General features: G+C 35.2%; 6 protein-coding genes, 1 long non-coding RNA gene and 1 other non-coding gene across 11 annotated transcripts; 5 read left to right on the top strand and 3 right to left on the bottom strand.

Annotated features, from left to right (window-relative positions):
- Positions 1-12176: 12176 nt before the first annotated feature.
- LOC110718858 (benzyl alcohol O-benzoyltransferase-like) lies at positions 12177-16601 on the top strand. Its single transcript, XM_021897780.1, has 3 exons — positions 12177-12781; positions 14597-14870; positions 15783-16601. The coding sequence occupies exons 1-3, from the start codon at positions 12323-12325 to the stop codon at positions 16445-16447; spliced, it is 1398 nt and encodes a 465-aa protein (XP_021753472.1). The 5' UTR covers positions 12177-12322; the 3' UTR covers positions 16448-16601.
- A 12951-nt stretch (positions 16602-29552) lies between these two features.
- LOC110718856 lies at positions 29553-33025 on the top strand. 3 transcript variants are annotated; one of them, XM_021897779.1, is made up of 5 exons: positions 29553-30032; positions 30313-31572; positions 31669-31801; positions 31884-31968; positions 32367-33025. In XM_021897779.1, exons 2-5 carry the CDS (start codon positions 30329-30331, stop codon positions 32609-32611), a joined length of 1707 nt encoding a protein of 568 aa, XP_021753471.1. In that variant the 5' UTR covers positions 29553-30032; positions 30313-30328; the 3' UTR covers positions 32612-33025. The 3 variants fall into 3 exon arrangements, with proteins under 3 accessions (XP_021753471.1, XP_021753470.1, XP_021753469.1); XM_021897778.1 differs by having other exon boundaries at positions 30207-31572; XM_021897777.1 differs by having other exon boundaries at positions 29553-31572.
- A 2423-nt stretch (positions 33026-35448) lies between these two features.
- Positions 35449-45627, top strand: LOC110718854 (tRNA-dihydrouridine(47) synthase [NAD(P)(+)]-like). The gene is made up of 10 exons (XM_021897774.1): positions 35449-36264; positions 36939-37055; positions 37179-37412; positions 38056-38305; positions 38396-38652; positions 43343-43615; positions 43931-44212; positions 44318-44438; positions 44931-45100; positions 45182-45627. The coding sequence occupies exons 1-10, from the start codon at positions 35884-35886 to the stop codon at positions 45278-45280; spliced, it is 2184 nt and encodes a 727-aa protein (XP_021753466.1). The 5' UTR covers positions 35449-35883; the 3' UTR covers positions 45281-45627.
- On the bottom strand, positions 35612-35695 carry TRNAL-CAA. The gene has a single exon. It is a non-coding gene; the product is annotated as a tRNA-Leu (tRNA).
- LOC110718855 lies at positions 38662-41751 on the top strand. 2 transcript variants are annotated; one of them, XM_021897776.1, is made up of 3 exons: positions 38662-40215; positions 40314-40930; positions 41037-41751. In XM_021897776.1, the coding sequence occupies exons 2-3, from the start codon at positions 40537-40539 to the stop codon at positions 41336-41338; spliced, it is 696 nt and encodes a 231-aa protein (XP_021753468.1). In that variant the 5' UTR covers positions 38662-40215; positions 40314-40536; the 3' UTR covers positions 41339-41751. The 2 variants fall into 2 exon arrangements, with proteins under 2 accessions (XP_021753468.1, XP_021753467.1); XM_021897775.1 differs by having other exon boundaries at positions 38662-40930.
- Positions 45628-52587: 6960 nt separating the features above from the next.
- On the top strand, positions 52588-54647 carry LOC110718853. The gene is made up of 3 exons (XM_021897773.1): positions 52588-52764; positions 52874-52939; positions 54312-54647. Exons 1-3 carry the CDS (start codon positions 52714-52716, stop codon positions 54375-54377), a joined length of 183 nt encoding a protein of 60 aa, XP_021753465.1. The 5' UTR covers positions 52588-52713; the 3' UTR covers positions 54378-54647.
- A 517-nt stretch (positions 54648-55164) lies between these two features.
- LOC110718852 (probable ribosome-binding factor A, chloroplastic) lies at positions 55165-59506 on the bottom strand. The gene is made up of 4 exons (XM_021897772.1): positions 58960-59506; positions 57459-57632; positions 56743-56932; positions 55165-55483 (listed from the first exon to the last, which is right to left on the bottom strand). Exons 1-3 carry the CDS (start codon positions 59290-59292, stop codon positions 56792-56794), a joined length of 648 nt encoding a protein of 215 aa, XP_021753464.1. The 5' UTR covers positions 59293-59506; the 3' UTR covers positions 55165-55483; positions 56743-56791.
- A 2845-nt stretch (positions 59507-62351) lies between these two features.
- Positions 62352-64860, bottom strand: LOC110718454. The gene is made up of 3 exons (XR_002510914.1): positions 64765-64860; positions 63608-63669; positions 62352-62517 (listed from the first exon to the last, which is right to left on the bottom strand). It is a non-coding gene; the product is annotated as an uncharacterized LOC110718454 (long non-coding RNA).
- Positions 64861-71614: the final 6754 nt, after the last annotated feature.

The raw sequence follows: 71614 nt of genomic DNA, 5'->3' as shown, positions 1-71614 counted from the left end.
ACAAACAAGCCTGACCAGCATACTGGTCTTCCATAACATAACATAACAATAAATTGAAATTGTTTATAAATAATGTGGAATCCATAAACTTTACCCTGGTATCATTCCAAAACGTGTCAATCAAGCCTATAGGCACGTCGCTCATACGAAGCGTAATGGGGATTTTGCGCGCACATATCCCAACTTGACCAGCATACTGACGCCGCCATTTACCTGAGGGTTGCCCTACCCTGTCATACTCCAAGACCATAGGACCGACAGGTTTCTTGAAAGCTGTCGTCGGACCCCTCTGCTTTTTCTTCGCTGGTGCCTGCACCCCCCCTCCACTTTGATCCTCACGAAACGGCTCCATAATGGCATTATCGATTGGAGGCGCATTCTCAGCTGCAATTTCAAAGTCATCTATCATTCTCTCCAATACATCTTGCGCCTGATCTTCTGGCTCACCCAAATCAGTTTCCTTGTTCACATCATACGGCTGGTCCCTATCTTTAGATGAATCATCTGAGTTAGATTCAACATCCTCAACTCGAACACGGAATCGATCGTCCGCCATTAGATGTTAAAACCTGTCATTACAAACATAACACGTTATTAGCTGCTGAATTGTAAGGTAAACTTATAATCATATATAAATTGCTGAATTATAATACAAATAAACATAGAAAATGGTGATGCAAGTTAATTTATTCATTTAAAAGAATATAAGAAAAATGGGCAAGTAATTCAACAATTTCATTCATTTTCACCAAAAATGTGATTTTTAAATTCTTTCTACGCCTGCAATTCAAACTAACAGAAATATACAGTACCTCAATCTAATATTCCTTCATCGTGGTCTGATCTCGTGTTATTGGCTTGGTCGTCTTTATCATTTGGCACAGCAGGTCTAGGAACAGTGAAAGGTGCCGAGTCATCAAAGGCATCATATTCTTCCTCATCCTTGACATCTCCAACGCCAAGGATTCTTCTTTTGTCGGCTAGCACAATAGACCATTTTGAGTCGGCAGGGTCAGATACGTAAAACACCTGCTTAGCTTGAGATGCAAGGATGAATGGTTCCGCACTATCATTCAGGTTGCCAAGATCTACAAGAGTAAAGTCATCAAATTTGATGTTACGCCTGATATTATCAACCCACTTACACCGGAAAAGAGCAATCGTGAAGTCACAATAATCAAGCTCCCATATTTCTTGAATTCGACCGTAGTATGACAACTCTGCATCAACGGGTGATTTATCCTTAGCACTTGCAAACTCCCTTGACGATGCCACAACCATTACACCACTGTTTTGGGTCGAGGATGATTTCAAATCTTGACGCTCAGTCCAAAATGTGTACCCATTTATGTCATATCCCTCAAATGAGCGAACATCATCCCTAGGACCATAAGCAAGCCACCTTACTGTAGCTGTGACACTCTCATCCATTCCACCCATCACTCGATCACGAAACCAACTCACAAACTTCTTGTTGTACAACTGCATCAGTGCCCTTTCACCTTTCGACGGAAACTCATCACGCAAACTAGCCATGTGCTCGTCTAAATATGGGTGAACATCTGCAACATGGTGCAATACATAAAGGTGTGCTTGTAAGAACTGCTCTCGATCAGGTGACATTCGTTTCGACCCGATTGTGCCATGACCATCAAGTCTACCTTCATGTTGAGAAGTAGGAATACCAATAGGTTCAGCAACGGCTATATAGTCGGCCACAAAATTACCAATCTCCTCGGCCACGGTCCCTTGAATCATACTTCCTTCCGGGTGAGCCCGATTCCTAACTTTATCTTGCAATGTACCCATGTGTCTTTCAAAAGGATAGCACCACCTCGTGAACACTGGACCGCACAACTTAATCTCACGCACCAAATGAAGAATCAAATGCACCATTATGTCGAAAAACGAGGGCGGGAAGTACATCTCAAATTTGCACAAAGTCACAACCACATCCGCCTGTAAAGCATCAAGGGTAAAAGGATCAAGCACTTTGCTACATATTGTATTGAAAAACGAACAGAGGCTTGTAATAGCTTCCCTCACGTGCTTTGGCAAAATACCACGTATTGCAATTGGTAGAAAAACTTGCATCAGAACATGACAATCATGGGATTTCATACTTGTCAGCTTCAATTCTCCATTTAAGGATACAAATCTTTTCATGTTAGATGCCCTGATGGAACCTTAATGCCATACAGACATTCACAAAATATCCGTTTTTCTACCCTTGACAATGTGTAGCAAGCCAGAGGTAAATAGGCCTTCCCCTCTTTGGCTTTTCCCTCATTTTTCTTCTTCGACGCATCCGCGGCCTTTCCCTTTCCCTTGCTCTTCCCCTTTCCCTTTTTCGAACCCATTTCTTTTTCCTTTTCCTGTTCCTTTCCCTTACTAACCCTTTGCTGAACCCACAATTCTTGACGCACCCCCATCTTTTCCAAATCTAAACGTGCACCCTTTCCGTCCTTTGTCTTGTTTTGAATATTCATCAGCGTTCCCACAAGAGCGTCACACACATTCTTCTCTATATGAATTACATCAAGACAATGCCTAACGTCATGTTCTTTCCAGTACGGGAGCAACCAAAAGATTGATTCTTTTTTAAAGAGAGCAAATGATTCCGCCGCTTTTTCAGATTTCCCAAATACTGTTCGTACACCCTTGACCCGAGCGTAAACCTCCTCACCAGTCAGTGGCCTAGGAGCAGTCCCCTCCTCCACCGTCCCATCGAAAGCCTTTTTCTGCCGACGGTACGGGTGATCGCGCCTGAGCAACCTTCTTGTCCTCAAATACACCTGTTTGAAAGAATGATCAAGGCGTCTGCTTGGCGTATCATCAATACAAATAGGACATGCCTTTTTCCCTTTATTCTTATACCCAGACAAGTTGCCATATGCAGGAAAATCATTAACGGTCCACATAAGAGCTGCACCCAATGTGAACATCTCATTCTTATGAGCATCAAACACGGAAACCCCTTCGTCCCACATCTTTCTCAAATCATCAACCAATGGCGCAAGATACACATCAATGTCGTTTCCAAGTTGCCTTGGCCCCGATATCAAGAGTGAAAGCATTACATATTTTCGTTTCATGCACAACCAAGGAGGCAAATTGTAGATCACTAAAAGTACCGGCCATGTGCTGTGCTGGTTACTAAGAGTGCCAAATGGATTCATCCCGTCCGTGCACAAACCAAGCCTTAAATTTCTGACTTCATCACCAAATTCCCCAAACTTCATATCAAGGTTCTTCCATTGCGGGGAGTCGGCTGGGTGCTTCAGCATTCTGTTTTTCTTTCTTCCCTCTGCATGCCACCTCAAGTTCTTAGCGTCTTTTGGTAAAGAGAACAGACGCTTAAACCTAGGAATTATGGGAAGATACCACAACACCTTAGCAGGAGGTCCCTTCGTACCAGCATTGCAACTCTTGCGCTTGTAGCGCGACTTCTTGCATCTTGGACACTCCTCCAATTTTTCATATTCATTTCGGTAAAGAATACAATCATTAAGACATGCATGTATCTTCTTATACTCCAAACCAAATGGACACATGAGCTTCTTAGCGTAATAGTAAGACTTAGGAATTTCATTCCCATCTGGCAACATCTCACTTAACACGCTCAACAAGGAAGTAAAACTACTGTCCGTCCACCCATGCTTCGACTTAATGTTAAAAAGAGTTAGCACGGCTGATAGTTTGGAGTATTTTTTGCACCCAGGATACAAAGGCTTTTTAGAAGCCTCCGATAATGACTCAAACACGTCACCTTCAAAACCACGCATCATCTCATCCACACCTTCATCCTCAACCTCATCCACATGATCATCCTCAAATCCCTCCTCAGCACCATCATCATCAATATGTTCATCATTCTTGTATTCCTCGTCCACACGGATATCATTGCTTCTATCATCATGCACATCATACCCAATAACATCCCCACTGTACTCTCCTTCTTCACCATGCCAAATCCACACATGATATTTAACCCTAAACCCACGACAAACTACATGATCTCTAATGATATCAACACTATTTACCACCTTCACATTATTACAATCAACACAAGGACAATAGAGGCACTCGAAACCCATTCTGCGCTGATAAGATGAAGCCGTCTCGCAGAACTCTTGAACCCCATTAAAGAATTCTAATTTATCACGTCTACCATACATCCATCCACGATCCCTCTCCATTAAGTAAATTGTCTCTAAACATGGCAACATATTACGAATAATGTATAATTGCTACATCTATTATATATACAAATCAAATTCAAACACACAACATGCATATAACATTCATATAGATACAAAAATGCATATATGCTTCCAAAGAGTCCTTATCACTCCAACCTAACCCATCCTTGAACGTTTACTCTCACTAGTGAATGTATATCAGATTTCCAATTTTAAGGAAAATCCGGCAGCATTTCCCCCCAGTTCTCCAAGTACACGACGTAGGTAATTACTTACCCACATATGTACCCAGAGAACATGGTGATCCAGGAAATTCTAAGCTAAGATGTTCCTTAAAATCGAAAAAACTGACATACATTCACCACCTAAGTGAGAGTAAACGTTCAAGAACAGTCCCAACCGGGGACTATTCAAGACTTTCTCCTAATGAGAAAGCCTTGAACGGGTATCTAGGCATATGATGATACATGCAATCAATTAAAAACCAATGGATTAATCACACATCATGATAGAAGATGCACTAAAGTTATATCACACACCATCTCCACAAAATTGTGCAACCAAGAACTTATTTAAAGCATATAAAGTTTTATATATATATATATATATATATATATATATATATATATATATATATATATATATATATATATATATATATATATATATATATATATATATATATATACACCTGAGTACCTATAAAGGCTCAACACTCTCAAATAGAAGGTCAATGCCAAGGTCTATGCTTTGCCCAAAAATTCCTGATAATCTTTTTCAGTGTAACCTATATAGAACACAAATAGAAAACCAGATTAAGGGAAAAGATAAGAATGATATTAGTGAGCAATGCAAGAACAAGGACACTCAGAGTAAGATACCATACCAGGATGTTTTCCGCCCACTCTCCAAACTGATGATCTTACCCTAGAAGCCCTTGACACCCATTTCTTAGCCTGAAACACGCATATATATAGTGAGAAGCAACTCATAAAGAAAAGTATATTCAAACCCTAAACCCTAAACCCTAAACCCTAAACTCTCAACTTTGTTCTCTTAAATAAAAAGGACTAAATTATCCTATAAACAAAATAAAATTCTCAACTTTATTAGTGATGATAAATAAAGTTCTCATAACAATTTAGAAATATAGGAAATGTAGCTTGTACTAAATACAATAACAACTTAAAAAGGCCTTACATTTGTGGAGGGGGAGCCTTATGCGTTCAATGGAGGGGGAGCTGAGCCTTGCGCGTATAAATGAACAAATATGGTTCATAAAAATGCAAGTTAGAAAGGTATATATAGAAACTATTTTCTATCCATGTCTTTGGCTGAAATTCAGCAATGAAAGCAGCAACAAGGTTGAGGACAGTTGGTGCATTGCTAAAATTAGAATCAGAGGAAGCTTGTATACATGTATATTCAGCAGTTTGGCTGAATTTTTTTAAAATTTCATTCAATTCATTCGAAGCCAGTTTGACAGACACGGTATCATCACAAACATCTGTCAAATTATAGTAATAAGATACAAGGGTATATCATCTTTTCAATACCAAGGAACGTCTAACTATAAATAACTCTATTCAAGTTCCAGCATCACAGACCCAATTCATGCTAACACAAAAGACCAATTCTTGACAAACCCTAGCAATTACAAGAAACTTGTCAATATTAACTAATTTAAAGACCAATTCTTCAAAAACCATAACAATGGAGGAGCGCTATTACGACTTACCTAGCAATGAGGAGCGCTATAACAATGGAGGAGCTGCTACATACTTCAATAATGCAAGCATATATGGAGGGAGGCAGAAGAGAAGAGTTGAGTGCGTGTGTAGGGAGGCAAAAGCAAAAACGTGAGTGCGTGCGTTTTTGGAGGTGAGAGCAAAAACAGAGGAGTGCGTGCTTGAGGGGGGCAGAAGAACAAACCCCTTCAATGGAAGCTTCAATTCAATGGAGGAATAGTTTGGGGAGAGGGAAGGCGCGCGTTTTTGGAGGTGAAAGAAGAACGTTTGCACAGTCTTGCTGTTTGTATTCAAAAACCCGAAATTTTTTTTTAAAATTGGCAATCTACCCCTTTTAATTTTTTTTTTTTTTTTTAAATTTTATCAATTGGAAACGGTTAACCGTTGCCAAATGTAACCAATTTTTTTTTTTTTTAAAATGGCGCTCACAGCAAGTTGGCAACGGTTTTCATGAACCGTTGCCATAGGGGGGTTGCCTAATTCTTTTTTTCTACTAGTGATTCAATATATAAAAGATGTTACATTATCCGTCTCAGAGTAATTAAGATACTTTACCCCTTTTTTTTTTTAAATCAAATCTGACCATCTTTTTTTTGCTATTATATGCTCCGTAAAATAAAATTTTGAAAAATAAGTTGTTGTTGGATTTATCTTGATGTATATTATTGGAATATCAAGTTTTTAATTAAAATTTTATTTTATATAATAGTAATAAAAAAAGATGGTCAAAGTTGATTAAAAAAAAAAACCAAATGGCCCAATTTTTCTGAGAAGGATGGAATTTTTTTAATTACACCGTGAAGGAATATAATCACCAAAACCCCAATCTCCTCATAAAAAACCTTGTAAAAAAGCAGTCACAAAGAACAATCACTTAGCAATAGAAACCATGACATACATCTTTTTTCAAATCTTTTTCAAGAAAAAAAGACATGTATTAACTATTAAGTTATTAACTAATACTCGTTTTTCTTTTAATTTTTAGGCAAAAAAATTTGGAGAAAGAGACACTTCTAGCTAGTGGCTTGTGGGGAAGTAACGAATTGAAGGAAATTCTACTCGTTTTCCCTTCTTCATTCTTTTTTGATTAGATACTCTTTTTTCCTATTAAAAATGTTTTGGGTAAAAATACCCAGGGTCATGTGGACCAATCAGATGGTGACACGTGTCACTTTACGAGAGGTTCAAAAGAACCAATCCTCTCTTGACACGTGGCACACCAGTCATTGGGAAAAAGGTGGTCTTCCTGGTCCAATTCCTGAGAAAGCCCACCATTCCTAGGTTTCCGTAACCTAAGATGGCATCACGAGACCCTATAAATAAGGAGATGTTCCCCATGGGAAAACATTCAGAAATATTCACAAAAATAGAGCAATCATTAATTGCAGATTTTTACTCATGATCTCGGAATCCGAGAAGATACTTTACTTTCTGCACTTTTTACATCATCCGAACACGTTCTAACTTGATTATTGGAGGCAGAATTCTACCAAACCGGAGTCTTCGCTGTTTTGCAGGTACAGACGCTTGGAATCCAGTCTTGGTGATGTAACTCTCTCGAGGGACAAGGAAAACCCATAAACATTTGGCGCCGTCAGTGGGGAGAGTACTTCTAAGATGGCTTCACATGAGTCTGTACCAATGAGAAACGGCCTACGGCCGACTTTGAGGTCTATACAGACCAAGACAATGGTGAAGACATCGATGTCGAAACCTATGTGGCCCCAAACGGGTCATTCAGAACCAGGCGCACCCGTCCCATGGAAACAAGGGGACGGGGCGCAGATCAAGCTGGTCCAGGCGAGCCAATCGGACAGTCGTCTGGACAACACCAGGCGGCAGAAGGCGCAACCCCAGTTACTAGAGATGAACTCATCAAATTCATGACAAGTTCAAAGAGGAAATCAAGGACCTAATCAACAAGAAGACGGCTGGCTCCAGCAGGAGTGAGTCGGCCAAGAAGAAAAAGCCAGTCAAGGACCGAGTGCCTACTCCGCTTCCCAAACCAAAGGATGAGAACCGACCCTTGATTGATCTGTCTAAGATCCGATTCCCTGAAACAGGGAAGAAGAAGGCCATCTGGCATGTTTAGCCAGATGGATCAAAGAAGACTTATTCTGACGCTCGGATGTTAATCCAGTAGAAGAAAAGTCAACAACTGTTTGAGTCGGCCTCAACCTCGACTTACCCAGACAGCTTTCAGGATACCTCAATGAGGTATTCGCAATCAAACCGAGAGGGCCAGTCAGGCGGTCTGTTTGTCCACTCAAGCCCTCAGATAATCCATTCGGCTCCGTATGTGCCTCAGCAGCCATACATGCCGTATGGACAACCATACATGCAGCCAGCCCTCTTTAGGGGTCAGGTGGCCCAGAATGCCTAACCTTTAGACTAGCAGCTTCGTCTGCTCAAACTTGGGGAACAAACTTCTGCGTTCTCCAAGGAGATAACCAAGGCGGCACAACCGGCCAAGGTTAAGAATGTGTTAGTAGATACTTATGATGGTACCACCAACCCAGAAGACCACCTAATGGCTTACATTAACCTCATGTACTTACAGGGGTTGGATGATGCCACCTGGTGCCGATGCTTCCCGACAACATTGAAGGGCATAGCCCAACGATGGTTTGGCAACCTGCCAACCGGATGCATTAATAGCTTCAAGAAGCTTGCGTACTTGTTTGCTTCCAACTTCTCTATGAACATTCCTGCTAAGAAAATAAGTCTGGACTTGGGTGCCATACAACAGGGAGATAGAGAAGGTCTAGGTCCTACGTCAGGCGGTTCAATCTTATGAGAATTCAGATTCAGGGCCTGTCTGACAAAGTGGCTTACACAGACTTCTTTAAAGGTCTGAAAGACATATCGACCTTTAAGTTCGATTTCGTCAGGAAGAGGGTTGTTATCCTCCTAGAAGCCCTGATGGAGGCGGAAGCCTATATACAGGCGACTGAGCTTTGTGCCATCAGTAAGCAGTCAGACCCTAAAAAGTCTGACAAAAAAGAGAGTCGATCTGCTTAGCCGACCAAAAAAGAAGAAAGCAAGAAGAGAAAAGAAGTCTGGTGGCAGATGACTCTAAGCAGCCATCCCAGAAAAAGAAGAAGGAAAAAGTGTTTAAATCGTATGTTCCCAAGTACGAGTTTAACAAGGACTGCTACTCCATCCTCATGGAGATCAAAGGCTGGGTACTATTGACAAACCGGCTGCAAAGAAGGGTTCCGTCAAAAATCGAAACAACAACAAATACTGTCATTTCCACGAGGACATAGGCCATGACACCAACGACTGTTATAGCCTCATACTGTTGTTGAACCGTCTGGCTGATAAAGTGGTGTTGAAGTCCTACATCTTGAAGTCTAAGGTGACCCTAAAAACAAACAATGGACAGCCGTCTAAAAAGGCATCCCAACTTGCTATTAGCTCAGACACTGATGAAGAGCCGATCTATACAATAGCAGGAGGCTTTTCTGGAGGGGGTCCAACCATCCGGGACACCAAGGACTACATCAGGCGGTTGGATATCAACTCAGTTGATGACGGCCAGACGTCAAAAGACACCTTTTCTGAGGTCATTATCACTGGAAAAGACAAGGGCAAGGTCAGGCGGTCTCATGATGACCCCATAGTCCTTGAATGTAAGGTGGCCAACCAAAGAGTAGGTCGGATCCTTATCGACACCGAGAGCTCGTCGGACCTTATCAGCTGCAAGTGCTTGGCAAAACTCAAGTACAAGCCTAGCAGTATGCATAAAGTTTATCTCCCCTTAGTTGGTTTTGGGGGTGGAGTAGTGCATCCGGTGGGGAGGATTGACCTACCCATCCGGATAGGGGAGAAGGGGGAAGGACGCCACATGATCGTCAAGTTCTTGGTTGTTGAAGAGTTGACTGCCTATAATTTGATATTGGGCCATCCAACCCTCAACGAATCCAAGGCTATTATACTCCCATCCCTCATGCCCCTAAAATTTGAGAAGGATGACGGGTCTATAGGCTCGCTGAATGGAGATCAGAAGACGGCGCGGGAGTGTTATCTCTCAGACGTCAAGCCTACTGTGGCCGCATCTGGCCAAGGCGAAGAGCCCATAGACCTTGATGAACTCAAGGAAACCGCGCCTACTCCAACAGCAGCCAGCAAAAAGAGGAAGGCGGACCAGTTGATGGCCGTAAAAAAAGATAATCAATAGCAATCACTGACCGGGAAATGGTCAGATGATCTCCGTCCCCAGCCGGCAGGTGAACATATTGACATCGTTTTAGACGATACACGTCCGGAGCGAACTGTTAAGGTTGGGACGGTTGCATTTGCAAAATTAGGTGCAGACTTGCACCATCTACTGAAAGAATTCAAGGACATTTTTGCCTTTGAAGTGGAAGTGATGCTAGGCATCAGCCCGGATCTCGTTGTCCACAAGCTCGCCATAGATCCAAAAAAGAAGCATGTTAGGCAAAAGAAAAGAAATCATGGCGAGGAGAGATCTCAAGCGGAAGCCACCGAGGTAAAGAAGTTGTTGGATGCCGGGTTCATCCGGCAATGTTACATCCCGGATTGGGTTGCAAATGTTGTTCTTGTAAGAAAGCCAAATGGTACCTGGCGCATGTGTGTTGACTACACAGACCTAAATAAGGCATGCCCGAAGGACAATTATCCCCTTCCTAAGATCGACAGTCTAGTCGACTTTACATCCAGTCATGCCTTAATGAGCTTTATGGACGCCTACTCAAGCTTTCATCAGATACCCTTGTGGAAAAAAGATCAAGAGAAGGCGGCATTCGTCACTGATCAAGGGTTATTCTGTTACACTGTGATGCCGTTTGGGCTGAAAAATGCGCCTACTACTTTCCAACAAATAATTAATACAGTCTTCATTAATCAGATTGGGAGGAATGTAGAGGCGTACATTGATGACATTTTTACTCCTGATCTCGAAAACCGAAAAGATACTTTACTTTCCGCACTTTTTACATTATCTGAACACGTTCTAACTTGATCATCGGAGGCGGAACTCTACCAAACCGGAGTCTCCGTTGTTTTGCAGGTATAGGCGCTCGAAATCCAGTTTTAGTATTGTAACTCTCCCGAGGGACACGGAAAACCCCGAAACAAAAGGAAAAATTTATTTGAAAAGTCTTTGCCTCTTAAATACTTTGTATTACACTATTACATATTGTACTTAAATCACAAGTCGGTCCTTCATACCGATGCTCCCGACAAAATATATTTACTCCATTTTTTTTTAGTTGACACATTTCTTTATCACATTTTCTAATACACAAATTTAACACGATGGAATAATATCTCTAAGCATAATCAAATAAAGGACGGAAAAACCTATAAACTACAGAGTAGTACTTGTTTTTCCAACTTATGGAAAACCTTTAAATATATGGTAGTGATGTTTCAAAAAAATATCTTCACGGTAATTTCTTCCTCTTTATTGCCTTTGACCTTATCACATAGCTTTCTTTTGCATCATTATTATTTGTCAGTGGTTCCTATTTGGCTATTTGCAACATAAGGATTAAGGATAGCATATATCGACAATATAAAAACTACATTGAAAGAAAGTATATATATGTGTGTCATGTGGCACTTTTCTTTCATGCAAGTATTTCAGTTTTAAATCTAACTTAACTATTATTAATACAACATCATTGTATAATGATTCAAAACAAAAGATAATACAAGTTGTAGAACATATTTTACAAAATATTTAGACAAATATGTAGTGACTAAGTGAGGTTTCCAACGATTTTATATTCCATAGTAATTACAAATAAGTATTATAGACATGTTTTCTTATTGTACCTCAATTCATCAATAATTTAGAATGAGTAATTTTTTTTCTCATTTTCAAACCTTAAAGAAATTTTTGTTTCATATATCAAACAATTACTTATCATGTAGATCATGACAAAAATATTTCCTGACTTGACAAAAAATAAAGAAAAATAATATTGTCTCAAACATTCATTCACTAGCTACATATTAAGATTATTTATTACTTATTAGGACTAATTAAGTAGACTACGTCCTTTTCAAACTATAGTACGTACTACTTTAGTTACAAGTCTTCGATCAAATTATTAATTAAAGTAAAAAACAAAAGTGGGGTTGGTATGTATGTAAGTATGTTACGTTAGTTGCATCATAAGAGTGTTGGTACCATTTCCTTGCAAATGCATGGACAATTTCGTTTGTATTATCACTCCTTCCAATTAAAATCCCAACATTTCACCTTTTTCCATCCACATTTTCTATAAATATCCTCATATTATTTCACACACCCAACTCAAACTACATTATTATCCATCTCTTTTCCACTCTCTTACTTGTACTAGTCCTTAGTAATACTCCACACTACATTATTACAATATGGCACATTCCATAGGTGGAACAAAAACATCCTTGATGTTTAACGTTACAAGGCGAGCCCCGGAGCTAATCGCTCCGGCTAGGCCCACCCCATATGAGTTCAAGGAACTCTCGGATATTGATGACCAAGACGGCCTCCGGTTCCAAATTCCGGTAATTCTATTTTACCGGAATGAGGAAAAACACTCTGGTCGGGACCCGGCCAGAGTGATCAAGGAGGCCGTCGCAAAGGCCTTAGTGTTGTATTACCCGTTTGCGGGGCGGCTTAGGGAGAAAGCCGGGAGGAAATTGGTAGTAGAGTGTAATGGAGAAGGGATCATGTTTATTGAGGCTGATGCTGATGTTAGTCTTGAGGATTTTGGTGATGCACTTCAACCGCCTTTTCCTCGTTTGGAAGAGTTGGTTTTTGATGTTCCTGGTTCTACTGATGTCTTAGGTACTCCTTTGATTCTCATCCAGGTAATTCAACATTTCGTTTTTAGTATGATATATTTTTCAAAGTATATTAATTTTTTGGTTTATTAAGATTATGAGCTTGATTTCTTACCGTTTTTTTTAGTTGACTCACTTTTCTTTCACGTATTCAATGCAAATTTTGAATAGTTAAAGTTACAAAAAAATTGTGTTATAAAAGTAAAATACTGAGATTATATTCTAATAAGTTTCAATTAACTTAGAAGTATAAAGTAGTTCGTGTATATATATATAATTATACTGAAATTGTTAAAATATGTTAATTAAATGCGGAATTGTTTAATATATGTAACGTTGTACCATTTGATTTTTTCATAATTCAAGGTTTCTCAATTCTCAAATATGTTTTGAAATGTTAATATTTTCAATTCCGTGTAAAATTATAAAAAGTTGGTATTTATAGACATTGAAAAGATATTAACATAATTTCACATGTATGTTATATTATTTCTAATGTGTTAACGGGAATTTGTGATCTAAGTTTTTAAGCCCTTAGAATGTTAAAAATGGGCAATATTTAAGAAATAGAGATTTGTAAAATAAACCTTTATAATGGTCAATTCACTCTTACATCCTCATCTGTATCACAGTCATATCAATTTTATCTCTTTTCAACTTTACTCGACAAGAAATAAAACATACAGATTAACATCTTTCGTTACTGCTTTACAGGGTTCTGGCTATTTTCAGTTTAGCTAATTAATGCAAATATTTACTTTATTGTAAGATGATCAGATTTAACCAGAGCAAATTAGATCTTTAAAATTGATGAATATTTTTAATCTAGATGATTAGTAGTCACTAGTCAGTTTTAAAACTATACCAAATCAAATAAGATTGGTTATAAGTGAATTGCACTTAGTCTTACTGCAACATTAATCAATATGTGTGCAGTGGTCCTCAGAGGTAAAATATTGACCATGCATAGATTGACTGCAACATTAATAAATTTTCTGCATTCCTCTAAGACAATAATATACTTTAATAAATACGGAGTAATTACCAATAAGAGTTGGCTCAAATGATAAACAACTTGATGTCTCTTAAGAAAGATCTTGAGTTCGAGTCTCACTGAATGTAAAAAACTCTTATTGAGAGACTCACCCACCATATCCCGGTGTATAACCTGAGTTGGATCTAGAAGTAGTCAGAGCTTACCGGGGCAAATTCAAAAAAAAAAGAGTAATTGCTTATCTACTTGTCTGATTTGTACGGAGCAATGGAGCAGTAGTATTGAATTTATGACTCCCTGCGGCTATAAACCTACGAGTAACTTTTATAGGAATTAACGTTATTTACCAATACTTCCAATGTGGCCAACTACAAATTCAATGAGACCCAAAAAAAAAGTGTTATATACATACGTCCGTATTAGACATGATCGTATATTTCTTAGACTATTAACAAGAATTAGGTATTAAGTATGTGAATTAGGCGTCAATAATCAACATCATCTGAAGTCCTAACCCGATTTCTCTTCTTATCATTATCACAATATTAATGCACCTTACTTCCCCTCATTCACTAAAATCGCAACAAGTAATTAAGTACTCTGTAATTGCATGTTACATTATTTTTTGTACAAGAATAATGACAAAGTATCCCATGTGATTTACTGATTTATACAAATGAGAAAAGTGATGACCAATAATGGGCCAAATGTGGGTAAATCAACACAAGTTATAAAGATTACTTTGTACCAAAAAAGGAAGCCTTAGTAATTTTTTTGAATCATTCAAAATAGTTGTATAATTATCATTAATCAACATTTATGTGAGACATCACTTTCTTTTTGAATAGGTGACAAGACTCAAATGTGGTGGGTTCATATTAGCACTAAGACTGAACCACACAATGGCTGATGCTCCGGGCCTAGTTCAATTCATGAATGCAGTGGCTGAGCTCGCCCGTGGGGCCCAATCCCCGTCAATTAAGCCCGCATGGGAGCGCCACCATCTCTGCGCTCGTGATCCACCACGAGCAACCTGTGAGCACCGCGAGTATGAAGAGGTAGCCGACACTAAGGGTACCATTATTCCACTGGATGATATGGTTCACAAGTCCTTTTTCTTTGGTATGTTTCATACTTACCTCCTTTTATTAGTCCAATAGTAGACTAGTAATTAGAACATAAGATTCTCCTATCAAAATAAGTCTATCTCCATTGGTGAGACTCAACTTTGAGTATTAAAATACAAAATGAGTTGTTATTTACCTTCAATGGTGATACCTAACTCACTTCTCATTTTAGCAACCCGTGTAAAATCTAATTTCCCAATGGTGAGACTCTCTAAAGTATATTAACTGTAAGTTTTTTTTTTAAAAAAAAAAAACATCAAAACTTAAATAAATTACAAAATATATTATAATATTGATAAGGGCCCACACTTTTTGTCAAATGAGACTCAAAGTTGGGTATCTAAACTTAGTGACTTTCTTTTGGAGTTGCTAAGTTTAGATACCAATTTATTGGTATACTTTGTAAAAAATACTCTCTCTCTTCTAAAAAAAACTCTCTCAAGTCTCGTCATTGGAGATGGTCTAATAATTACAATTAATGTCAATTTGTTCAATTGAAAATTCAACAAGTATAGTTGTCATTCATAGTATCCCTAATTACTACTCCGTAACATGTTTTACCAATTACTCAATTAGTATCTTATCACCTAATTACAATGGGGTAAAAATTTAGGAACAGAGGAAGTAGTATACTTGGTATCAATTATTCCGTACATTTGTATAGGCCTAAGTACTAAACTAGCTTTACACGTAAAGGTATGTGAATGGAAAGAAATGTCTATAATACTAGATTATTATTGTGATAAACAATTGTACATTTGTACAAGCAATACCAACTATCATATCTAACTCGTACATCGACCTAGATTAGATTAGACCTTTTAAATTTTAACCATAATTCGCCTTATTTAATATACGATATTATTTTTCGTTAATAACTTTCTAAATTATTTCATTAACTAATCAGGGCCCACGGAGATAGCTGCTCTGAAGCGTTTCGTTCCACCACATGTAAAATCATCAACATTCGAAATTCTCACTGCATGTTTATGGAGATGCCGTACCATCGCCCTACAACCCGACCCGGAAGAAATCGTCCGAATAATGTGCATATTCAATGCCCGACCCTTACTCAACCCACCTCTCCCCTCGGGTTACTACGGCAACGCGTTCGCGTTCCCGGTAGCCATCTCCTCCGCAAGCAAACTGTCCAACAACCCAATAGGGTACGCCTTAGAGCTTGTTAAAAAGACCAAGGCTGCAGTGTCACATGAGTACATGCAATCACTTGCTGACCTTATGGTCCTCAAGGGTAGGCCCCACTTCACCGTGGTCCGAACTTTTGTGGTTTCGGACGTTACAAGGGCTGGGTTTGCGGATCTTGACTACGGGTGGGGCCTGCCCGCTTATGGTGGACCCGCTAAAGGTGGGGTCGGGGCGATACCCGGAGTTGCTAGTTTTTATATCCCATTTAAAAATGGGAAAGGAGAAAAGGGAATTGTGATACCACTTTGTTTGCCAAGTAATGCTATGGAGATTTTTGTTAAGGAGTTAAACGGGTTGTTGAGTGGTAATCCAGAGCATCCGATTGGTCGTTCCGGATCAACCACTTTTATTTCTTCTTCTTTGTGAGTGGTGGGTTCAAATGTAGTGGTATAACGATTATAAATTATGTACAATACGTATTCATGTAGTTTGATTTCTGCTAGTGTTCACTTTTTGTAATAAAATGTGTGGAATTGTGGAAAGAAATTTTGACTCATAAATAAAAATAAAATTGTGTGAATTGCTATTTTATTTTCTAGAAAAAATAAGTTTATCGATAATAAGTAGTAAAAATAAAGTTTACAAACATTGGTTGGTCTTATTGTGTTGGTGTGGTCTTTAACATTTATGCATTGTACTAGCTAAGGGTATGAATCTCATCAATAATCTAAATCGACGCGTAGTGATTGTACAGTCAAAATCAGGTACACGCTAACAATTTAAATGGTGTTCTTGTTAAGTCAAAATCAAGTACACGCCTACAATTTTAATTAAATGCTTGTTTATTCAACATCATCAATTACACGAGAGAGTTACATCAACAATGTCATAATGAAATTTTTCTTTGTTGGAAATGAAATTACTCTATACATGGATTAACATCTTAAGAGAGACGTCGTTTTTATAAGACGTGGAAAAATTATGTAGTATAACAAATACATCAATAGAGATGCATGTTACTTTGATTGAATTCACAAAGTTAAAAGCGCATTTATATAAATCTATCTAAACCACTATTTCCTTTTAAGACAATTTAATATTTCTACCAAATAACTCGCGTAATCATCTACCTTATTAGTTTTTCTTTAAAAAAAAAAAAAATTAATAAAAATCTACATACCTAGCTTATTAGTTTGACTCCGTATGTATATATATAGCACCTTATACGTTGATCTACAATTTCCTTACGGAGTATTTTAATTGTATGTAGCTCATTACTTTAGCTTAATTTCAATTCTATACGATCCTAAAAATAGCTTGTTCAGTCTTATGTTCTACAAAATGACAGAAAATAATTCAAAAGAAAAATATAATATTGACTTGAGAAGACTAATCCAAATGGAGTCTAAGCCACACTAGTAGTATTTTGAAAAATCAAAGCATTTTCAACAGCATATATAGTTTATATACCCAACACAAGAATTTCCATATACTAAATCCACATTTTCTTAGCACTTTCAATTCCATGTTTAATGTTGAGTGTACAGTAGTATGCATGTTTTATTTTTGTAGGTCAACAATCACAAGTAAACTATGGTTAATATGATTGGAGAGTCAACTTAAGACTGCTATATTATGCATCTCGATTGTGATTAAACTCCCTCTACTAGTTCTCATATACTTCCTTTGTTTTTTTTTTATAGTTGCAACAGTTTGATTTTTACACTATTCATATATTTCATTTTAACTAGCTTTGATAATTCGTTTTAATTTATACTATTTTTAATATCAAATATTTATAATTTTTGCGTATTAATGATTAAAGATATTAACAATTAAAATCATACATCGGCAAGCATAAAAAGAAAAGTGTTGCAACTAAAGAAAAGAGTAAGTATGTATGGTTCATCTCTGTTTCATCACTGCCGTTGATTTCACTCCTGATGATGTGATTTCACTCCTGCTGATCATAATCGTGTTGAATATGGGCCCACCTCAAAATTGGACGGTGAAGGGGAGATCCTGAAAATGGGCCCACCTCAAAATCGGACGGTGAAGGGGAGAGCCTGAAAAGGATGAATCGCATGAGATTCATCAACAAGTCAGATAATCATTTGACTTCTCCCAAGGTATTTCATAAAATTTCCTTGAGCCATTCATCATTTTGTTCCATTACTTAGCTGTGATATGAATGTATTTGTTTTAAGGACTTGTTTAATTGACATGGAAATTAAATTTTTATAGGAAATTATATTTTATGGGAAGTTATTTTTCTAATGAAATTCCTAGAAATTTCTTAAATTTGTTTGGTTGGCAATGTGAGAATTTAGAAATCCCATGAATTTTGATTGACCTAGGAGGGGCTAGGTAATTTACTTCCATTGTTTTGTGAGAAGTTGAAATTTACATGAATTTCCACTTTCCTCACTTTTGCTTTTTTGTGTCAACCAAACAACTCATCAATTTATTAAATCCCATGAATTTCCACTTCCCCCATTTTATGTTGTCAACCAAGCAAGGTCTTAAGTGACACGCTTCGGTTTGGCAATATGAAAGCTCATGCACAAATGAATTAGGATGTTCATTGAATGGTAAGATACTTAAATTAGGGATGTTATTAACTTAATACACTTGTAAATTAATTCAGATGACTTTTGATCAAAGGTCAACAAACAAGTCCAAATTAAAATTTAAGCTTATTTAATAAACATGCATGCTTGTGTAAACAACTTAATATTCAACATGTTTAAGCTCACAATATAACTTATTATTCATCATCTCGTCTAAGCTCACATACAACTTGCATTGCTTGTGATTGTTCATTGTTGATAATTTCGTTCATGATCTTTATTACTCATTCAATTAGCTTGAGTTGTAGAATATATATTAAAGAGATTTTTTATGACTTATATAGATTGTAGACTATGACATACGTCTAAATTCAATATATCTCACTTATCTATAAGCTCATTGAAATATATGATTGAGGTTGAATTTAAACGAATAACTCACAAGACAAGTTGGAACAACAAAAATACAAATGGGTCTAGCTCGAACAATTCAATTGAGCTTAGTTTAAATTTGAGTATTTCTTATCAAGGTTAGCGTGAACAAGTTAATACTCGGTTCAACTTGTTTACTTCTCATTTCTTAATGATACGTTTATATATTATACTTATACTTCCTAGATGGAATATGTTTATACCCAAAAACTAACTATATACACATATTTACTGTATATATGTAGCCAGTGTATGTAATGTATCCTTATTTCCGAAAAATTCATGCACAATATGCATATTATACAACAATTCTCAAGCATGTTGAATACTACTCCGTACGTAGTAATTTAGTTAAAAAGAATCAAACAAAAATAAGTCTACAAAATAGTCTTTTCCTAGTGTTTTGGCTAATTGTCATTATTGAGGTCCAAAAAATAGACTTTTCATGTTCAAATCTAATAATTAAGTGTTTTACTAGTCACGATTTTTTCATGTATTTGTGGTAGAACCTTCAAAGCACAATATTCTAAGAAGAAAGTTGTTACCACATGAGTGTGGCCTTTATGAAATGCATATAATCTTGAGCAAAAGTGAACTTGCACGTTATATGGACCATATGACTCCATGTCTCCAAATAAAATGGTGAAAAAATACATGCTGTGATGCTGACGAATATTATAAATAGAAAAAAAAAAAAAAAAGAATTTTTAAAAATGCCAAATATCCAATTCTTGCTCAACATAAAAAGAATAGTTGAACTGGATTAAGGGCCTTGGCCATGCAGTGTCGAATCCATGTGCTAGGGTTGATTAGGCTCTTGGCTAACTAGCTACATGTAGTCATGCAATATCTGGCCACAATTTTCAAATGGATGTTTCACGAATGAACCAAGCTAACATCTCAATCATGTCCTGTCATGCTTACGTGTTTAGATAAAATTCTCACTATATGTTATACTGTTCATATCATTGTCGTGTTTTTTCTACAAAAATGTGGATTGCACAAGGCCCTAAATTTGACCAGCTCAATTACGTGTCGTGAATGTTGTGCCTCAAGCTAGAGCAGCCCAATTCTGGCCATCATTACATGTATTTTGTACCCCCTTTATTTCCACCTTCAAACTAGAAGTACAAAATTGAGAAAACCTGAAGTGACTTATCAATTTTTAACAAAAGATAGCAATTGCTCTGTACTTTTTTTTCTTTCTATAATGGAAGTATTTACTAGAGTTTGTGCATATTTTAAGAGAAATGTGTGTAGTACTTGTCTACGAATTAACTAATGTGTGTTGATATTAGTGCAAAAGAGGTTAAAGGGAGGGATAAACGATAAATAAAGAAACTAATCAAGTGTTTAGAAATTCATACTCAAGAGTAGTTGATTTGCTCACCAAACTAGTAGTGAGTGTCACTACTCGTGATCTTAAAAGGTACGTATAAAATTCCAACTGAACAATTCTCATTTACTTGGGCTGAAATTTCCAACCCAACCCGTTTCAAGCTTGGGTTGGGTGACTTTCTCTCAACCCATATAGCAAATTTCAGACCATATTAAGTATCAAACCTTGTGACCTAATCCAACATTGTTTACCTGTTATTAGGCCATTATTTTGGTTTTAAATGGCAAAATCAACTCTAGATTTTTATTATTTTTTTATTTATTTTTTTTGGATTTATACTACGAATAATAAATTATTTTCCCATAAAATAAATTAAAAAGTCAAATATTCACTGATTGACCTGGGTTTTATGTGATTAAAGAAGACACATGGGCTGAGAGTGAGGAATAGCTCAAGTGGTTAGAGCTCCCCTCCCGCTTCTAGGTGATCTTGAGATCGATTCTCATCACCCGTCCTTGTGGATCTCTAAAAAAAAAAAAAAAAAAAAAAACTTGGGCTAACTTATTGGGCTAAAATTTGAACTGGCCTCCTGGGTAGTTGAATGGACTGCTTCGCATTATGATGCACGTGGGTATAAATTGTTGGGTTTTGATGTATTCTCTTGTTCCAAACCTTTAGAAAGAAAACTATAAACCAATCCAGACTATTTGAAATCAACGAGTTTTTATAAATGACTTTTGGTCCAAGATCATAGAATTGTGAACACCTATGTAAAATCGCGAAATACAGGGTACAATAGTTGTTCCGCTTTGACTAAACATGTTTGTCATTTGGCACGATCCTTTAAAGAATTAAAGTTAATACGAGTATTCTACTCAGAATAGTCCAATACTTTCTCGATTTTATTTTTTCTTTTGCTAGTCCATTTGACTTTTTACTCATGATCTAAGCAAAAAAAGTAGTCATGTTAAATTTTATCACTATCATTGCAATGAGTATAATTTAAGCCCAACTTCTTATAATTTTAACTTATGTTGATTAAATTTGACTGTTAATATAATGCATTGCCAATGATGTGTAAAATTGTTAATTAAACTAGTCGTCTATAATAAAATGAAGAATGTAACATATGACATCATTTTATTTGTTTTAAGCTAGATATGTTTAAAAACATAGTCTAAATAATCCATGCAATATACGGAGTAGTGTACAAATTAAAAGTGAGACAACTATATTTTGTTCTCGTGTTGGAGTGTATCCCTATTGTGTTATGTGGTCATGTAGTGTAAATTAAATATTTCTAACCTTGAGTTTAAACCCAAAAATTAAAACATTTTAGCCTAACATTTCCTTCACGATGTATGTCAAAGAACTTCTCAACCTCTAATATTGTGAGTCATTTTTAAAACGTAACTAGTGCAAAATTATTCTTAAAAGCCTAATGAAGCTAATCAAAACCTAAATTTTTCTAAGTTGGTAATCATTTTATATCAACTAGATTCTAATCACATTCCTAGAGTCCAAGAAGTTCTACCAAATCCATACCTCAACAAACAATGTGGGTCCCAAATGAAGTTAATCAGACCACACATTGACAACACCAATAATATGGTAATCACACATGTATTTGTTCTCTATTTTTTTTCCCTTAAACTTTTTTTTTTTTTTGGGGCCGGAGAAATTTCAGTTACAATGTTGCAAAGGTTTCCTAATTGAGACAAACGCACGATTGTGTTGGCCGAATTCAGTCAAAAACGACATCGCACGTTCTGCATGTAGTTGTGTTAGGTTTAGATAATTCTCTTTTTGGAGTTGCGGGTCCCACCTTTCTTTGTCTTTAAATTAACAAATTAATCATGATTATGCAGTGGACTAAGACTACTTGGCAAGACGTAAAGACTGTAATGTGACTATTGTAGGCCCGTGGGGAAAATTAGAGAGAGTATATTACTCCGTAATATGCATAAACAGCATAATAATAATAATAATAATAATAATAATAATAATTAGTACAACGTTGTTTGTGATACCCTTATTGATATTTGTTTTCGCTCTGAAATCTCTGCAAGAAAGGAGTTTAACGTTGGGTTGATTGGAGGAAACGACGAAGCTCTTCGACCAGCAGGTGTGTTGCTTTATTCTTGGGATAGAGGTATTGATGTCTATGTTGACTTGATGGGGTCTTCTCCTTTGACACAATCTGGGTTGTCTGCCTTCGTTTCTGGTCGTGTTGTGTCGGCTGCGGCTCAGCGGAAGCGAGACAAGTACGGGGCGCATTGCAGGGCTATTGGCTATGGTTTTCTTCCTTTCTCATTTTCTTCATTGGGGGAATTAGAGAAGGATGTTGTTGCGTTGCTAAAGCGGGTTCAGTCGTTCGCTAGAACTCGGGATATTGGTGCTCGTGCATTGGCTCACATCTTCAACAGGATCGGATCCGCTATAGCTAGAAGGGTGGGGGTCCAGATTGTATCTCGGCTCTCCACTAACTTCTTGTAAATCGTTTGACTTTGTAGGTTTTTGTTACTATAACAATAATAATAATAATAATAATAATAATAATAATAATAATAATAATAATAATAATAATAATAATAATAATAATAATAATAATAATAATAATAATAATAATAATAATAGATAAATCTTTGAAGTATTATCATGCTACCTAATCTAGCTATTCAATTCCAATACTTTGGGTAGGCGAAAGACATATACAATGCTCATCCTATGAGCGGGAATATTCCAAATTAAAAAAAATATATAAAAAAAAAAAAAGATTTTCGATACTTTATGGTATGTTCGATATTATCATTAGGTTTTATATTTTGTATTTTAAAATTCAAGCTTTGTACTTAACATAAAATAAGTTGTATAATGAATATGACGAGACTAATTATTTTTATCTAGAAAATTGATTTTGATTTGAAGACTCTAAACTCACAAATTTACGATGACAAGAACATATTCTTAAATTTGCCACAAATTAATCGTGATGTCTTGGACCTTGTTCTTCTAACTATTAATGTAAACGTAATGAAGTTACTTGAAAACGATATCAGAGTACGTGCCAATGACTTCCATACACCTATTAGTTGCACACTTGCACCATGTATGTTACTAATGTTAGTCTATGTGTTGTTAATTAGGATTAATAGTTATGCAATTATCATAGTACATCAAATCATAATATGGGATTAAGAATAATTTCTTATTGAAGATACCAACCTATTATAGATGGGCAAGTAAGTTCATTACGTTCCCAACCTTATTTAGGATGCTTTCCCCCAAGATTTAAAATAGCTATTATGATCTCCATTGTCAATGATAGTGGAAAAAAAGTGAACTTGATTATATTCTATATATAAATGTGGGAAAATAATAAAAATAACCTTAATATAAATAGCAATTTTGTTGGGGGGATGAATTATAAGTTTTTAACACTAATTTGAAATCCTAAGGATACGTACCCATAGTTGTGCTGATAAGTTTATTTTCGCACAACTATTTTTAAAATTAATTTTACTTCGTACTATTTTACTTTCACAACCATAACCAAAAAATTGTAGCTCGTTTTGTCATTAAAATATACTCAACAAAAGACGAACTTTCTCTCTATAATCATGCTTATAAAGGCTAGCAACTTATTACGGAGTAATAAGATTGATACTCTAATAACAGCGTGAAGCTATCGTCTATCGTTAATTACGGTGAGCATATCAAAGTTATAGGCCACTATCGAGGGCTCACAAGCCACCTTTATTTTATACTTAAGCACATGTGTTGACATTCATTAGTACAGTAATAATTTTTTAATCTTTACAATATCAAGTCAAACATAAAAAACAAAACACTTTGTTGTACGTATAAAATTGTATTGATACCCTTCACTAAATAAATAAGATAAATAAAATTCAATTAAAGGTCGGTCCACTATTGTTAGGCCAAGAACTAGCAACACTGGCCGTTGCATTGTTTCCCATTGCTAGCTTGGTCGGGATCATGCTATACATCAAGAATTATATCAATTCTAACTTTTAAATTTGTCGCCTATGTTACTAGGGTACTAAAAGAATAAATACAATTATATGACTATATCATATGAATCATATGTTAAGGCTTTCAATTGATGTGAATTGAATTGTTACTTCATGCATTTTGCATCTATCTTTAGTAGTATGTCCTTGCTCCTAAAAACTCCATCCTAATAAGTAACACATGTACGGGCAATATAATCGAGGGATGCTTTGAAGAAATTGATGAGTTTAATGTCATGTATAATGTTTGATGTCTTACATATTTTTCCATGTCGAAAATATCATTTAATCATTTATCAATACCCCACAAGTCCACATATATAACCATTAATTACCCTTCTATCAAAATCATTAGTCAATATAGGTGCTTTTTACCTTTATTTTTTGAAAAAAATTTTGCCTTTCTTGTTAAATTATAAACGATTATTCTTCTATTTTGGCAAAACATACAAGTACAGTGTTAATAAAAAAAGCCCTTCCCTTGAAAGCATCGAATTTTTTTTTATTTTTTTTTTATTTTTTTGGTGTGAATAATATACAAGGGCAATACAAATTGAGGAAGCCACAATATCTCAAAATGGCAAATAGGTAAATATAAAGAACTTTATGATTATTTTATAATTTTTAATGTACTATTTTTTTGGGTTTGGTCTTCTTCAACAAATAATCTGCAGATCTGCTCCATTGTCATTCCCCTCCATTTTTCATCTCTTTCTTGCCCCTTCCTAATAATATTGCTTCATCTTGTAAACCACCAACGTTTATCTTCATTAAACGAAAACCCTAAGAAAAATAGAGAAATTAAGGGCATGGTTAACCCAAAGGGTATGAGTGTTAATTTCCTCCATTGAAACCGATTGTCGAGTTCCATTTCACCGTTGAAGCTCTTTGTTCCTCCATTGATGTTGTTCTGATTTTCGTTCCTCCATTAACGCTGTTCTGCTTTTGCTTGAATAAAATGACATTCTAGACAATTTTACAATTTTAACCTCATCGTATTAGCTAAAATGACAAATGTACCGCTTTGAGATACATGATATGTATCTCATGTTGAGATACATGAATTTTCTCATACAAATTATAATTGGGGGTGGGGATTTGAACATGTGACCTATCGTACACATTACATAGGCCCTCGGTCATAATCAGTAGGCCAAGACCTAATCGATAAGTGAAATTGTAGTTACTTTAACAGAGTAACTTTTTTTAATTAAAACACTAATCAATTCATTCATTTAGAGTGGGGGATTATTTTAGTTTGGTATAATATTTATACTATAAAAGGATATCTAAGCAATGATTAGTTATGAATTAATTAATTCCTACACAACTAATTAGAGGCTGATTTATCCCTTTGTGAGGTTATTTAATTACCCTGCTAATAATGTGAATTTATTCTATTTTTTTAGATGTTGACTATATGAAGCCCGTGCGATGCACGGTTTATTTGTATTTTTTCAAATAAAATATTTTTCTAAATATATATTTATTTGATAAACTCTGTGATATTCGCTTGTTTACTACTTCAATTTTTTTTATTATAAAATGAATTATTAATTTTGTTTTGCATATTTCCATATTTAGATAAAAATTCCTAATATAAAAAGATAATTTTTCATTTCACAAAATTTTATATGTGATTGGTCACACTGTGTGCCCGGAATTACTTGGTCAAGTGTTACTCAGTTGGTCAAGAGTTACTTGATCGATCAGGGGTTACTCGATCAGTATTTTGGTGTATCTCAGCTGGCCACACGATATGGCCGCAATATAGAAAATGTGCTTATTTTATTTTTATAATTAATATAAAATTTTAGATCTAAAATAAATTGCAATTCTTTTTTTCGTTGGCTAAAATATAACATTTTTCTATGTGATGCTCTGATAAATTTTTATTTATTATTATATTCCTACATAGCGCTTTAGAAAAACTAATCTTATGTGGCATAATCCTATTGTAACGTTTTAAAAATATTAATCCTACATGGCGTTTTTTTTTTATTATAATCCTACGTAATGCTTTAAAAAAAACTAATCTTACGTGGCATAATTCGATTGTAGGGTTTTAAAAATATTAATCCTACGTGGCACTCTAATATTTTTTTTAAAACTAAAATCCTACGTGGCGCTCTAAAAACTCGGGAAAAAACTCCCCTTTATATATATACTAGTTTTGTGCTTGGGGATGCCCAAATTGTTGATAATTTTTTTGGTTTGAATGTTAAAATCGGTTTTATAATCCTTTTTTATAATGTTAGATATTTAGACATACAATATCATATTGGTTTTTTTTTGTTTTTTTTTTTTTTTTTTTTTTTTTTGTGAAAGGGTACAATATCATATCACTTATTTATATAATAATTGTACTTTTTGTAGTTTTATTTGTAATTAAATAGATATCTATGTTATTATAGACTTAAAATTATTTTTATTGAACTGAAAGTATTTAATTTTTACCAAACTAAAATTAATTTTACTAATTAAAACTTATTTTTATTGATTCTCTATTATTTTTAAAAATAAATTAAATATATTATAAATGGATTTTATCTTAAAGAACTTTTTAAAACAAATTTTATGATGGAATTATAACTGAGTTATTGGATATTTATTAAAAGTGTCGTTGTCTCGTGCCTTGGCTGCGAGACTAGCTTTATTTATTATTGACTAGTTTTATGCCAGGCGATGCCCAGATGGTTGTGAAAGTTTAGGATAAACTTTTTGAATTGAATGTTAAATACGATCATATTATTTCTTTTGATAATGCAGGATATTTAGACAAACTAAATTGAAATATATTTTATTGAACTGAAATTATTTTTACTAAACTAAAGTATTTTTACCAAAACAAAAATTATTTTTCATGATTAAAACTTAATTTCACTAATTCTCTATTATTTTTGTAAATAAATTAAATATATTATAAATGGATCTTATTTTAAAGATATTTTTTAAAACAAATTTTATAATGGAAATAGTGCCAAATTATAAGATAATTATTAAAAGTTATGATTAATTTTGTATATATGAAATATTAGAAGTATATCGATAATAAACTCAATACAACTTTTTTATCTTTAAAAATTTATTCAAACTTCGCTTACTTAGCATCATATGTGTCACAATAATACTTATTTGTCACCTACATGGCTTGACACTTGGCAAAAAACTGGAATGCCAAGTGTCACTATCTCGTGCCCTAGATGCGAGACTGACTTTATTTATATTAACTAGATCAGTACTCATGTGATGTACGATTTAGAATTAAAAAAAATAAATCAATACAAAATATGAAATACGGAGTAATGAAGGTTTTTAAAAAGAGAAATATCACTAATACGTTTTTGGTTAATTGATGTTCTCACTTTTATTTATTTATTATTAAGATTTATTTTCCCAATATTGAATTTGGAAGGAAAAAAATATAGAAAAAATGACGTCATAAGAAAGTTGGGAGGGAAATCTTTTCATGACAAATTGACATGTGTAACATGATGATGTAAGCGATTTTTATTTTAGTTATAGTTATAGAAGTTTAGTGATATGATATGTTATTAGATTTTTCTAAGAATGTGATATGTTTCGGGGATTTTGTTTAATTTTATTTTTAAATTTTATATACATCGAATCATACAAAATCACATCATGTCATCTGGCAGGATTAGAGCTTATCTACAGACAAAGCATTTATATTTTGGTAGGAAAAGAGTTTTCTTATGTTAAGCTGTGAAATTAAACTTTATAAAATTGATTAACTTTTCAATACCTAGCATTATAGCTGTATTAAATTTGGAAAAATTTTGTGTTTTGTGACGTTTATAGCAAAATCTTATGAAAAAATTGTAATTTCTCTCTTCAAGAAGTTAGTGTATGGGATGATACCGGTACCGGTATGATATAATAAAAAGCAATGGTCTGAAACTTCCCCCTTAGGTCCCGTTCTATATCGGTATGAATACCTTATCGACATATTCTTGTCAGCCACGTCGAGAGCTGCTTCCGACCACGTGGATGTTCACCGCCCACTTGTCATGCCAGCTACGTGGATCAACATGCGTCACCAGCTTGGTTATCTTCCTATAAATATCCAAACATAATTCACTTCTAAGCTACGATTTTATCTCTCTCTCTCTCTCTTAAAAACCCTGTCTCTCACCTCTTTTCTTACTCATATCAACTTGTTACCGACTTTACCATCGGAGCAGTTATCCTCGGATAAACCCCAGGGATTAGCTAATCCATGTTGACTATGTAGGTATCCAGTTGGACAATAAACCCTTTACCGACCCCAAATAACACTTATCAGAGCTCATCTGTAACAGTTAGATTTATGAGGAAGTCGGAGTTAGTTTAATTTGTACCGTAGGTAAGAATATAATAACAAGAATGGACATGTAATTGTAGGGAGGCAAGGAATTGAAATGTAGTATGATAGTGGTATATATATTGTGAATCACATAAATTGAAGGGGTTGAACCCTATTACTATTCCTAAATCCTAAATATGAGAGTAGATAATCGAAAACTACCTTAATATCTTATAATTTGTGAAAAACTATCTTATATAATTTTATTTTTTTGGTAAAAAATCACCTTATGAATATGAAATCCTAAATATTATAAGTTGTTACCCCGTGCCTAATTTAATGATGAAAGGGAAGGTGAATTGGGGGGAGGGGGTGGTTATAAGGAGTTATGGGGAAACTAGCGTGAAAAGGGGGTGGAAAACGGGTCAAATAAGATTTTAAAACTATTGAACCGTATTACTATTCTTAAACTTTTTATTTGGGTGTCGTTAGAATCTTATTATCACCCCCTCCCTTTATTTTTATTTTAACTCAAATTAGATTTCAATAAAGTGACATTAAGACAAATTTAATAAGTACGAGTGAGGAAGCCAATTAAACTAAATTTATGTACTACGGAGTACGTGTTAAACAGCTAAATGGTAAATAAAAAGCTAAAATAGCAATTTTGTACAGTTAAAATAGCAATTTTGTAATGTAAAGTAATTTATGTAAAATTTTACCATTTTTATTTATCAAGGTGATTAATTTGCCAAGAAAATAAGGAGTATTTATATTTCACATGTTATGGCCAAATTTTGTACGATTGTATTTTGTATCTAACATTCTAACCATTTAAAACCCATTATATACTGCGGAGATGGAGGGGATAGAAAAATAGAGAATTGAATGAGTTTGTGATTGATTGATTGAAAATTTGAAAGATATCAATACTGGTATATGAGGTCCAAATGCGGTCGGAATGAAACCCAAATTCAAATCAAATTTCTCTCCCTCTTTCTAAAAACACTGTATTTAGAGCGAGAAACTAAATCAAATAAAAAAATTGAAAACTTTTTCATATTTTAATTAAATTCACGCGTTAGTCACCAGAAAATCCGTGTTGCAGTATAATTTTTTAGTGATATCTTCTCCTTCATTAAGACAACAAGAGTTTATGAGAGAGAAAGTTTAGTGAGAGAAAGTGAACCCCTTCTTCCGCCTTGCTTTAAGGTTTTTTTTCCGATCAGGCGCAAATTAGTCTAGAGTGACGCTTCTTTGCTAACTTACGCTGGTGTTGCAGCATTAAGTTTTGTTTCTCTCTCCTTTTTATGCCTCATTTTGCTGCTAGGTACTGTTACTCTTACCACCATTCTCACTCTATTTTCTTTCATTTTTCTTGTTTTCTGAAAAAGATTGGATTTTTATCATCTGGGTTACTCGATTGATTGTTCTTTTCATCTGGGTATTTGATTATTTGGTAGAAAATTAAATTTATTTTGTTGGGTATTTTTTTTTGGTTTAGGTTTATGTGTGATAGTGAGGTTCAGCTGATGTTTTGGGGTTTTGTGGGTTGAAAATTAAAGCTGATAAATTTATTAATTTCTTGGGGTTTTCATCTGTGTTATTAGGGTTTTATAATCCAAAATGGGTGATACAGAAAGGGGTAATATTGATATGATGCATAGACTTCAAAATCCATTTGGGGCTTTATCAAGAACAAGTAATCATCTTGATGTAGCTCAGTTGAATATATCCCAAATCCGGCCCCCTTTACCTCAAAATTCCCAGAATTTGCAAAATTTCGGTTCCGAAAATGGTAAAAAATCAGGGATACCACCATCTCACCCTCCTATGCCACCCCTGTCACCCTATTCAAAATTCCCAGTGACTAGAACAGGGTCTCAGCACTCTGGTTCACAGAATTTCAGTCGTGGACCGTCTCATTCGCGATCGTTGTCGCAACCGGCCTTTTTTATGAATGATTCGTTGCCCCCTTTGAGTCCGTCGCCTTACCAAAACTCTACTTCCCCTACTAGTGCTCCTGATAATACTAATTTGTCGAATGGTTCGTTGGAGAATCGTGATGGTGGTGGCAATTCGTTGTTGCCACCGTCTGGCAGGGGTAATTCGGCACATATCACTGAGGGACTGCCACCGCGGAAATTGCATAGGCGTTCTATAAGTGATATTCCGTTTGGTTTTGATAGTATATTTCAATCATCTCCGCCGCCATCACCAATGGTTTCTCCTAATCCAAGAGGAGGTCATGGTGGTTTAGAGAGGACTTTGTCTGGTGGAGAGTTTGTGGGATCAACCAAGCCGGCACAGTTAGTTAAGAAGGAGTCCAGTTGGGATAAGACGCGAGATGGTAATGTAGAAGGTGAAGTTGTGGATGACATCCTTTCCGCATATATGGATCTGGACAACATTGATACTATGAATTCTTCCGGGACTGATGATAAGTATTGTAATGAAAATCGAGATGATTTGGATAGTCGCGCTAGTGGTTCCAAGACGAATGGATGTGAAAGTAGTGATAATGAAGCTGAAAGCAGTGTGAATGAGAGTGGAAGCAGTGGACAAAGACCAATGATTGGTGAACGAAAGAGGGGTTCTGTAGGTGAGGCTGCGCCATCTAGACACTACAGGAGTATTTCGATGGACAGTTTCATTGGGAATATGAATTTCGGTGATGAATCTCCAAAGCTACCTCCTTCTCCGAGTACTGGTGTTGCCCAGCTTTCTCTTAAGGATCCTGAAAATGGAAATTCCAGTGCCTTCAGTTTGGAATTTGGTAACGGAGAGTTTACTGGGGCAGAACTGAAGAAGATAATGGCAAATGAGAAGTTAGCTGAGATTGCTTTAACGGACCCTAAACGTGCCAAAAGGTATCCTATACTGTTATCATGTATGGTTTTGTTTCAAGGTGTGATGGTTTGAGATCATTGCTTAATCAGATTTGTGTTTTATATGTGCCGTTTCAGGATTTTGGCAAACCGTCAGTCAGCTGCTCGCTCAAAGGAGCGGAAGATGAGATATATATCAGAATTGGAACACAAAGTTCAAACTTTACAAAATGAAGCCACAACTTTGTCTGCACAGCTTACATTATTGCAGGTACTGAAATTACTGGTTTTGAAATGTGTACTCGTTTGCATATGGTTCGTGTGGCCTTGATTGAATTCTGTTTTGTGAACAGAGGGATTCTTCTGGACTTTCCAGCCAAAACAATGAGCTGAAGTTCCGTCTACAAGCGATGGAGCAACAAGCTCAGCTTCGTGAGGGTATGATTTCCAATTTAGAAATGTTAGCAGTAAGATTTCATGTGGATATGGCTGTTTCTGAAAGCAGTTTGCTCTATAAGTTATTGGGATTGTTATTTGTTAGTCTATATTTGCATCAATATGATAATTATTCAACTATTCCTGTAATGTCTTTGGTTAAGGAATTGTTTTTAATCATCATATCTCTGTTAATATGAACAAATCCTCCTCCTTCATCTTTCATAACTAAAGGATTAAAAAGGTAAGAATTTGAAAAAAAAAGAGACTGAATCACAGCTTGGTGTTAAAACTTTGCAGCTTTAGTAGTTAGATTATTTTTCGTTGATCTATAAAGGGTTTATCTGCTCTTATTAGTATGTATAGCATCAAATCTAATGTGATTTTGATCTATTTGGCAGCTCTAAATGAAGCATTAACAGCAGAAATCCAACGCCTAAAGGTAGCCACAGGAGAGCTGAGCGCTGAGTCTATATCCAAGAGTTTTGGGCAGCAGCTTTTTGTCAATCCTCAAATGTATCAGCAGCAGCAGCAGCAATCCAGCCAAAACAACCTTAATAAGTTACAGTCTAATTCACTACAGGAGCAGCCAAAAGCACAAGACTCGAACAATGGTGGAAATTCAAAGAGTGAATCAAAGCAATAATGGTTGTTAACCTCGAGATAGGTTTGTGTTCAGTGCCTCGCTAGCTACCTTTAGCCTACGTTTGCTCAATCATTGATCTGTAGTTTGCTCTTTCTGCGTTTATTTATCTATTTCACATCAACATAGAAACTGTAAACTTCGAAGTAAATTAGCTGTAGATTCATTTTGCATAGAGTTACTAAATCATACATTCTATTTACCGTATCTAGGAACATGCATGTCAAAACAAAGAATTTGTTTTTAGAGATAAGTAGCTACACAACTATCTGTACAATAGAGTAGTTTTTGAATGTAAGGTTGCTTTGGTTGCAATCGGATGCCATAATGTGGGATTTTCCAGTTCTTATTTTTTTGCAGTTAAACTCAAATTTATTTTATGTATGAAATGGAACGAAAACTTCTTCATTGTGCTAAATTAGCCTGTTATGTTATACTTTCATGGTAAAATTGATTAATCATTACCCTTTTACCCCAACATGGTAGTGTTTAGGGTGTCTAAACTCAGATGAACATGAATCTCCCACGACAATAGAGAGGTTGTTTCTACTTGACCCTTGATCTGAACTACGGAGATCATAGTGATTTTTTTATCTCGAAAACCACGTGGCAATATATATGTGAGAGATGTGCAAGATTGTAGGATGTTTAATGTAGTAGGTAATAAATTATCAAACTTGTATGTGAATATTAGTTTGATCAGAAATTATAGATGAGCAAGATATTATTATTATTATTGCAGATTTATGTAAGTAGGACCAATTTGCAGGGGTGGAAGGTGATGACACATTATTATGAGACTTTGGACGAGAAGAAACACAATGAAGTCTTTTCCTAAATTAAGGGCCCACATTTCTTGAAAATACTCCACAAAAGATATTTTATTATATTTATATAAAAGTAATTATATTCCATCAATATTTTTCAACCTCTGCAACAAGAAAAGTCTACATCAAAATGTTGAGGTGGTGAAATATTATGGTGCAATGGCCTCAATTATTAGTTTGTTTCGTGTAACATAACATAGCATAACATGGCCTCTTTAATTTGTATCACGAGATTCATGACTAAGATAAACACCCTTATTTCTTTATTATTAGTTATAAATAAGCTAGTTATGTGTATGTCTTAGATCTTATCTACTTTAAGGGAGTTCTATTAAATGTGAACATTTTTACATATAATTGGATGTTATCTTGATAGTGTTTACTTTCTCTTTAAAGTCTTAAAGAAATTGTCTTCTTTGCCTTTTCTTTTGTTAATTTGTTTCTTATGCCTTTTATGTTTCTAAAAGACTTGTGTGTTACGGAATACATATTTAGGTACGTGAACACGTTTTGTGTGAGTTTACTTAACTGGTAAAACACAAGGGTTGCAATTAAAATAAGCTTTGAACTTTGCGTAAAATAATTTTCTTTGCGACTTTTTATACACCTAAAAAAGAAGATAATAACATTTGTATTTTAAATAACTTTTAATTTACAGGTATTTAGCTTGATGTGTTTTCTTTGAAATTAATGGATGGTCAAAGGAATCGATACTTAATCTTGCTCTATTAGCATGACCTACGTTTTAGCCCAAGCTATCTTAGTTACTCCGTATTATGATCACTAATCTAATACCTTTATCTATCTTAGTTATTATGATGACTATTTCATGTCAGATTCGAGTATCAAATGAATAATCCTTTTGGTTATTACAATAAATTGTTAGACTGTCTTTCAAATATGCTGCAAACATTATGAAGTGAGGTTGTGAGGTGTTGACATGTTTGGAAAAGGAAGAGTCAAAAGTATCACTAGTATATTACAATTCACAAGCCTTGATTCCTATTTATTGGCTTGCCTTTTTCATTAACTTGGTTGGGGCTTGAATAATCAAGCCCAAATGTTTCATCCAAACTCACATACACTGTCTAAATGCCCAAAAATGAAAATGAGAGATGAAATGCTAACAAATCAATCTCTAAGATATGAATTATGGGGCACTAATTATCCAAAATTATTTGAAATGGAAATATTTGGACATTACTTAATGTTTGAAAAACAAAAGTGATGAACAGTTTTTAGGTACCAACTTGGTAAGTCCATAAATAGATATGGAACCCCTCCTTGTATAACATGTATGTATATTGCTAATTTGCAATTATTTCTAAGTTTTAAGACTGCTACTAAGCCTACTAAAACGATGATGATGTAAAACATGATAAATTGTCTTTCTAAAATTTCGAAGTAAGAACCACTCATAATATTATGAAGTGTTTTTGCTTTCGAGGATTAATGCAAAGCCGAGTAAGAAGAAGTATGATAATAGATCAAAAATGAACAATACACATGCCTTTTTCTGCATGTACATACACATATATAGGAGATACTGGTGGTGTACAAATGCTTCTTAAAACATTCCTAAAAGATGCACAAATTTCTTTGGATTGCAAACCTTGCTCTGCCCAAAACTCGAGTGCAAGGCTCTGTGATATTAGGACCAATTGATAAGCTAGCATTACAGAAATACCAATGCAAATTCGTATTATACGCACAGTTGCAAGATATGGGCCAACACCTAACCCGTGGACACTGGACAGTGGTGGCAGCACTTATGGAAACTCTTAATGATGCTGACATAAAAATAACCTTAAAAGCACACGAGCTTACCATGGATTGGAGTATTCTTTAGGTACAATCGTTAAACACGGAAGGAGTTAATCGAATTATTAAGCAACAAAGAGGCCAAAAACAATACTGATGAGCTGCCTAATGTAATAGCAGAGAGTTATGGGATATTTAAAAGCTTTGAATCTTTGATGCGATGTAGACCATAATACATAAAAGCTTTTATCGCGTTTATCTTTGAAGTAATTAAGGGAAGAGATCAAGGCAGTGGAGGACATTAAAACTAAAGATAACAGCAAAGTGGAAGGTACCAGTGAAATACCAAGAAAACCAAAAAAAAAAAAAAAAAAAAAAAAAAAAAAAAAAAAAAAAAAAAAAAAAAGGATTTTTATGTCAGAAGTGGGATTTGAACCCACGCCCTCTTTCGAAGACCAGAACTTGAGTCTGGCGCCTTAGACCACTCGGCCATCCTGACTGTTGAACAATTATTTGTCCTTGTTTTAATTCATATAATAGACTAAAGGAACCAGTAATTTGGGTAAAAAAAAAAAGAAACAAAAAAAACTCTGATATTGTTTACGCCTTTACGCAAAACCCTAACTCGAAAATAGAAAAAGATAAACCTCTCAAATAAGAGAGCCTCTACAGTTAACTCAGGCAGCCATGGACGAGTCACAAACCGAACCTGCCAACAGTCAAACCACGCACCCTCTCGAGCTATCTCCGACATCCATGGACGAGTCACAAACCAAACCTGCGAGTACCGAGTTAACTCAGTCAGCCATGGACGAGTCAGAACCCGAAGTTACAAACACTGAGAACAACGAACCGCCATCTGAACCGGAAACAGCAACCGGTACTCAACCTTCACCGGAGGAGTTGATGGCGAAAGGTGTTGCTCCGGTGAAGAAGGAATTTCTCCGACCACCGCCTACTAGCCGTTGCGTAACTTCAGATGAAAATGGTAAATCTGATAAGTCTAAAAGTAGTGGAGTTGTTGTGGAAAAGAAGTCCAAGCGTCAGCTCAAGCGTGAACGTCATGAGGTTATATCTCTTAATTGATTATACTTGATTGCGTTATATTTAATCATGCATATTATTTTGCATTTTATGGTGTTAAATGCAGACGCGAGGTATAAAATTACAATTTGTAATCAACAGTGATACCAATTTTATAGAATTATTGTTGGTTATTGCATATTACCTTGGCATTTTGCCCTTGTTGATTTGGTTTGTTATCGGTTATTTGAGTTTCGGTAGCAAATGTGACTGATTGAAGTTGCATTTTATGTTAATGAACAATGTCGTAATCGGAATGTATATTATGTACTGATTAAGTCGTTTATTGTCGGTTATTTGAAATTCGGTAGCAATAGTGACTTTGATTGAGGTTGCATTTTATCTTAATGAACAATGTCGTAAATTGGAGTAAGTACTGATTAAGTGGTTTGTTATTGGCTATTCGAGTTTCAGTAGCAAGTGTGACTCTGATTGAGATTGCATTTTATCTTACTGAATAATGTTATGAATCGGAATATATTTTATGTACTGATTTAGTGGTTTGTGATCGGTTATTTGAGTTTTGGTAGCAAATGTGACTCTGAATGAGGTTGCATTTTATCTTACTGAACAGTGTTATGAATCGGAAAATATATATTATGTGCTGATTAAGTAAATATGTTTTTCCTAAAAATGTTGATTTTTTCATATATGGACAGAAACTCAAGTCTGCCCTGAATCTTTGCCCAGCGATTGCAAGGACTGGAGATATTAGTTCATGTAATTATGGAGATAAATGTCGTTTTAGCCATGACTTGGAAGCTTACAAAATTGAGGTAGTGCAAAGTGGGATATCTATTTACAATTTTTCCGTGATCATCTAGTATGGGTATTCGTATGGATGTTTATTTGAAGGAATGATGCTTAGTGCTAACTATGGCTTTTCCCTTTTGGTGCAGAGACCAGCTGACTTAGAGGGAGAATGCCCCTTCATCTATGCTCAAAAGCCATGTCCTTATGGGGTGACTTGCCGATTTTATGGTACCCATAAAGATGTTCTTAATGATAATTTGGATGCTTTGAAGGAAGACTCTGAAGTGAATATGTTGAAGAAAGATGTCCAGAAGCTTCTTTGGAAGAATAAAATCAAGTTCCCAAAGTCCAATGTTGCTCTCAAGCAGCTTGGGGTAGAGGTATGAGCTAAATATTGAATCAATTTTTCTTTTGTACTTGTTTTTCTAGGTTAGAGGTTAAATACTGGCTTCCGCCACAAATTCTGCCCTATCTCATATACTTTGTGATCTTCGAAGAGAGAAAAAGAAACTTGGAGCTCTTGTTTGTGGCTTGGCTGCTCGTGAATCAACTGTCAAATTACCACATTTTTAAACCTTGGACACTGGCCAAATGCGCATTTGAATCTTGCTGCTAAAGTTATGCCTGATCATTAGCTTTATTGTTGGATACATATTTGGGCATGTGCATAATTGCCTTCAATATACATGTAGAATCTTCATTCTGTGTGAATTTATGTCTCATATTTCCTCCCAAGACTTTGTAGATACGATACTGTCTCTTGGTGTCATGTGACTTGCCAGGAGCCCCTTGGGTAAGTGTTTGGATTAATATCTTTATCCTCTTGCTCACAGGCGTGCAAGCATACATGTATTTTCAGACCTGAAAATGAACAAGTTTCAGCTATGCAAGCACACAATCTACTTTCTTTCAGGCAGAAGCTGATGATATACAGACTGTAGTAGGGTGCTAGAGAATTGTGATACCATGATATTTCATGTATGTGCTTTTGCTCCACTTAACCCACTGCTGTTATTTTTACAGGGGAGGGGCCACACTAGAGTAAAAGATTCTGAAGAGGAAGAAAGTATTGCTCCCAAAGTTTCCAATGGATCCCATTGTTCAGAGGATAAAGGCTGTGAGAAGTATGATTCTGCTGATACACAAGATCCATCTGCTGTGCTTCCTGAAGAGCCATTGGACGATGGCATATTGGGCAGTGATGATAAAAGACCCTTAAAGAAATCAAAATCTGGTGATGATGAGAGAGATTCTTCCAATGACTTAAATAATGGTTGTACCTGGAGAATGTTACTGGTTGATTCTTATATTTTTATAAATCTTGTTTAAATTTGCATGGCTGATTATGCTTTTGTAACTACAGGTTCAAGCGTCTCAGGTGAAGGTTTAGTGAAGGACTCTACCGAAGATAAGCCACCAAGTACAAACAATTGCCTGCCTCTTGAAGCTGATGCCAGCTTAAAGTTACTGCCACGTGAAAGGAAACTTATAGATTTCCGTGGGAAGCTATATCTAGCACCCCTTACCACTGTTGGGAATCTTCCATTTCGCAGAGTTTGCAAGGATTTTGGTGCAGATGTGACATGTGGTGAAATGGCAATGTGCACAAATCTTCTTGAGGTCAGTGCTGGTATTCCATGATACTTGCATATTTTGTACAAATATCAACATGGGGGTTATTTAACGTCGCTCCTATTTTACTAGGCATCACTCGCATTTTTTACTTGAAATTCCGTATTTACCCCTCGTAAATAAATACTCACGACACTCACTCACAACATTTATTTCTGAAATCATATTTTACTCTCATACTTCACTCTCATTTTATCTCCTAAAATTTCAAAATCTGAAAATAAAAAAAAATCTGAAAATTAAAAAAAAAAAAAAAACAGAAAAAAAAGTAAACACATCCACAACCCACCACCAACAGCCACCAATCCAAGGAGGGGAGAAGAAAACCGACGATAGCGGACCCGCGACGAATCCGGGTGACGTACGGTGGTGGCATCGGAGGCGAACAGGTATGTGTTTAAATCGGAAAAAAAAAATCGCAACACTGTACATCCGCCTGAAATTTCCGGATGAACCAAGGAGGATCCGGGAATTTCAGACGGATCCTCCTTGGTTCATCCGGCACATGTACCCATCCGCCTAAATTTTGTTGGAACTTAGTTTAATTACTTTTATTAATCTATATTATATAGCTACAACTGTTCGACCTTAGTGAAAGTACATAAATGAGTTCACTACCTAATTAATGCATCCCACATGTTCCTTCTAACTTCATATTGCTGATCCCATCCATCAACACTTGGCTCGTGGTGCTCGGTCCACCAACCTGCAATTGAGGGAAGAGGTGAATCTTGTGCAAGATCAAGACGGATGAAATGTGACCCACCAACTGTAGCGATCACGAACTCTCGAGCGGGTGCCCTAACCGTGTTTCGTGCCCGCAACGGTAACACCGTGATGCATGGCTAGTAGCAAGTTGGCACGTTGCCTACACCGGGAAGAATCACCTTTGCGTTTAACCAAGTAGCAGTAGAAAATAAATCTTAAATTGCTACCATCCAATGCGTGAATCAACCGCCCTACCTTCCCATCGAATATGTTCTGCATTCATCCAAGACCAACCGATACGGGATGCCGTTATTTGAGATAGTGGGTATAACTCTTGACAAATCAGAATTTCCTCGTTGGCATTGTGTTCATGCGTAACGAGTGCACGACAAGCTATCGGTGGTTGTTAGCAGAGATTAAGGGAGTTGATTGGGTATGATAAAGAACCATCGGTATTTTTGTCAAACCGGGAGCTTGGCCTCTGTGCGGCATTGAGAGAAGTGTTTCCAGAGACGTCGCATTTACTTTGTCGATGGCACATTAACAAAGATATGGAGGCTAAGGTGACTGATATGTTCAAAAATAAGAGGATTGTTGTGAGTTTTAAAAATGGCAAATGGAAACGTATCATGGATGCTACAACCGAGACGGATTATAATGCTGCTGTAGATACAATGAACGCTCGGTGGGCAAGTTATTTTATGTTGAGAGAACATGTCGTTGTCATAAAATCAAATTTATGACATTTTGGACGAACCAAGTTCTTCACTTTGGTAACACGAGTAATTGTAGAGTTAGAGAACCAACATTCGGCAGTGAAGACGTGGTTTGAATCATCGACAGGTTCGTTGTTATAATGTTGTCGTTGTTGACTTTACTTCGTTTTAGTAATTTTAATTAAAAATCATAATGTTTTTTTTTATAATCTGAATCAACGGCAGGTTCTTTGGATACCGTATGGGCCCGAGTACATTGTCATATTGGTAATCGGATCATTGCAATTCGTAATGGTTTAGAGGCATCGAGATCGAAAAATGATGAGAAGTACAGACAATTGCCACTGTCACGTATAAATGGCAAAGTGTCTCAACGTTGTTTGAAAGTTCTTGATGATGAGACGAGACGGATGAGAGAGTTGAGTTACCAGGTGTATGAGCGTTGTGGATGTGCAATGCGTGTGACCCATGGTTTACCATGTGCTTGTCAGATACACGATTCGCTAGTTGCACATTCAAGCTTGTTATATCAGGCAAATTCATTCATTCTCGAAGACCTTGGTTATTGGTGATGGTGTTGATATACCTGTGTTCGTTAACGATTCAACCGAGGAAGCTGCACATTTTCATTCCCTGGTTGATGAGGTCATTGGTAGTGATCATGCTATACATTGAAATGTATCATGCATCATTTAAGAGGAGCTGCATCTGGATCATTGAAGAACCACATGTAAACCCCCAACGTTCGAGTAACAATGATACTAGGCGTGATCCTTGTTATTTCGAACATGTAAACCGTCGAAACACTCAACGTGGTACACAACCAGCAGGTACGACATTAGGTGAGTCACGAAATTACACTTATTTGCACTTGTGAATTACACGCCTATTGTGAATTACGCATTTCATCTTGTAGCGTACTAATAAATGAACATTAATTTTGTGCAGAAGATCAATGTGACATCAGTCAATGCAATGCAAATATTTGCACTTGCTTCCAGAACCGATGTTGTCTTACATCACGGCCATGGAAGGATGTCATTGGTGATGGAAACTGTGGCTTTCGTTGTATGGCTGACTTCTTCTTTGGTGATCAAGCGCAATGGTTTACCGCTCGGGAAACAATAGCAAACGAGGTCGCCGCTCATCCAATGTTGTACGGAAGGATTTACGGGATTAGAAGGGTTTGGATGAATGCAGGGCGTATTCGATGGGAAGGTAGGGCGGTTGATTCACGCATTGGATGGTAGCAATTTAAGATTTATTTTCTACTGCTACTTGGTTAAACGCAAAGGTGATTCTTCCCGGTGTAGGCAGCGTGCCAACTTGCTACTAGCCATGCATCACGATGTTACCGTTGCGGGCACGAAACACGGTTAGGGCACCCGCTCGAGAGTTCGTGATCGCTACAGTTGGTGGGTCACATTTCATCCGTCTTGATCTTGCACAAGATTCACCTCTTCCCTCAATTGCAGGTTGGTGGACCGAGCACCACGAGCCAAGTGTTGATGGATGAGATCAACAATATGAAGTTAGAAGGATCATGTGTGATGCATTAATTAGGTAGTGAACTCATTTATGTACTTTCACTAAGGTCGAACAGTTGTAGCTATATAATATAGATTAATAAAAGTAATTAAACTAAGTTCCAACAAAAATTAGGCGGATGGGTACATGTGCCGGATGAACCAAGGAGGATCCGTCTGAAATTTCCGGATCCTCCTTGGTTCATCCGGAAATTTCAGGCGGATGTACAGTGTTGCGATTTTTTTTTTTCCGATTTAAACACATACCTGTTCGCCTCCGGTGCCACCACCGTACGTCACTTTCTCCCCTCCTTGGATTGGTGGTTGGATGTGGATTTGTTTACTTTTTTTTTTATTTTCAGATTTTTAAATTTTAGAGAGATAAAATGAAAGTGAAGTATGAGAGTAAAATGTGATTTCAGAAATGAGTATTTATTTACGAGGGGTAAATACGAAATTTCAAACAAAAAATGCGAGCGATGCCTAGTAAAATGAAAGCAACGTTAACAACCCCCATCTTCTAACTGTTTGTGATGAATTCATAATATATCTTCATGTAGAAAGGACAATCATTAGCTTTGGTTTTTGTGTCCTTTCGTATTGCGTTCTCAAAATCTCTCGGCTTGTTTTTCGCCTCTTCTGTCCTCGATCACATCTCAAAAATCAATACGGCCTACCGTCGCTGGTTTTGTTGTAAGATGATTTAACCAAAATAAATCCCACATTTATGGAAACAACATCTGCCCATTTAATTGCCTCATCAAACGTTGGAAATAACGTGTCCGTGACAAAATTCACAGTATAATTCACACCATCACCGCCGTCTTTAAACTCCAAATCCTATAAAAATAAAAGAAAACACACAAAATTCTCCAACATTAACTAATATCACAACATTATTACAATATTAACTAATATTATCACATTAACTAATATCATAACATTAACTTACATTGACTAATATCACAACATTAACTAATATTAACTGACACTAACATTAACTCATATCAAAACATTAACAAAAATTATAATTATCATACAAAGATTACATTAAGAAATTTGATTATAATTAATCAATAAAATACAAAAAAAAAAAAAAAAAAAAAAATTAGATATCTGCCTAGAATATCCGGATCCACCATGGAAGATCCGGAAATTATAAGCGGATCGACCTAGGTGGATCCGGATATTTAAGGCGGAAGTTTGCATTTCAAAAAATAAAAAAAAAAAAGTTCGAGGACTTACAGAATCCTCTGACGATATCTCAGGTGTACGATCGTTGTCGTCGTCCATCGTCCGAAACCCGTCGCTAAAGCTTAATAAATTTTTTTTTAAAAAAAAAATCGGATTTTTGGTGGTGGGCTCGATAATTTTGGGTTAGATGTCGTGGGGTTGGATGTGGTGGGCTCAGGAATTTTTTCAACCACGTGGTACTTAGTGGTGGGGTCGGAATGATATTAAAATGCCCACGTGTCATAGTGGATCATTATATAGTCCAAGTTATCGTAAGGGCAATATCGTCATTTCATGTCAAAATGTGAGCGATGCTTAGTAAATTAGGACCGACGTTTAGCAGTTCACATCAACATTGATGCTTCTCGATTTTATTTCATTGAATCATCCAATATATTTCTAAAGGTGGTTTTTATTACACAAAGTGGTGCTTTGCTCTGCAACCCTTGATTTTTTTATTTTTTTTAAAAATTTTTTTTATTAAATTTTATGTAGGGCCAAGCTTCTGAATGGGCGTTGCTTAGGCGACATAAATCCGAGGATTTGTTTGGTGTACAAATTTGTGGGGCTTATCCAGATACCGTAGCACGTGCTGTTGAGCTTATTGACCAAGAATGCTCACTAGATTTTATTGATATCAACATGGGATGTCCAATTGATTTAGTCGTTAATAAGGGAGCCGGCTCTGCTCTTCTTACAAAACCATTGCGGATGAAAAATGTTATACAAGCAGCTTGTGCTTCTGCAGAGAGACCTATAACTGTTAAGGTACTTTCTTGATGTCTCTTCTTCAGCCCTGTATACATGTGACTACTTGCTTCTGTTATGGTTGTCTATTGGATACAAGAGGAACTCTTTACTATTGATAAATCTTGTTGTGGCTCCAGTAGCCTGATGGAGTTTGTCTCTGTAAATTCTCTTTTTGATTTTGATATTTAATGCTATGTATGTTCAGTTGGCACTTATGTTAGTAATTTTGGTTCTTGACTTAATTCTTCATGGTTGCTTTTGCTATCCGCCTCTTGTTTGCCTTTTTTAGTGTTTGTCTTATCAATCTTATTTCTTTTTTAATCAACACTTCAGGTTAGAACAGGATATGTTGAAGGAAGGAATCGTGCTGACTCTTTAATATCTCAAATTTATGAGTGGGGAGCTTCTGCTCTAACAATACATGGGAGATCTCGACAGCAGCGATATAGCAAAGCTGCTGATTGGGATTACATAAACACATGTGTCAGTAAAGCTCCTAGTACATTTCAAGTGCTAGGAAATGGAGATGTCTTTTCATATACAGACTGGAATAAACATTTTTCTGACTGCCCTGAGCTGTCCTCATGCATGATCGCTCGAGGGGCTTTGGTTAAGGTTTGTGTAAACATTCATTTTGCTCCTCATGTAATTGATACGTGAAAGTTGGTGCTTTTTTTTTTTTTGCTCTGTAAACCTCAAACCTTTCTCTTTGCATTGCAGCCATGGCTATTCACTGAGATTAAAGAACAAAGACATTGGGATATCAGTTCTGGTGAACGACTAGATATACTAAGAGACTATGTACGTTTTGGCCTTGAGCACTGGGGTTCTGATTCAAAAGGTTGGTATAAGCTGTTATCATAGCCTGGGTCTTGTATGAATTATATTCAGTCTCATAGATGTAGTGATCATATGTGCATGTCTAATATTAAGAAGGCAGTAGATGCTATTAAAGCATGCTCCAACAAGAGTAGGCTGTTTAGACAATCCAAGTTTATCTTTCACTTTCCTTCTGCTGAATTGGTGCTCTCTCGAGCATTAATTTTTAAACTATATGGAGCCAGAGTGTTCTTCTCTTTGAGATTCCCATTGATTCTGAAAACAATTGCCAAACGTATTAGATATAAAGCTAGCTTCATTACAAAGAGGGGAAGCAAAACGTATGAAGAGAAGCCTTAAATGTCGAAGTTTTAGTTTTTGACATTGTTCAAGTAAATCTTCATAACAGATATTGAGCTTGGTACAAACAGAAACTCTGTAGGCTATCGCATGGAATTTGGTGTTCTGCCTTTACTATATCCCGTCAACTAAATTCTTGTAATATTTTGTGTAGGAGTGGAGACTACAAGATTCTTCTTGTTGCAATGGCTTAGCTATACTTTTAGATACATCCCAGTTGGTTTGCTTGACGTCATTCCACAAAAAATTAATTGGCGTCCACCTTCATACTATGGTCGAAACGACCTGGAGACACTAATGGCTTCTGAATCTGCAGCTGATTGGGTCAGTGACTAGCTATTTGCTGATTTGATAAAGCCGTGTATAAATCTTGATGTGTTCTTATTTATTGTCATTTCGTTGCAGATTCGAATCTCTGAGATGTTGCTTGGCAAGGTTCCTCCCGACTTCAAGTTTGCACCAAAACATAAATCTAATGCCTATGACAGTACAGAAAACGGCTGATATTAGAGCACTCTAGCAGGTTATGCTCCATTACTTGTACATCAAGATTTATAGCTCATCATGTTGTTTACATAATTAAAATAGCAACAAATGTTGCAGCTACATTATTTTATTGATGTATACTACATTATAATTCTGTTCTACCATTACTGTCGGAATAATAGAGCTTAATTTTAACCATTTTACGAAGCCTTGTGCAGCTGTGCCTTGCTTCTGTTGCTAGTTACATTTCCTTTGCACTCCTTGGAACTTCCAAATTATGTATTTTGCGCAAGGGCTGTAATGAAGCTAACAAATGTGTTGTTGAAACTTGAACCAATAGTATATAGCTTTATTTGAAGTTTATATTTTGTACGCGTACTAAATTTGTGTACTCGGATTTAGTATATATGCTGCTTCTGTGTTGTAGCTTTTGAGTTCATACAATGTACGAAGTATATGATATATTGATATACAATATACGAAGTATGAAATATGAGTGGATGTTATAATCAGGAATGAAGTGTGAAGGAAAACAAGTCATTACAATTTGTCTTAATAAATCAAGTTCACGAATCAAGACTCATGACAATATTTTCTAGTTGAAGGTAACTTCCTCAACCTCAATAGCTTCCCTAGGATTTCCAAGTAGGCATAGTAATCTGGAAAATTTGTAAGTAACCACCCACAAAATAGACCAATTTTGATATAACCACCCAAAAAATAATTATTTTTAAACTACCACCCACTAAATTAAAAAAACGCTCAGATTACCACCCAAATTGTTTTTCCGGTGAATTTTCGGATTGTGGAACCCACCCAATTTATTTCCCTCCTTTTTTTCCCTTCTATCTCGACTGCACTCTATGTTCATGCAACTGAAATCATCTTCACCCTGTTCCTCTTTGATTTTCTTCAAAAATTCTCGGCAAAATCCTCAAAAAATTACTGATTGATTGTCTGTCCTCCCTCTTTTACATTATCAACAACTCTTCGAAAAGAGACCCTAATTTTTCCAATAAACCTTAACTTTGTGCTTGTTCTGTAAAGGAAAAACTCCTTGGTTTTTGCGGAAATTCGACATTTTTGGTGTGTTTGCTGAAGATCAGTAGTTTCAGTCAGTAACAATGGCGTCGACAGAGGTAAGCAATTTAGTTGAATTACTTTAATTTTGACAGCTGTTGGTTGTTGATGGTATAATTGCAATTATGTAGAAAGTTAGGGTTCATTGTTTACCTGATTGAATTATTTAATGTAGGTCAATTATGCTGTAGTTATTGTTGAATTGTTTAAGTATGTGGATAGGACAGTGAATTGGGGGATTTATTAGTTGCTGCTATGTACCACAACCCACTGCTTTTGTTACTACTACTTTGTCCATTGCTGCTTTGTTTATTGTTGTATTGTTGATTGCTGGTTTGTTTATTGTTGCTGTGTTTAATATTGGTTAATTATATGCACAGCTTGCTGGTGATGTTGAATTGGTAACTGTTAAGGTTAGATTAGGGGGTGTGTTTGTGAACAAACAACTAAGGGGTAAGAGTTTGTGTGGGTATGAGGGTGGGCGGGATTATTGGAGGTATAAGGTATAAGTGCAAAGTTACTGAGATGTTAGTGAACCTACTTAGGGAAACTTGCATTTGGGGGTTTGTGAAATTAGATATGCATGTGCCAAGCAAGTGGAGTATGTGGTATAAACAAAAGGGGAAGACTTGGTCAAATGGTAAAAAGGAAATTTTGAGTGCTGATGATGTCAAGGGTTTTTTGGAGACAAAGACTAAGGCTGGGTTTGCTATATTGTATTGTACTGACCAAGAACCCAGTGTAGTTCAGCCCACCCAAAACAGTAAAAGCAAAGGTGTTAAGCCCACTGAAGTTAGGAGAAGCCCATGGTTTAAGCAGCCCTTGCCAAATACAGAGAAGACAGAAAACAACAAAAAGGGGGGGCATAAGTTTGTTGAGGACACTGACAAAACAACAAGAAAAGTATTGTTCTCAGAAAGTGTGAAGGGGAAGAAAAAGCAAGGTGAAGAGCAAGGCACATCTGGGAGAAATAGGGTCAAGGGAAAGGGACAGGGAAAGGGAAAGGGAAAGGGGAAAAAACAGGGGAAAAGGAAGAGGAAGACAAAGAGAGAGGTTGAGGTGGAATCAGAATCTGGATCTGGTTCCTCAAGTTCTGAAGACCTTGACACTGACATAAAGTGGGAAGCTAGGGAAGAGGAGGGGGGATTTGAGGATGCTAACATAGATGAAGGTGTTGACAACACTGTAACTCAGATAATTGAAGAAGTGAATGCCAGTCTACAGTGTGGGGAAGATAGGATTGAATATGAGGTGGAGAACAATGATGAGTAGCTTGAAACTGAGTTGTTGAGCAAAGAAATTTCTGCACAGGGAGACTTTACTTCTGATTCAGAGGAGTTGGAAAGCCCTAGAGATTCAGATGATGAGCAAGAACAATGTCCATGGCTCCATGCCTCAGTAGATTTGAAAAAGCCTATTCAATTGGTAAAAGGACTGAAGTTCCTCAACAACAAATTGCTGAGGAAAGCTCTAAAGCTTCATGCCATTGAGAATAGGTATGAAGTTGGTTTTTGCACAATGATAGCACAAAAGTAACTATCCAGTGTAGAAGGAGGTGTCAATGCAAATGGAATAAAAAGAAGTGTAGGCTGCCTTTGTGTACTTGTGTTGGGGGGTGGAGATGTCATTTTAGGGTTGTTACAAGGAGGGCTGTGAACCAAGAGTATTGGCAAATTAAGAGTGTGAATTTAAACCATAACTATTTAAGGGTTAGAAGCAATCTGAACCTTACTGCTGAATTTTTAGCTGAGAAATACATTGAGGATTGGAGAAGTGATCCTGGGTGGAAAATAAAAGGCTTCATAAGGAGGGTTTTAGGTGATTTTAGCATAGGGATTACATACAACAAAGCTTGGATGGCAAGGGCAAGGGCTAAGCTCATGATTTATGGATCAGCAGCAGAACAATATGCATGAGTGTGGGACTATGGGAAGGCTCTCATGCAATACAGCCCTGGCACTGAATGTGATGTTGTGGTTGATAAATTAGAGCAGATTGAGCCCCCATTATTCATGAGAATGTTCATATGCCTTGCACCATTGAGGAAAGGGTTTCTGTCTGGTTGTAGACCAGTAATTGGGGTGGATTGATGTCATCTCAAAGGTCCATACCCTGGTCAGATATTAGTTGCAGTTGGTAAGGATGGCAATAATAATATTTACCCTATAGCCTAGGCTACAACTGAAATAGAGAATACTGAAACTTGGGTTTGGTTCCTTGAGAGCCTGATGAAAGCCCTAAGGGATGAAGATCGAGGCCTAGGATATACATTTATATCTGACAGGCAAAAGGTACACATACATCCACAACTTTTTTGTGATTTATGAATGTAATTGTGAAGTTAGTTCACTTATTTACTATATGTGATGTGTGCACAGGGCTTGTTAGAAGCTTTGCACCAGGTTGTCCCTTATGCAGACACAAGGTACTGTGTCAGACATATATGGGCTAACTTCAAGTTACAGTTTAGTGGAGCCACTTTTAAGGAGTTGTTCTGGTCAGCAGCAAAGGCAACAACATTGGTAAGCTTCCTATTTGCACTGTTATGTAATGTTGTCTGTTACATCTATGATGCATTTGTGAGTGTGTGTGTTCTGATTCTAGAAGTTTTTATCTTTCCCTTTCTTATTGTAGTTTGACTTTGAGGTAGTAATGGAGTCAATAAGGTTCCTGTCTGAGGGAGCTTATGAATATCTTGTTGTCATTCCTGCTAAGCACTGGTCTAGGCATGCATTCAGCACATTCCCAAAGTCAAACATGTTGCTCAACAACATTTGTGAGACTTTTAATGCTGTTATCAAAGAAGCGAGGGATAAGCCTATATTGACTCAAATGGAGTGGCTTAGGAGGTACATGATGAAAAGAAACAATGACAAATGGGAAAGTTTTCTGAAAATGGAAGGGAAGGTTGTTCCTTATGTGAAGAAAACATTCCAAAGGATAGAACCAGCTGCAAGGCACTGCATTGTGCAAGTGTCTAGGGGTGACAGTTATGAGGTGGAGCTTAACTCTGACCTAGTCACAGTTGACCTGAGCAAGGCAACATGCACCTGCTTCCATTGGGACCTCACTGGTATCCCCTGTGTCCATGCATATGCATGCATCATGGACAAAAGGGCAGACCCTGAAGATTATGTGGACAGTGCCTACCTTGTGTCCACATACATGTTGGCATATAGGCTTGAGGTAGCAGCTATGCCTGGTCCAAAACATTGGGAAAAGGTTAAGCTGAGGCAACCACTACCACCAGCCATCAAAATCCAACCAGGGAGGCCTAAGTGTAAGAAGAGGAAGTTGGAGCAGGGAGAATTGGCTGGGCAAAACCAGGATGTCCAGCAATCCATCAGAAGGAGGAGCACCTGTAAGAACTGTGGGCAGCTTGGACACTATGCAAAGACATGCAAAAATCCTCCTGCCACACCAGTTGTTGTCTCTTCCCCAAAGAAAGAAGGAGGAAGACCACCTCTGAACACTGACTGGGTGACTGACTAGAGAAGGAAGAGGGCAGAGAGAGCTTTGAAAAAGGTAAAAATGCCTTTTCCTTTTATTAAATGCTGAGCTGTGGTTTTTGGAGTATGGACAACAACAAACTAACTTAAATCTACTTTGTGTTCTTTACATAGTGCAGTTGGTGGTACCCCTGGACCAAATAGTATTGGTTCCAAGAGCTTCCCTCGAGAAGGGCATTAGAAGATGCAGCAGCAGCCTCAGTACAGTCAAGCTTCAAGCAATACAGTTGCCATAACCTCTGCACCAGTTCCCTCATCATCCACAACAGCTGCAGCAACTGAACAAACACAACAGCCACCAAGAGCCAAGCTGCATGTAATTAGACCTAGGAACTAAGCAGAATGTTGCTCCTATTTTGTTTGTTAGTGTTAGATGATAAGTGCACAATGTTTTGAGGATAATCTTATGACATTTATATGGCATTGTTACAATGTTAATGGTTGTAATGTGTTACAATGTTTATTTGGATGGCATTGTTACAATGTTAATGATATGAATTTGACTTTACCAAATGTTCAATGCAAAACAACTCTTTTATTAACAATTTCATTTACTACATTTCAGTCCACAACAGCATAATAGTACCATTACAATAGGCCTTCATCTCCCCCTTATACCATTTTAAGAATTACAACAGAACCTAAGACTAAAAAAAGAGAACACATAACAAGTACAACAAACATGAGCTTGTTGTCAGAATTCCCATTGCTGCTCATCATATTCTTCTTGTCACCACTTAGGGCCTTGCATTTCAGTTTCAAATTGTCAACCTCATTTAGAAAACACCTTCTTTGGCCAGTCAAGTCATCAACCTCCCTCTTCAGTGAGTTAATTTCACCCTTCATCAGTTTTTTGTCAAGGAGAAGTTGGTTGATGACATCTCTCTGCCGCTCAGTTCCATCATCACTGTCTACCCATTCAAAACACTTGCATCCCCTACTTTCAGTGACTGGGTCATAGAATTTGCAAGCCTTGAATTTCCTCCCTAGATTGTCCCTTGTCCAAGATGTCAGCTTTGAAAGAGGCAATCCACAATTGCATTTCTTCTGGTTTGTGGGAGATGAGTTATTCCAGGACATCTTCCAACCTGCAAATACCATAACAAATGTCAACTTCAACAACCAGTTCCATTACACAACATATTATACACATCTATTTCAACTACACCTAGTCATAGTCATTGTTGTGGTTGGCCTCCATAATGAGGATAACTAGGGGGTGGCCATGTCCCATTTTGTTTCATCTTGTACTCCAAGATACAATCAGCCAAGAAGCCTGGGTCATCTGTGCTCCCAACATGTATGGTATACATGTCCTTATTAGGTAACCTCCTAATCATCTTGAACACATCACCATCATCCTCTAAATTCCTATACTTCCCTCTATAAATATACTGAAATGTGGGGTGCAAAATGTCAATTGATCCTTCTACAGGGTCTTCCATTTCGCGAAGTCTATCTTCAATTTCTATTGTTGTATCCAACAAGTTACTTTTTCCTACTTCATATTCAATGTCAATAACAACACTCAGATACTTAAATCTGAAAACCACCTTATTCTCCTCCATTTCTGCCACAACAATTCCAACAACAATTAATCATACAAGCTCAAAACAAAATCATGCAAACAATCAAAACAGTACGTCAATAAATCAATTGCAAACTCAATTACACCTACGCTAACTAACAATCAATCATAGAAACCCCAATTCAAGCTAACTAACAATCAATAATTGTTGAAATAACACAACTAATTCGCGCTTGGAACAAGAACCCTAAGTAACTTATCCCCCAATTTTCCCCAATTCAAGGGCAACAAGAACCCTAAGTAAATAATCCCCCATTTATTCCCCAATTACAGTTGATGAATCCTGCAATTTTTAAAAGGCAAAGATAATACCTGAAGCGCAAATCACCTGTAGTCTTTCTTGTGGATGCTTTTGCAATTAGGGGAAGCGTTTTTTGTGAAATTTTGTGAAAATTTGAAGAAGAAAATGGTTTCTGACTATGGAGAAGTGTTTAATGGCAGAAAATCGGGGAAGCAATGAGTTACAAACCCAAAAACTAGTCGTTACTAGCCGTTGAGTGGGGTCCACAATCCAAAAATTCACCGGAAAAACAATTTGGGTGGTAATCTGAGCGTTTTTTTAATTTAGTGGGTGGTAGTTTAAAAATAATTATTTTTTGGGTGGTTATATCAAAATTGGTCTATTTTGTGGGTGGTTATTTACAAATTTTCCTAGTAATCTTCTACAAGTCAAAATACTAACTAAGATCAAATGGCAGAGTCATGTAAATTATTATTCAAAAGTAAGTTTTTTCTTCAAATTGATCAAACATCAACTCTTATTTTAATTATAATATTCATTAGTCCATAGTTCCATTCCCAAATTCGCAAAATTGATACAAACATTTCAAGTCAACTAGCCGAGTTCATTCTTTGGCCTCAAAATACATGTTCAATCCGTTCAAACCCGCACTTTTTCTAGGTTAGTCAATTTTTCCCCACAAAAACAAAAACACAAACTTTCAAATCAATTAGATTCAGGTAGGGTCAAAACAATTCAGACTTTTAAATTTTGAATAGTTTTCGGGTCATATAATTCGGGTCAACCCATAAAACCCGATTAAATGAAACAAACCATTATTATAAACCCAAGCTCCAAAAATTTAGTAGTCAGGCCCAATAAAGTCAACCATGACGTAAGCAACTCACCGAAACAAACCTCTCTTCCACCCACTCACACGGTCACACCCTTCTTCTTTCTCTCTCCTCTCCGAAATCAATTTAGGGTTTTCCCTGCAAATTCTCTCTCCTCAATATAGATCTTCCCTCTTTCTCAGTCTCTCTCTTTCAGATCAATGGCACCTTCACTTCCTCAGTTCTACAGTGGCACTAGCACTCTCGCATTGGTAAATCTACTCAATTTCTTCTCATTCATTTTCTTGTTGTATTTCTTCTTAATTTAGGGTTTTGAAGAGGAATTTGTGGGTTTTTTTGGCTTAATTTTGGGGTTTTTAGGTAGCTCGTGCATCAGCTTTCACTGCTGGATTGGTCTACGGAAACATGAAGCTCAAAGTTCTCAAGGTCAATTTTGTTTCATTTTTCTGTAGGTTAATTGTTATTTTATTTGATTTTTTGGTGTGATGATATGCACTATTCATTTGCCAGAATGTGGAGAGATCTGATTTAGGTTTATGGATGTTTGATGACTGAATTTCAAAACTGATCTGGGTTTTATTATTATTGAATTGTGTTGATGCTGTTATTCTTCTTTAAATGTTGCACGAAATTGGTGATTTTGTTATTGTATCAATTAAAGGGGGATTTAAGGATTATGTTTTGTATTAATCATCTGTTAAATGCCTGTGTGATCTGTGGTTTGCTATTCTGTTGTCTTTGAACTTTGCTCGTATCTCGAATTGCGAACTATGAGAGTTTGTCTTGTTGAATTGATAATATGACTCAAATTTAGTGTACCATTTCAAAGTTTTCTGGGTAGGAATGTGCTTCATTTGAGGTCACAACCGTTTCACTTTGCTTTTTTTAAAGATATTGTATTTGATCATGGGGAAATTTGTGAAGCTCTGTTTCCCTTGCTTGACTCGCTCTTTTTCTTGCCTTGACGCACACTCCATCAGTTGCAAATATTAAGATTGGTTGCTGGCTTGCTGCCCTATTAGTGACCTTCATATTTGTAGAGTATCATTCAGGATTGATCTTGCATATCTGATTTCTATAACTGTATTGTATTTTAATTTTTCGCTTTTACTGTGGTATTTTGTTGTGTATTAAATTGTCATGAGTTTCATGGTCAATGAATTTTTCACGAGGATGATAACTTGCATGACACGGCCGTGCTTAGTCTTTGCTTCTATGTTATCAGAGGGAATACTTAATTTTTGGGACTTAGGTTTGTTGTGGAGGGCAGCTTGTATTTGGTGGAAATTAATTTCAATAGAAATCAACTTTTTAAGTTCATTTTACTTGCTAGAAATGTTGAGGAGGAAAGAGTGAAAGAAGATGGCAAAAAGGAATGGAGGGAAGAAGAAAAAGAGTTAAGGCAGTTGTTGGAAATGTGGCATTCCTTCTTTGAGTTAGGGGAATAAAGTATTCTCTGATTCTCTCCCTATACCAAACTGGGGGAAAAAGGAAATTGTCCCAGAGAATACTCCCCTTCTTTCAAGCAAAGCACGGACTGACCACCTCATTGATGGCCATTCAAATGTGCATTGCTAACTATATTGTCAAATGAGGAGCTGCGTGCTGTGGCACTACTCATACTTGCTAATACTTCCCTATGTTCCACTCATGCATTCGGTTCTGTATTTTGGATTTGGATTATAGTATTTGACACTAGTATTTAACAATGATCATTGCAAAAAAGATGTTCCTTTTATTTGTCTGTGTGGATATAGGATTTAGCAAATTTCTGAACCTATTGTCCTTTGTTCATCAGATGAAGGCCAAGTCACATAAGAAAGCTGAAGCTAAGGCAGGAGCCCAGGCAGAGGCCCATCACTGATAGATAGTGGATGGGATAAAATGCTGAGGGGAAGGATGCATAAAAAGTTCGTCGATTTATCACTTCACCAAGAGGCTTTTGTAGACCTTGATACTCGTAGTTGTGCATGTTCTTATTTACAAAATTTTGTGGCTCAATGACCATCAACATAATGACAACAAATTGATTTTAGTTGCTCAAATGAAAACATCATATTGAGATGATTTTATCTTCACTAAATTTTGATTAATAAATTGTTTTGCTTTGTGCTCAGATGTACTTGGCTGTTGACTCTTGCTTTTCCTGAGCTTTTTGCTTGGCCTTGTTATTTTGACTGTGAAGAGTGATACATATTCTACTGTCAGATAAATTTTGTCGAATAAATAACTTTGTTCAGAAAATCAGAGCTTATTACACTTGCTTTTGCAAGATCAACTCATTGTTATGTGAGTAATAAAAGGATAGTTATGGGCATTTAGCACAATGGCTACTCATTAATCAAGTGTCACATATATATTAGGGCTGAAGTTTGGTGCAAATGTGTAATGGTGCCATCTTATCAAGTACTTTTGTCCTGAAAAGAGTGGTGTCATATTGCTTACTGAAGCTCCATATTTTTGTACAAAGTTCTCACCAACCAACACCAGAGGCACAGATATAATACTAAACCAGTGGCAAATCTGTGAGACTTATAAATGCATTCTTTTAGTATGAAGTACAAAAAAAAAAAAAAAAAAAAAATATATATATATATATATATATATATATACAAAATTGAAAGAAAAAAAATATACATTAAAAAATCTAGTTGAACAAGAGAAACTAATCATTATTCAACATTTTAAGCAAAAAACCAGACTATCAGAGATTCAGAGGCATAACACTTATAATTAACATTCATTAGAGGCTCTATTTATTTACAGGGGCATTTCATTTGCAAGTTGTTAGCAAATCACTGCCACGCCTTTGAACCATCTCTGCTAGGAATTACATATTGAGATATGCTTTAATCAAACTTCTGGCTAACTTCACTGTCACAGATGCAAGCACAACTGTATGCAAAAAGCCCCTTTAGCCACAAGACATTTATGGAAAGCCTCCTATTGCAGGAATCATTCTCTGCGGCCCTGCAAAATGTATGGCACAGCGAGAAATTCAGGAAGTAGCAATGGAAAAGTGGGGAGGTAATGTGGAAATAAAAACAAAATGTAACGGATACTTCGAAACAATTGTCAAGGTTGTAGTATCCAGAAAAAAAAACACAGTGCTTCCGAAGAACATGTTTTGCTCAAACAAAAAAGAAAACCTTCCGCTCAAACAAAAATGTAAACCTTTCACACTAAATTTGCTTCATTTATTTAAGTCACTTGAGACTAACCTTTAACCATGACAAAATACAAAGACATTTTGCAGAACTTCCTCGGTTGCTTTCTGGATCACTCATTAGTTCCTCATTTACTTAACCCAAATGCAAGTCACTTGAGGCTACCACTTTAACATAAGAAAAGTGGGTATATTAAAGAACTCCTCTGGTGCTCTCTTAATCATTTACTCAATAACTGTTAAACAAGAAACCTGACATGGGTTGTCTGGAGTTCAATATACCTCTCACAAAGAAACCTGACCTGGTTGGCCGGAGTTCAAGCTACCTCTCACTAAGAGACCTGACCTGGGTTGTCAGAGTTTCAAGCAATCTCAGAGTTTCTCATGAAGATCTAATTGAACAAGCTTTTCGTTTGTTTAGTCTCAAATTCTCTCAGCCCCTCTCTCGCCCCTATAAAACAAGAGTTGGGAGCCAATAGATGGTACGAAGTTGCAGTTAAGGGTGTGTTCAGTTCAGAGGAATACATCTTAAACTGAATCTTAATTATCTTCCATAGAAATCAGATTCCATGTCATTTTTCTTTGTTCTGGTCCTTGATTAACACACACACACACACCGAGAGAGAAATGGTAAAAACAAAATGGAAGGGAGGGGGGGAGGAAGGTGAAGTAGAGAGAAAATTTTATAAAAGATAAATATTGTCCATCCTTGAGGAAACTAAAAAAAAAAAAGCTTCAAAAAGTATCCCTTTACAAACCAAACCAAGGAAAATAGGAAATTTGATCTTGAAAATGATTTTTCTCCCAAGTCCCAACTAAATGCAACCCCTAAATCCTTGGTATTAAGGCAACCCTGTTTTCCTCTAATGGTAGTATTTAGAATAAGATTACAGTTAAAGTTTGATTTTGGTCAGAATATCATCATTGTAATACTAGATGTAATCAATTTGAAGATCTTTGTAGCACTAAGCCACTAACCACGAAAGATTATTTTGAGAACAACAGAAACCTTGTTCGGTCCAACTGAAGCAGTAATGGACACAAACTCAATGAGAGACCTAACCTGATGGCAATGGAGCAAAGTTGAAGCATCACCACATCTCAAGAAATATCTATCTGACATAAATAATGCCTTCATCATTGTCGTCCTCCCAATTATCATCATCAGAAGGTGGATCGGATAATTCTTCCTCTTCTTCAGGACTTGTGGCATCATTTTTCTCATTCTTTAACTTATCCAATATCGCAATAACCTGAAAAGTCAAATTCAAGATTTAGAACATTGCTATGCTTGTGTTGTCCTGCCAAAATAATCAACACCACAAAGGGTGGAGGTAAAACTATACTTAATTAAAGACAAAAGTATAATCATCCAGCAAGGTAGGGGGATGTGATTATGTGACTATATCATGTGTATGACCTCATAGAACCCATCCACCAACCTTATTCACATTTTCCTCTAGGCTCTATAAGATGTTCTTGCAAGATTATCACCAATTAAGATCTGAGAATGAAATAACCTATCAAGATACTGCCACTTATCTATTTTTCAGTTCAGAACAGCTTCATTCATCAACCTTGTCTTTATATACATAATAGTCTGAAGCAATAATATAAAGAGATACCCAGCTCACATTTACACTTATAAAGAATATTACCATCGATAGGGTAATATGAATCTAAACAAGAGTAAAGAAAGACCAGGTTTGAAGGCACTTAAAAATTATTCACCAGATGGCCGGATAACACGTAAGAACATAACTAAATTTGAGCTCTTACCCTACTTCCTCTTTCTAAAGATTCATCCTCTAGAAATCGAATTTCAGGAGTCAGCCTCAACTTCATGCGCTTTCCAAGTTTACCCCGCACATATTTTGCCTTAGCTTTTAGGCCAGAAAGGGCAACTTCTCGACCTCTTTCATCGCCAAAAATCGACACATAAACTTTGACAACCTAGAATATAAAGAAACAATATCAATTTACAGCAAACATTATTGTAACAGCTCAAAGTTTCTGTGCTTATGATTAGCATGAAAGTTGTTCAATGCAACAAAGAGATTGCTTTTAACCAAAAGCCAGACCCAATAAACTGTACAAGGAGCGGAAAAAATAATATAGTTAGTTTCCTAGTTTATATAGCAAGGTCAAGGAAGATTAGCGATTGAATCTGATGAAAAATCTGATATGCAATTGACAAGTTAATTAATGAATCTTATGATGGAGCTCAAACATCAGGAGATCAATAACTTTTTAACTGGAAACTTTTTGGCCCATAAGATAGCACCAAAGATTTTTTATATACAAAATATGAAGTGACCAATCCAAATTATGAATCTACCAACAGAGTGCACAACATCTCATATATCCTTGACACAATTAATAAGAAAGGATTAACCAATACTGAAATGGCTTCAGCCCTAAAGTATATAAATGCAGAAGCATTAAGGTGAAAATCTATCCAAGGTAAAAGAACTACGAGTTACTTGGAAATCAAGCTTACACAGCAAATTCCTATCAAGTTTCGAGCATACATAAGTTGATGTAAGCTAGGATCTTAGGAACCCATGTAGAGTAGATAATGTCACAAGACTCAGTGAGGCTTTGCAGATGTTTACCATGCGTCCATACGAGACAATTTCTACCAACAATTCTTTCTTGCTATGATCAATTTTCATGATAGTTGGACTATTACATCTAATGCGCAAAAAGTAACTAAACATTAAGCAAAACCACAAACATGCTTCAGAAACTAGGATCCCATAGCTTATAGGTTATCATCATCAAACCAAATTACTCAGACTCTTCAATATACCTCAAATTACCCCTTTTAAATATTCATCATTCCAACATAGGCATTGATATTAAAACTCCTTTTCTGACCCAAACTTGCAAAATTCACACAACACAGCCGCACAATACAGCTGCTCAAGCACCCATACCCGACAACAGTAACCAATTTTCAGTTCCATAGGTCATTTTTCACTAATACATCACAAATTTAGTACAATGCTTGGAGAAAGTAACTAGCATTATTATCCTCAAACCCTTGTTCTTCATCAATGCAAAGCATAAACAACAAAATGCATATACTTGTAACTTGAATAGCAACTTAAATTCCTTCAGACCCACACCCAATAATCACAAAACACTATCAAGTATCAACCAAACCATAAACATTTCACATTTCACAACTAACAAACCCAGAAATTCCAAACAAAAATCAACCAAAAAGGGGCAAAATTAAAGGGGAAAAAAAAAAATCCCAATTAAAAGAAAAGACCTGCAAATCTGCGGAAACTTCAACATCACTAATGGTAGTAACAGAAGAGAGATAACGGTCAGCACCGAGGGCAGCTTCGGGCAGAACAGCGTATTGCAAATTGGTGTCGGTCAGCAACATATCTGAAAGTTCCCTTCTTATCTGTTTAGCTACCATTGCTACTCTTCTTGGATTTGCCATACACTTTATGGTTTTCATTCTCTGTTGCTCAGGTACACGATAACTGTTCCTGTGGGTGCACAATCCTACCGTTGATTTCCCCATTGAAAACAACTTTGATGATGATAATGAATGGAAGTAAGGGAGCTGGTGTAGGAGAAGAAGATGAGTCATTTTCTCTCTTCTTCTTCTTTTCAGTTGTTTCTTCTTCTTCTTTCTTTGCTGCTGATTCTGCTGCTGTTTTTCTATATGTTAGCCATTTTTTGTTGTTGGAAGTAAAGAGATAGAATTTGAAAGACTTGGGTTTTTAATTGGATGTTGTTTTTCATGGACCAAAATTTGCTAGGATCTATGACAAGCCCATGTTATAATGTTGAAACTCATTTAGGCTTTCACTTGTCCACCTATAGTCCTATAGATTATACCCTATCATAAAAGAAGAGTTGTTGAATTGGATCTATGGCCGGCTTCTGATCGGGTCTAAACACCGGATAATGGTTTATTTAGTGTAAGTGTATCCACACGGGTCAAATGTATTATTTATTTTGGATCACTTCGGAGTTTGGTTTGGTCTAGTTTCTTAAGGTTTGAAATAAGGCGATTGTGTCTTAATTTCTTAAGGTTTGGTCTAGTAGGAATCATTTCAAAATTGACACTTATGGAAGCTTATGTTAATTGGTCTACAAAGGACTATTGGTTGGAGTATTTGGCTGGTTGATTTTAGTTTATAATAGGAAATTTATAAAGTAATGTGAGAGAGTTTTCCGATCGTGTGATATATGAAGATAATTTGTCTAATTAAGATAGTGTATCAAAAATAGTAACTAGATACACACTCTATTTCGTAATAATTGCAACAGTTTGATTTTTGCACTGTTCACATATTTATTTTGACCATACTTTTTACCAATATATAAAAAACATATGTTGTCAATTGCCAGTTTCGGTTTAATGGAATAGGAATTTTCTATTATTGACGTCATTGTGAATTCGTAGTCACCTCATGAAGGTCTTCTCAAAAGGGAAAAAATGCCTTCAATTGTACAATAAATTTAAGAATTTTTAAACAACTAGTCAACCATTAATCTACCATATTTACTTACGTTTTGCTAATTTGTCAAAGGTCTCATCAACTAGCTCAATCTAATAAATCGACTTGGATGGAGCAATCAAGATGAAAATATCATTTTTGCACAAAGGTTTTTGCTCAAAGATATAGATCAAAGAATGATTTTCTATTTTTCAATAAGAACTAGTGAAAATATAATATGTTCGTTGTATTTAGTAAAAGTAGTTATTAAAAAGAGTAATCCAATAAATATAGGATTAGAGTCCATGTAGAAACAAATGGAGTATTATATCATATCATATCATATCATATCATATCATATCATATCACTAATAAATAAAGTCGATCTCGCAACCTGGTCACGAGAAGGCGACACTTGGTATTTCAGTTTTTCGCCAAGTGTCGTGCCATCTCCTATGTATTATTGTGACACATATGATGCTAAGTAAGCGATTTTTGGATAGATTTTTTAAATAAAATTGTTGTATAGAGTTTTATTATCGATAGAATTCTAATAATTTATATATACAAAATTAATCATAACTGTTAATAAATGTTCAATGACTCAATTCTATTTCCATAATCAAATTCGTTTTAAAAAATTCTTTAAAATAAGATCAATTTATAATATATATAATCACAAACTTTTATACGTAGCTGGCCAAAGCGTGTCACCAACTACTACAAGAGTTACTTCGTTAGTGCTATAGGGGTTACTTGGTAAGTGTTATAGTGGTTACTCAATCAGTGTTATAGATAAGGGTTACTTAGTTAGTCTTAGAGGTTACTCATTTAGTATTATAAGAATTACTCGGTCAGGTTTATAGGGGTTACTTTGTCCGGCCATATGGTGTGGCTAGCTGCATACAAAATGTATTGTTATTTAATTTATTTAAAAAAATTAGAGAATCAGGAAAAATAAGTTTTAATCAATAAAAAAAAATTAGTTTGGTAAAAATACTTTTAGTTCAGTGAAAATAATTTAAGTTCAATAAAAATAATAAGTCATAGATATCTATTTACAAACAAAACTACAAAAAGTACACTATCATACAAATATAAGTCATATGATATCGTATGTCTAAATATCCTACATTATCAGAAAGAATTATTGACCGTATTTAACATTTAAGTAAAATATTATCTTAAAATTTTATCAACTACCTGGGCATCGCCCGGGTACAAAACTAGTCACTAATAAATAAAGCCGGTCTCGCAGCCAGGCCACGAGACAGCGACACTTGGCATTCCAATTTTCACCAAGTGTCGCGCCACGTAGGCGACAAATATGTATTATTGTGACACATATGTTGCTAAGTAAGCGATTCTTGGATAGATTTTTTTAAGATAAAAAATGTGGTGTAGAGTTTTATTATCACTATACTTCTAATATTTCATATATACAAATTAATGATAACTTTTAATAAATATTGTATAACTCAGTTTCATTTCCATCATAAAATTCCTTTCAAAAAGTTCTTTAAAACAAGATTCATTTATAATATTTTTAATTTAGTTAAAATAATAATACTACCTCCGTTTCATATTTTTTGCAAGTTTGGGGTATTATTTGTGAAATATAAATATTCCAAAGTTGCAAAAAAATATGAAATAGAGGTAGTTGATAATCAATTAAAATAAGTTTTAATCAATAAAAACAATTTTGGTTTGGTAAAAATACTTTCGGTTCAGTAAAAATAATTTAAGTTCAATAACAGTAATTTCAAGTAAATAACAACATAGATATCTATTTACAAACAGAACTACAAAAAGTACACTATTATATGATATTGTATGTCTAAATATCTTGCACTATCAAAAGGGATTATATGCCCATATTTAACATTTAAGCCAAAACTTTATCCAAAAATTTTATCAACAATCTAGGCATCGCTCGGGCACAAAACTAGTCACTAATAAGTAAATTTAGTCTTGCAGCCAGCCTGTAACACCCCAGTAATTCTCTCTTTAAAACCTGTAATTACCTGTAATAACCTGTAAATACTTGTAATAACCTGTAAGAGAATTACTGACGTGTTACCGCCACGTGTTCAAACGTTAAGCCTAGTTTTAGAAATCAGCAACGGAAAACTAACTTAGTTAAGAAAAAAATTTAGGTTTCAAATATAATAATCAAAACCAAATTTAGTCTTACAAGTTGGAACCATAACGACCCTTATTCAAAACCCAGTAAAATAGGAAGTAAATAGAATTAGTGTCAAAATAAAATCAATTTATGAAATGAAATAAGCTAAGAGATTAACCAATGCTCCACTCAAAATCTCATCACCTTGATGCAAGTTCAGTTTGTGTAAAAACCTGTGATTAATCTGCTCCCCAATTTTACAAGTGTAAGAATTGAATCATTACAGGGTCATTGAAGGGCGAAGGCCATGACCAAGAAGAAACATACAAAAGCACGCAATCAGCAACGCTGAGTACATACAAGCTACGAAATATAGTAAAGAGCCCTAGCATGTTACTAACAAGCATTCTGTACACTCACAATATAATCATTGACTCGAACACATGACTCAATTGTTAATCATTACTAAGTTTTCACTAAATACCATTGATCATTTCATTAATTTGATTGGATTAAGCAATAGACCGGGTTGCCCCCCTATGCCCCATTTCGGAACATTAATAAAAGAAAACCCTATGCCTCATTTCGGAAGACATTAATAAACATCCAATGGCAGACGGGCGCGACTCCGTGGCCATAGCTAGTATGAGATCTCATCTAACTCATTATAACTTTAAAAGAATTTAAAACAAGAGACTCGTAGATCAGACGGCCTCTGAAAAGTATACGGCTAATACCCCATGAACCCCAACCCCTGTTTGTCATTACTCTAGATGTGCACAAATCCAGAGTTTTATTGCTCATCCTTCTTGCACTTTACGTGATTTACCAGTTTAAACTTGGTGATGACTCAATTGCAACACAACACAGCCAATCATACATCAATCATTCAAACCATTCAAGTTTCCAATTCAATTCTTAATTTATTAGTGACAAACAACATTTATTATTGAATCCTTTAACTACCTCGGTGTATAAACACCTTAAGTGCATAAGGCACCTCAAATCCTCAACCTCGTCTTTTAAGACTTTAATTCTTCTTTTACTCATTCCATTTCAATATTAATGAACAAGTAATAAAATAATTCATTCCATATATCCTTGTATCTTTGCCTCTAAGCTCACTTTGCAAATTATTGTATAAATAATACTTATAAGGAAGAATCAATACGAATTTCTCATACATAAGTCAAACCAATAATCACATTTATCATCAATCAAGCTCATTACCAAACAATTTCAACCAATCCACAAGTTCCCTAGCATGATTCTAGGTTTTTCCAAGTCCCTAAACATGCTCCTAAAGTTAAGGTTCCTCGTATTCTTATACGTACCTTGAGTACACGAATTGGTTGGCCACCTTAAGACTAGAAGTCACCTTCTACGAAGTCCTCTCCTAAACAAAACAACAATAGCTCAATTAATACCCAAGCAATATAATTTACAGCAATACCAAACTACTTTAAAACTCCTTAAACTATTGAAATAATGCTTTTAAATTGTTTCCAATAGCCAAAGTTAATAATTTAGTAATTCAACTATAAGTTTATATGTTAAAATCATGAAAATATGGCTTCTATTGTAAATTCCAGCGGCTTTAAGTAAGAATTATAATCTGAAAATTCATTTTAAGCATGTAAAACAACCTCATAAACATCCATACTTGAAGAAATCATTAGGTACTAGGTTAGTATGTTAGAAACCTAAAAATCCATCATAAAACCATGATTTAAACCTGTAAAGCCAAAAATTAAAATCTAAAAATTAAATTTAATAGTAGAATGTAGAAATACAACAATCCAAACTTGAAATATATACTTAGAATTCAATTAGTTTCATAAAAACTCAATCGAACCTTCAAATTCCACAACTTGAACCAAGATAAATATAATACAAATTTGAAAATTAATTTTATTAGTAGTTGGAAATTCAACAATCCACACTTGTATATTGTTATAGTAGGCTCACAAACACTTAGAAACATCAAAAGTTTTATTTTTGATGCTAAGACAACTAAAATTCAGATTATGTATAAAATTTTAGAACATCACTTTACCTTAAACATGCTATTTTAACAACCCATTACCTAATTTAATTATGATAGCCAAATAGTGTAAATAAGACTCTAAAAATATAGTTTTGAATAGTTTAAACCCAAAATCAGCTTTTCTGGAAATCTGAAAATTATTTATAACCATCAAAAATTAAAGTTAGAGTCATATTTAAACACAAAGTAGCTAGTTAAATCAATCATTCACGTTTTAAGCGCAAAACTACGAAAAATCAAGATTTCGAAACCCTAATTTCTAAATTAATAAAATCTGAAAATTAATTATGTACTTAGTATATCATAAACTCAATAAATTTGCAATCTTTCATCATGCATATGCATAATCAAGTCATGATAGCAATAATCATATCAAGATTGAAGCTTTAAAGAAATTAAACAAGAAAAGAGAAAGATAGAAGAGAAGGGGAAGGTGGAGGAAACCGGCTGGGTGGTGGCAGCAGGTGGCGAGGGCAGCGGTGGCAGCAGCAGGCGAATTTTTTTTAATTTTTTAATTTTTTATTTTTTGTTTTGTTTTGTTTATTGTGAGAATCATGAATGGATAAGGGGAAGCAAGGGAAAAGGGAGTAGAGGAAGCAGTAGATGGGTTTATACGAGGGTTTTGAGAGGAGAAGTTTACTTAATTAAAATGAGGGTATGGGCTTAGGGTTTCTTGTTGTTTTTTTTTAGCTTTAATAGAATTAGGATGATGGTCTTGGGCCCAAAATGGGTATAAAATAAGTTATTGTTCTTATTTTGTCAAAATCTTTCCAAAATTATTTATACAAGTATAAAATTATTATAAAATATTTGTATACATAAAAATATATAATTATTATTTACTAAGAAAAAAATGGGGGATTACACAGCCCACGAGACAGCGACACTTGGCATTCCAGTTTTTCGCCAAGTGTCGCGCCACGTAGGCGACAAATAGATATTATTGTGACACATATATGTTAAGTAAGCAAATTTTGGATAGATTTTTTAAGATAAAAATATTGTATTGAGTTTTATTATTGATATACTTCTAATTTTCCATGTATACAAAATTAGTCATAACTTTTAATAAATATCCTATAACTCGGTTCAATTTCCATCATAAAATTTGTTTTAAAAAGTTCTTTAAAATAAGATCCATTTATAATATATTTAATTTATTTAAAAAAGATAGAGAATTAGAAAAAATAAGTTTTAACTCATAAAGTAGTTTTAGCTTGTAAAAATATTTTCAGTTCAGTAAAAATAATTTAAGTTCAGTATAAAAATAATTTCAAGTCAATAATAGCATAGATATCTATTTACAAACAAAAGTACAAAAAATACACTATTATGTAAATAAGCGATATGATTCAAAAAAAGATTATTTGACCGTATTTAACATTCAAGCAGTGGCGGAACCAAGATTTTCCTCGTAGGGGGGGGGGGGACGGATTAAGGATGTTATATAATTTGACAAACACCCTTGGGTAATTTAATTTATATCGACATATGTAATAAAATCTATCCCTATTACAACCAATAATTTGGGGTTGCAATTGAGTAATTATTAAAAAAATAATGTAAATTGCTAAGGTAATTTAGAAGTTAGAACATGATTTAATTAACCAGCACTACTTCTAGACTTCTAATTGAATCAATGGGGCTCAGGAAAAGAACAATTACTTTTGGTTGTTGCAGACAAGGATTGAACCTGTGACCACAAAGAGCTCTTGTAAAGAGCTTGACAACTAAACCAACCATTTTTCATTATCTTTTTGTAGCACACAATTGTTTATAACTATTTTTTTTTTTTAAAAAAAAAAGTGGGGGAGGACAACTGTCCCCACTTGGCTCCGCCAGTGCATTCAAGCCAAAATTAAAGTTTATCTTAAATTTTATCAACAATCCACGAATCACCTGGTCATTAGACTAATATATATATAGGAATATGGAGTAGCTCTTAATGGATAAGGTCAAGATAATAATCAAACTGTAATTTGTTATAACTATATTCCCACTATTTTAATTTAATTTATATCGACACTTTGGTAGCTATAACTATATTCCCACACCTTTTGGTAATTTAATTTATATAGACATATATAATAAAATCAATCCCTATTACAACCAATAATTTGGGGTTGCAATTTGAGCAATTATTAAAAAAAAAATTATGTATATTGCTAAGGTAATTTAGAAGATAGTACATGATTTAATTAAACATCACTACTTCTATACTTCTAGTTGAATCAATGGGGCTCCGGAAAAGAACAATTACTTTTGGTTGTTGCATAATTGTTTTATAAATGAAAGGAAAAAAAAAACCATATCTATGAACTATGAAGTGGGGAAATGATTTAGGAAAGGGGAAATTTTTTAAAATAAAAATGAGGAAAAAAAAAAATGTTAGAGACAAGGATTGAACCTATGACCACAAAGAGCTCTTTACAAGAGCTTGACAACTAAACCAGCTATTTTTCATCATCATTTTGTCGCACACAATTATTTATAACTATTTTTTTTTTATTATTTTTTTAAAAAAAGTGGGGGGGGACAGCTGTCCCCACTTGGCTTAGTGTATGCACGGATAAAATTAGGATTTTTTTAATTGATTCAAAATTATTTATTAAAATATTAATATTACACTTTCCATTTTATATACCAAAATAATTCTATTTTTCAAAATGGTACTATTTTATTATACATAAATTTATTTTTCGTTAATTACCAAAAAAAAAAATTAAATTAAATTCTTAGGGTTACTTCGCTAGTGTTATAAGGCTTACTCGATCAGTATTACAGTAAAATTGTTAATAGTTAATAATTTACGAAGTACATTTTTTTGTTATTTATTAAATAGAAAAAATATGTTTAGATTCAGCCATAAAAATGGTAATTAAACATATAGCGTGTTTTTTGTGTGGCTGGGGTTACTTATTTAAAAGTTACTCGTTCAGGGGTTACTTATTCAGTGGTTATTCGGTCGGTTAGGGGTTAATCGATCGATCAGGGGTTACTTGATTAAGGATTACTCGATGAGTCAGGGGTTACTTGGTCGATTAGGGATAAATTATTCGGTCGGTCAGGGGTTACTCGATCAAGGGTTTTGTGGGGACTAATAATTAGTATAATATTTTTTAAAATAGAGTGAATTTTATTTTTAAAAAAAATAGAGAAAAGTTATTAAAAAAGAAACGTTTCATTTATATAATTAAAAAAAAAAACGTTCATTTATTTAAACAGGGAGGGAGTAAAATGATAGTGGAGTGAAAAGGAAGAGAGAAATAATATTCTTTTAATAAGTGTTACATTTACCAAATGCGACCGTATTTTAATAAGTGTTACACTTTCTTTTTTGACAAAAAAGTTACATTTTAATATTATATTTTATTCTTTCATGGTCCCCACCCAAACCCACTACTAATTTTTTTATTACTTATTTCCTCTCATATACATTACTTTTCGATAAATTATCAACTCCACCACCTTTCTTTAATTTTTTTACTCTAACTACCTTAATTACCCTCTTATTTTATTTAAATCAATTAAATTGGCTAAAAATTATATGCCGGTCAAAGTATAGCACTTATTAAAATATGGGTGATGTATATAAGGTGAGAAGGATTTTTGTATTTGGTAATGATATACTTATTAAAAAAACGATCATTTTTAGAAAGTGATGCACTTAAAAAGATACGACGGGAGTACCCTACCCTCAAATCTCAATCCACTACTCCACCATAATCAACCGTTAAAAATAAAAAATCAACGGTAAAATCAGAATCATATAAAAATCCCAAAATTATCCTAAAGTCTATTGATAATTTGAAATCAGTTAAAAGAAAAATAATGTTAATCCCGTAAATATCTTAAAAAACAAGGGCAATTACACTCCATTCCACTTACTCCTTTATAAACCCTTAAAAACCGTTAACCCTACAAATATTCCAACTCCCACACACAGTAAACTCCGAAATTCCCCATTTTTCCAAATTTTCTCTCTCCTCTCTCTCTCTCTTCCCAATTTCAATTTTCTGGGTTTTTATGTGGAGGAGCAATCGTATACGGCACATTGTACGGCTAACCCAAATGCTGAAACGGTGGCGGAAAAAGGCATCGATTGCATCCGTACCGTTCGATGTACCACCTGGACACGTGGCGGTCTCCGTCGGAATCAACGGTCGTCGATTCATCGTAAAAGCGACACACCTGAACCACCCAATCTTCCAGAACCTTCTTCGGAAAGCTGAAGAAGAGTTCGGGTTCGATAATACCGATGGCCCACTCTACATTCCTTGCGATGAGCTCGCCTTCGAAGATGCAATCCGAGTCGTAACTCGCTCTGAAAATCTCCTGAGTCGTTGCCGAGTCAATGAGTCTCACTCGCACGTACCCTTGCTTCGCGGCATTCCCGAGAAATCAATCTGTTGAGTAGACTCGTTCGAGTCGAGTTAACTCAGTGTTTTTTTTTTTTTTTTTTGGAATTTTCAGCTTTTTCATTAAGGCAGCTGAATATTATTAAACACGCCAGAAAAAATGTGAATTAATTGGCGTTTTTTCTAACTGGGTTTAAATCCTTTAGTTTTATTCAGAAGGATTTAAACGAGTTATTGAGTTTATTTTAGGTGAGTTTTTAGTGAGTTTGACTCAGGGGAGCGATGGCAAGAACGAGTCATCCCGAGTTGGAATTTTCTTGTTATTCGACTATTTTAGAAAGAATTAATGAGAATTATCATTTTTATTTTTATTTTTAAATGAATTTTTTAATTTCTTTAATTTTTTAGTGAAGTGTTCCGTACAATATTCAGTTTCAGTTTCAGTTACTGAAAGTACGAATTTGTCCTTTGAATTAACTAATTTGATTCAAATATACTCTATCTCGGGATAATTAATAATTTTATTATTATTTTTTATAAAAAGGATATGAGATTGAAAAAGATGCGACAATAGTCTGAATTAATAAATTTGATAAATATTTTCATAGTAAAAAGTGTTGGTAGCCTTTTTTTACTTTTTCTAGGGTTATCTTCCACTTTTGTAGAATTGTAGGTACTACGCTAGTACTATTAAAGTACAAAAATGTGAAAACAGAAATATTATTTTATTTTTAGTTTGAGAAAGAAAAGAGATGAATTTTGCTCTATTAGGATAGTTTTGTGATTTTTGTCATCAATCAATTAACAAATGAGTTTTAGCTTTAATTAAATTAAAATATACTCAATTTACTAATTAAGTTGATGATGGTGCAATTAGGTGAAGTGTGTATTACTAAGCTTGAGTGTATTTCATTCCCTTATTTGTGACTTTATAGGTTAATAATTGAGGAGTAGTTGAAGCTTTAGAATCAAAATTAGTTGCATGTATATATAAGCAACTTCCTTGGAAGATATATAACTTTAAATACTAATCAAATTAAGGACAATTTTACATCAAAGAATAATGACTTGCTTTCAAAAAAAGGAATGGTAAGCAACAAATGATGTGAATGTTGATAATGAGATCCGTGGATATTTTGAAATTGTTTAATAACGGGTTGTTTTTGGGCAAATGGGTTGCCTTTTGGTGAATTTACATGACACAATGGTAGAAATTGTATTCAAGTAAGAGGTTATTTGGGTCGGGTTTATTTTAACAGATCTACTTTAAAAAATTGAATCAGCATCTTTTCTAAAATTATTCCATTACATTCTCATTTTTATACTGTAATCTACTACAGTACATGTGGAAGCTCAAAAATGCTTCTTGACAAAAATGAAAAAGTTTATATGGTTTATGAAAGGATTATAGACCAACATAGAAATGTGGTAGTTGATGGGTTTGGACTTTGGAGAGAGGAAACAGTATATATTTGGAAGTTAATGAGCCCAAAATTTCAACTTGGACTAGTAGGCTAAAATGTTTGGTCTTTCTTGTGAAAACTGGTAAATGGATTTATGGGCTATTTTACTTTTTAACATGAGAGCATGTGATTTAGTATTGCATTACGATTTACGAAGTAGTGTTTTTATCTCAAACCAAAAAGAAGAAAAAAAAAAAAAACGTAAAAAAGGAATGCATTTGTTTGGCTAACATGATTATATGAGTATTAAAATTATGGTTAATATAAATAAAATGTTTTGTGGGAAGTCGTATTTGTCATAAAGTTCTACTTCACCCATTTCTTCTTTTTTGTGTTAACAAACTATATCTAAAATTGCATTGTCCATGAATTTCTAGTTTATAGCCATTTTTTTTAGTCAACTAAACAAGCACATAATATATGTTTCGATATGACATGAACTTTAAAGAAGAGATTATAAAACACATGAGGACAAATTTATCATCGATATTGAACTATTATACTTCCTCCGTTCTTTTTTTATCGCATCATTTACTACTTTAGTAAGTTTACTTATTACTGCATCATTTCCTTTTTAGGATAAAAAATATCTATGTTCACACTGCAAATACCCAACATACCCTTACTTTTTCACACTTACTTTTTATTTTATCTTACATTACATGGACAATTTTGTATTTTTACGTCTCTCTCTCTTACTTTTTTTCCACTACCAAATTTTGTCTCCAAAACCCTATGATGCAATAAAAAAAAAACGGAGGAAGTAATATTTTCGTCCTTTGACCTTATTATCAAATACATCAACGATAAATTTTACGAAGTACATACTGATTACTTCAAAATATGATCCTCTGAAATACTTTAAGAATTCGTCTTAACCAAAAAGTTACCCCTTAATTTAATACTGGCATGAACATGTAAGCTTAAATATGACTATTATCAAGTTTGGAGAAAGATGCAAAAGTGGAAAAAAAAAGGAGCCAAAACGTCGGAGCGAAACCCAACAGATTTCAAGTCTGTCTCCTTAACCACTCGGACATACCGACTTTTTGCTGCCGATTTCTAATTATAACTTTATAAACTGCCAACATTATACCTATTTGATTAATCTCACTAGTTTAGCTTAGCTAATTATTTTGGGATGTGACGTTATCAAACAAGGTCAATCCTTGACAATCTGACATGATCCTTACTAGGGGTGGCAATTCGAGTCAGAAGGTCGGGTTCGGATCAGTTTTCGAATTATGTTTAGAAACTGTCAAAAATAGTGTAAAACTTAATATTATTAGGAAATATGAAATTTGGGTCAAATCGAGTCGAATTCGGGTTGTTCGGGTTCAGTTTGGGTCGGATTCAGATTTCTCTCAGTAACTTTGGGTCGGGTCAGATTTTGCCAGCCCTATTCCTTACTTTATTATTTACTTATTACTATTTTATTTTTTTATAATTTCTTTATACCATTATATAAGATCA

This window comes from Chenopodium quinoa, unplaced genomic scaffold (assembly GCF_001683475.1).
Source record: "Chenopodium quinoa cultivar QQ74 unplaced genomic scaffold, ASM168347v1, whole genome shotgun sequence".
Classification (NCBI taxonomy): Eukaryota; Viridiplantae; Streptophyta; class Magnoliopsida; order Caryophyllales; family Amaranthaceae; genus Chenopodium; species Chenopodium quinoa.
The sequence above is the reverse complement of the archived record's forward strand: the minus strand, read 5'-3'. Positions and strand labels throughout refer to the sequence as shown.

Excerpts from the sequence above, each read along its gene's own strand:
- LOC110718858 (XM_021897780.1), top strand. The coding sequence starts at position 12,323 with ATGGCACATTCCATAGGTGGAACAAAAACATCCTTGATGTTTAACGTT. Across the intron at positions 12,782-14,596 it reads CTCCTTTGATTCTCATCCAG|GTGACAAGACTCAAATGTGG; the intron begins GTAATTCAACAT and ends CTTTTTGAATAG. Across the intron at positions 14,871-15,782 it reads TCACAAGTCCTTTTTCTTTG|GGCCCACGGAGATAGCTGCT; the intron begins GTATGTTTCATA and ends TTAACTAATCAG.
- LOC110718856 (XM_021897779.1), top strand. The coding sequence starts at position 30,329 with ATGGGTGATACAGAAAGGGGTAATATTGATATGATGCATAGACTTCAA. Across the intron at positions 31,802-31,883 it reads CACAGCTTACATTATTGCAG|AGGGATTCTTCTGGACTTTC; the intron begins GTACTGAAATTA and ends TTTTGTGAACAG. Across the intron at positions 31,969-32,366 it reads ACAAGCTCAGCTTCGTGAGG|CTCTAAATGAAGCATTAACA; the intron begins GTATGATTTCCA and ends TCTATTTGGCAG.
- LOC110718854 (XM_021897774.1), top strand. The coding sequence starts at position 35,884 with ATGGACGAGTCACAAACCGAACCTGCCAACAGTCAAACCACGCACCCT. Across the intron at positions 37,056-37,178 it reads TGGAAGCTTACAAAATTGAG|AGACCAGCTGACTTAGAGGG; the intron begins GTAGTGCAAAGT and ends CTTTTGGTGCAG. Across the intron at positions 43,616-43,930 it reads AGAGACCTATAACTGTTAAG|GTTAGAACAGGATATGTTGA; the intron begins GTACTTTCTTGA and ends TCAACACTTCAG.
- LOC110718855 (XM_021897776.1), top strand. The coding sequence starts at position 40,537 with ATGTGCAATGCGTGTGACCCATGGTTTACCATGTGCTTGTCAGATACA. Across the intron at positions 40,931-41,036 it reads ACCAGCAGGTACGACATTAG|AAGATCAATGTGACATCAGT; the intron begins GTGAGTCACGAA and ends AATTTTGTGCAG.
- LOC110718853 (XM_021897773.1), top strand. The coding sequence starts at position 52,714 with ATGGCACCTTCACTTCCTCAGTTCTACAGTGGCACTAGCACTCTCGCA. Across the intron at positions 52,765-52,873 it reads GCACTAGCACTCTCGCATTG|GTAGCTCGTGCATCAGCTTT; the intron begins GTAAATCTACTC and ends TGGGGTTTTTAG. Across the intron at positions 52,940-54,311 it reads TGAAGCTCAAAGTTCTCAAG|ATGAAGGCCAAGTCACATAA; the intron begins GTCAATTTTGTT and ends TTTGTTCATCAG.
- LOC110718852 (XM_021897772.1), bottom strand. The coding sequence starts at position 59,292 with ATGACTCATCTTCTTCTCCTACACCAGCTCCCTTACTTCCATTCATTA. Across the intron at positions 57,633-58,959 it reads AAGTTTCCGCAGATTTGCAG|GTTGTCAAAGTTTATGTGTC; the intron begins GTCTTTTCTTTT and ends TTTATATTCTAG. Across the intron at positions 56,933-57,458 it reads CTTTAGAAAGAGGAAGTAGG|GTTATTGCGATATTGGATAA; the intron begins GTAAGAGCTCAA and ends TTGACTTTTCAG.